Here is a 68,162-nt window from a genome sequence, read left to right on the forward strand (position 1 = left end):
AGTTCCACACCAGGGGCTTTAGGACACACTCTGGCTGGCTGGCTGATGGCTCATGTGGCAGAGTCATGTGGGGCTTCTAGCCAAAGTTCCTGTTGAGGGGGTGTTGGCCTTCAGAAGGGCCAGAAAGCATTTTGAGGTCTACTCAAACTAGGTAAATTCAGCAATCAATCCTCTTAAGTTTTTTCTAGATTTATTTTATGTGTATGCGTGTTTTGCCTGTAACTTACATCTGTGAGCCATGTTCATGCTTGGTGCCCTAAAAGACCAGAAAAGGCTCTTGGATTCCAGAAATTGGAGTTGGGGATGGTTGTGAGCTACCTTTTGTATGATGGTACTATGAACTGAACCTGGGTTCTTTGCAAGAGCAAAAAGTGTTCTTACCACTGAGCCAACTCTCCAGCCCCCTTCAATATTTTTAGATTATTTTGTGTATATAAATATTTGTCCTGCATGTATATATGTGCACCACATATATACCTGGTATCTGATGAGGTCATCAGATCCCCTAGAACTGGAGTTACAGATAGATGTGAGCCATGGTGTGGGTACTGGGAATTGAACCCAGGTCTTCTCTCTGCAAGAACAATAAGTTATCTTAACCAATGAATCATCTCTCCAGCCCCTGAATCCCTCTCTTATTAGCATCTACCCCAAAGCAAAGCCAATTTCCTAACAAAGATGTAGTTTTGGGAGTGCCATGACAGGGCTTTTGGGAGAATCAGGCAAAGAGGAAACAGTTGTATTTAGCCTGTCAAAATGAGTCTTGCCTCCACAGATCCATGCAAACTGTCGTATCCGAAGGGTTTACTTCTCAGACAGACTCTACTCAGAAGATGAGCTGCCAGCAGAATTCAAACTGTATCTCCCTGTTCAGAACAAGGCCAAAGTAAGACATCCTGCCTTAAGGAAGCCAGGGGTGGGGAGCCATGGCCTGGGAGATCCCCTTGGCTGAGCTGCACTGGAGGCTTCGTTCTCCCTCCAGCATAGCAGCACCAAGCTAGGATGAACTGAGGCCTGTTCTGTGGCTGCTGCTTCCTCGCTGCAGTGCATCTCCCCTCCCCCTCAGGCCTTCCTGTTTCCTGCTCACGGGTCTTCTTGGAAGAATGCCCTCCATCTGATTCTTTGTCAGCCTCAAAGACTAACAAGCAGGCAGTGTACAATTGTGGACACTTCGCATGCATGCCTGTCCAGCCACTCTTGCATCCCCATGGCCCAGTGTCCACTCGGGCATCAGAAAGAGGGGCCTGGTGGTATTGCGCTTCAGTTTGCTAGTAGCTGACACTGATTGTTCTTTTCTGCTTTTCTCCTTCAGCAATAACTGAACGGCAACTAAGGGGGACAGACTCTGGACGTGACTCTTAGTTAAGAAAAAACTACATGGAGACAGTGCAGAAACATTTCAATAATCCACTGTGCTATGGCTCATTTACGACTTCATGTCTTTGTCATGGACACCAGTGACCATGCCACAGTTCTGTTACTTGCATTCTAAGTTCAGTGGGGGAAGGCAGAGCTTTGAGTGACACACCACTGCTGGGGTTTCCTGTGCTGCCTGCCCTGGCATGGGAGAGACACACTCACAACGAATGCACGGAGTTAAAGACGTCCTACAAGGCAGACTCAGACCAATATTCTTCCTACAGTTTATTCTTTCTTTTATATATTATCTAAATATATGTATATGTTGTGTGATGCGCATAATCTGGAAACGAATAAAATGCTATATTCTTGGTTTGTAAGTTTGTTTCTACTTTACTTTTTGGTGGTTGTTTTCTTTTTTGCTATGACAGAACAGCCATTTGCATGCGGTGTAAGACAGGCCTGTATGTACTGACTGAAACAATAACTCTAGATGAGTAATAACAGAGACTACAGCCAGGATGTCGCTATGAGAGTCCTCTTAGTAGGGGAAGCAGGGTGGATTGTAAATTGAGTTTAATACAAAATGGCATCTAACGTAAGTTGCTCTTAGATACCCTTGAAGGCTCCCTTAGAACCAGCCCTTCATGATTCTCAGTTGGGTCCTTGGGTCCTCCTGCACTAGAGCAGATAAGGACTTGCCAGATCCCTTTAGCATTTCTGTAACCAGTGGAGGTGGCCCTGAGGTCACATCTTTGTTTGCAAAAGATTTTTTTTTTTAAGAAAAGATCTCCCTGCATAGCCCTGCTTGCCATGAAACTCAGAGATTCTCCTGAATCTGCCTTCCCAGTGCTGTGATTAGAGGGAGTAGTGACTACCTGAAAAATAACTTTTAAAAAATTACATTTATTATTTATGAGAGGGGTGGACATGTGGAGGCCAGAGGATAGCTTTCAGGCGTCAGTTCCTCCTCCTTGTGGGTCTTGGGGATTTAATTCAAGTAGTCAGACCTGGCAGCAAGTATCTAGTGTTGAACCATCTCCCAAAACCTGAACTTAAAAAATATATATATTGCATGTGCTATGTGTGTGGACCTCAGAGACCACTGGATGGTTCTTTTCCCACTGTGAGCTCTGGGACTGGAACTCAGGTGGTCAGGCTTGTGTTAAGCTGTCAGCTGCTGAGCCATCTCCCTGGCTCCTGACTCGCTCCACTCTGTGGCGTGTGTGACATCAGCATGTGCAGACGTGTCGGCGACCTCCTGGAGGATGAGGCAGAGTCACCTGCCTCTCAGAAGAACAGAAAGCCACCCCAGATACTGCTCTCGAGCCCGGTGGACTTGGTTTCATCCCGAGTCATTCTGATTTTGATTGAAGAGGAACACAGATTCGGAGATACCTCATTAAAGTTTCTACTTTCTGAGAATTTAAAGGGCAGGGAACGCCCTTCTCCAACTTCCTTGGCCTCCAACATGCTCTGAGCGAGCACTGCCACGTCTCTGCTGCCTCATATGACCGTCACGTTCCCTTTTCTCCTCACAGCTGTCAGGCACTACAGGTTCACTCACCTGATTTCCGACAACCCTCTTTGGGTTACCAAGCCAACCAGCACCACCTTCCATAGCTGTCACCCTGTCCCAAGAATCCCTGGCAATTCAGCATCTTGAGCAACCCTCAGCCCAGGTGACAGCTGAGTTAGCCGGCGTTCACATTTTTTTGGATTTTTCCCCCTTTGGGTTGCTGTGTGCCTGGCCCCTCCACAAAAAAAAAAAAAAAAATCCCTGAAATAAGATGGGAGTGGAGTGGTCAGTGACCTCAACAGGGCTTCCTGCCGCCCCTGTGCTGAGGCCTTCGCTGCAGCCTGTGTCTGCTGTGGAGAATGACGCCTTTGTGGAGGCAAAGACGTCCGGGGTAGCTTTTCTTCTGCTCTCTGGTGCCAGGACACCAGCGAAGCGCTCCTGGAGACTGAGAGACACAGTAAGACTCTCCTCCACATAGAGCCCTTTCACCCTGAGGCTCTCGTCAGCCGGCCTCTGGGATTACCTCACCAGCCTCTAAAGGGTGGCTGGCGGCAGCTGCTGACTTCTCTGATGATGTCCATATCCATCTGAGAGGAAGTGAGGGGATGCCGAGGAAGACAGATATTATCTAGGCTGGAGCCAGGCCAGTGGAACAGTGGCATCAGCCACAAAGTGGCCCTTGGCTTTGGTTTTCAAACGCAGAAGGAAGATGACAGGCAGGCAATTACTAGTGGAGAGGCTTGGGGGAAGGGCAGACCTTGGGGGTGGAGGCTGGTCTGGGGTCACGGGGCAGGCAGGGCTGCATCGTGCAGTTCCTAGGAAGTCATGTTTTAATAGAAGCTGCCTTCTAAACAGCAGTTGGTTTATTGGCATGCAGCTGTCCCAGTGGCCCATCCTGGGCATTGGAGATCTATCATGGCCCACATTAGCCACTAGCTCAATGACTGCTTCATTTGTAGCCACCCGACAAGCTGGCGGGCACCAGCCCAGACTTCCTGAAGCACTTCAGGGATTCAAACAATATCCCTCGGTGTGAGTGGCTTTAGCCAAAACTCTCGGCATCACAGAAAAAAAGCTCTACACCCGTTTTACTGATGAAAATACTGAAGCCACTCTGATAGGAAGAGTGAGGTGTGGGGACCCAGTTCACCTAATAGAAGTCCGATGCCACTCTCGGTCTTGTCTTGGCATCCCCCTGCCTCCAGGACTAGGCTTGGCTTGGCCTTGGCAGTGAAGGCTGAAGGCAGACAGCTGAGGCATAGAGGTCCGTGCTCCACAGATGGTTCATAAAGGGAGTGTCTGCCATGACAAGCTCAAATGAGAAGTATGAGGCCGCTTGGTCCCGATTCTTATATTCAGACACATGAGGTAAATGCCCGCTGACACCTGGCCTGACAGTGGCCACGGCCTGCTCAGATTCCCACTGCCTTTCCTTCTCCCTGGAGCTGGGGCATTTCTAAGAACGGGGGCTGGACATAATATAGTTCAGTTGGTAGAGTCTGACTAGCTCGCATGAAGCCTTGCGTGTGACCCACAGAACCACATAAAACCCAGCCACAAGGGGCTGGAGAGATGGCTCAGAGGTTAAGAGCACTGACTGCTCTTCCAGAGGTCCTGAGTTCAATTCCCAGCAACCACATGGTGGCTCACAGCCATCTGTAATGAGATCTGGTGCCCTCTTCTGGCCTGCAAGTATACATGCAAGCAGAACACTGTATATGTAATAAATAAAGATTTATTTAAAAAAAAAAAACAAACCCAGCCACAAGTGAATGCCTAATAAACCCAGCCCTCTAGAGGTGGAGGCCCACACTCAGCTGTTAGGATAAACCCCCACCCCAAAGTAGCACATATAGCACAGTACACTGGGCGCAGCCTTCCACCCCTGCATACTTAAAAAAAAAAAAAGTTATGTAGCTATCTCTCCAGCCTCCTGTAACATGTTTTCATAGATCTTCGTGAGGCACCTTCAGGAGAACAGACAAAGATTGGGGTCCACAGACCTGTATAGAAGTCAAAAGGCTCACTAAGGGCAAGAGGGCAAGAGGGATGTGGGATTCCCCTCTGGATGCTATGAATATGTTTTATTACCATCAGTCATTAAAGAAGCTGCTTCAGCATGTAACAGGGGAGAATATAGACAGGCTGGAAGAGATGTATATAGAGAGAGTAGGCGGAATCAGGGAGAGGCCATGTAGCTCTAGCCGAAGGAGACAGATGCCAGAACCTTGCTGGAAACTTACTGGTAGGCCACAGCCTCTTGGCGATACATAGATTAATAGAAATGGGTTAATTTGAGCTGTAAGAGTTAGTTAATAAGAAGCACGAGCTAATGGGCTGAACAGTGTTATAGTTAATACAGTTTCTGTGTGATGATTTGGGTCTGAGTGGTCGGGAAATGAAAGTCTACACAGGAGTAAAGCCTTAAGCTTCCCACTTCAGACGCCTGTTCACAGAGCATCTGGAATAGACACAGGGGACCACAGAGGAAATAGAATGAACTACAACTGGTCTAGAAAAGCTAGTTCCAGGGCTGGAGAGATGGCTCAGTGGTTAAGAGCATTGCCTGCTCTTCCAGGGGTCCTGAGTTCAATTCCCAGCAACCGCATGGTGGCTCACAACCATCTGTAATGAGGTCTGGTGTCCTCTTCTGGCCTTCAGGAATTCACACAGACTGAATGCATACATAATAAATAAATAAATATTTAAAAAAAAAACAAAGAACTTCCTTTAAAAAAAAAAAAAAAGAAAAGCTAGTTCCAGGACAGGAACCAAAAGCTACGGAGAAACCCTGTCTTGAAAATCCAAAAAAAAAAAATGAACTACAAGTCCTTGTCACATTCCAGGGCCTGTTGATACACCATGCCCCAACCACTTAGTAGCGTGTATTGCTGTGTGTCATGAGCTACTGACAACAGCCTGAAGAAATGATTCCCCGAAGTCTGGCTTGGCAAGCCACTGGGGTTCCTGGGGTTCCTTAGAGGGGTGAGGGTGTGCAGGAGCAGAGATGGCTCAAAGGCAGCCTGCAGCACTGCGAGGCTCACCAGGCATGATGACACCCCGCAGAAGCTGCCCTGGAGTTGCCTTCACTTCACAAAGGCTCTTCTCACTGACATCTGTTTGCTGTTTATATAATCTTGGCAAAGGGTCTTTTGAAGCTTTTGACTTGGGTGGGCTTCCTGTACCTGCTAAGTTTTGTTAACTTCCTGAGTCTTACAAGCCTCCCTCTAAGAGTTCTATTTCTGTACTATAGAAGTAGCCATACAACATTTGTCCCTATCTCGGGCTCTTCTGCTCTTTACACCCCATCTTCCAGTGTTCCCTGGGCCTTAGAAGGGATGATGCTGATGTTTTATTTTTATTTTTATTTTTTTTTTTGGTTTTTCGAGATAGGGTTTCTCTGTGGCTTTGGAGCCTGTCCTGGAACTAGCTCTGTAGACCAGGCTGGTCTCGAACTCACAGAGATCCGCCTACCTCTGCCTCCCGAGTGCTGGGATTAAAGGCGTGCGCCACCATCGCCCGGCTTTTTTTTTTTTTTCCTATTTATGACTCAACATTGGTTCACCATCCCATAGCAAGAATAGTTTTCGTCTTAGCAGCTTAACTGGGAATGTTGTTGCTCTCTGCAGATATCACTGCATTGCAAACATAGGAAGTTTCCTTCCAGGATAGAAGCCAATAACAGCAAGTCTATGGATGCAGACACGGATGGTCTTAAGGCAACTTGATAGGCATGTCACATCCATTTAACAAAACAGCAGTAGTTGCTTCTTCATGGGGGCCTATGATCTCCCTAGATTCTGTCCTGACTTATGGTATCAGATGTGAGTTCTCGTCTGTGGAGCAGGCCTTAAGAGCCAATTAAAGAGCAGTTGGTTGTACCCTTAACAGTTATGCCATTATTGCTCCAGAGTCACTTGTTGCCTATCATGTTGGTAGTGTAGTATGAAGATCCTATTTCACATTAACAACCTGAGTAACACTCCCAGCGCCATGAAAGCTAGCCAATAGGGGAGAAGCTCTGGCTCAACCCAGCCTGGTTTCTCCATGTTCTTCAGCCAAAGTGTTTAATGTCTCACCATCTAGTTCTGGGATGCACCAACAGCGGCACCACTAGTCTTTATGACTTCTAGGTGTGGGTGTCTCCCTGGCCACCTCTGGCCCTGGGACTTCTGCCTCACAGCCTTATGGGTTCCAGGAGTACCTTTTTCTACTTGTGCAGGGCATTTTCCTTGAATATCTATGTGTATGCATGTACATGTTCATATGTGTGTGTGTACATTATGTTGTGTGCGTGCATGTGGAGGGCAAAGCACAGTCTTCAGTGTTGTTCCTTAAGTATCACCTACCTTTTTTTTTTTAATCAGAAAGGCCCCATCTCTCACTGATCTGAAACTTGCCGAGTAGGCTAGGCTGACCAGACAGACCTAGGGATGTGCCTGTCTCCACCTCTCCTGGTGCTGGGATTACAAGTGCATGCCACCACATCCAGCCTTTTATATCTGAATTCTGGGGCTCAAACTCAGGCCCCTGTGTTTGCAAGGCAAACATTTCACCGAACCAACTTCCTAGTTCTGATATATATCCTTCCCCGCAACTGTATTTCTTTTTATCTTTTTTTTTTTTTTTTGAGACAATGTTCTCTGTGTAACAGAGCCTTTGCTATCCTAGAACTAGAACTCACTTTGTAGACAAGGCTGGCCTCAAACTCACAGAGATCCACCAGCCTCTGCCTCCTGAATGCTGGGATTAAATGAGTGTGCCACTACATCCAGCCTCCAGTATACAATCTTTTAAATATTTTTACCATTTTTTCTGTTCTTTCTGGTTTTTCTTTTAGTCTGTGAGGCATCCAAGGTTTGTTGTTATACTATCGATGTAATGGAATCTTTCCATGGAAAGTGAGCAGGACCTCTGAAGGCCCCACTGACCAATGCAAGCACGTGCCAGTTGTTCTTTGGGTTCAGCAGAGAAGAGGATAAACAAAAGCTCAGCAGGGACAAGTCTGGTGGCTCACACCTTTAAATCCTAGCACTTGGGAAGTAGAGACAAGTGGATCTCTTTGAGTTCAAGATCACTCCGGTCTTCATAGTGAATTCCAGGCCAGCCAGGGCTACATAGTGAGATTCTGTCTCAAAAATAAACAAATAATAAATAAAGATATCAGCAGGGTCCAATTTGGCAGGGAGAGATTCTATCGCTGTAACAATTGTTTGTCAGAAGAACAGTGTTGGATACGGCAGCATGGCTGAGGACGCTGGCCCACGGGGATCCACAGCCATTCCCCACAACCCATCCAGCTTCCTTCCTCATTCTGGGCCATCATCACTCTCTCTTGTTCCCAGTGAGCTCTCTGGGATCAGTTAGCACTGCCCAGCCTAGCCCTGTGCCAAGGGAGAATCCCATCTCAGGTCCCCAGGTCTAACAGGCTCTGGGCTGGCATTGTGGTTTCTCTACTGGGCACATCTGGCTGTTGAAAGGGCACTAGCCTGGGTGAACAATCTCCTTTCGGGTATGGGAGGAGCCTTGTGAACTTTCTGAACTTCCTAGGCTTTGTAAGCCATTCCTTGCCTTTCCAAGTCTTTGTTGGTAGCCACATTGTCAAGCTAAGAAAGGAATAGGAATCTGGTGAGTCCAGCCAGTTTGGAATATCTCAGGCTGTAGGATTTCCATTCAACCTGCTTTCTCCCTGGGATCCTGGGCACCCACAGCCTACAGTTGCTATAAAGCACAGAAGCACCCCAGGAGTAAGCCAAGGGGACCTGTTAGGGGCTTTGGTGGCAGAGCTGTTCTGCACATCCACCAGGGAATTTCTACTCTGGTCTCAACTTTGCTTCCAGTGTAGCCTGGCACCTGTCAGTTTCCGAGGAAGCACTCCAACTCTCCCATGCTCAGGGCCAGAGGCTCAGGGAGGCTTCTAACTGTAAGAAGAAAAGTCCCCGGCTCAAAGGATGCTTTGGGTTCAAGTGAACATAGGGCAGTTTCAGAGGACAAGAGGAGGCTGTGGAACGAGCCTTGGGACCTGAAAGCTATTGTGTTTATGGCCTGTCTTCAGTCTCTTGAGACCAGGTCTATGTAGCTCAGGTTGGTCCTATAGCCAATTCACAATCCTCCTCTACAGCTTCTTGAACACTGTGTTCACACTCTCTTGGGGTGATTCTACAGCTTCTCTTTGTGGAAGCCAGAGTGGGGAGTCCATGAAGGCATTTGCTAACATCCATACTCTCTTGTAGTGAAACACTATGACATAAGGGATTGGTGTCTGTTCCATATCCTACGCCTTGCACTGTTTTGCTTAGCTTCAGACACCATGGATACCAACAGGCATGGTTTTTCCAAGGCTCATACTCCCTCCAGATGTCAGTGCTTCCTGCACTTGTAATTGTGAACCTCCATCACAGCTCAGAGGCACAAGCTGGCTGCTTCCCAATGCCCTGTGCCTCCAGGTCATAGAAGAGGCTTGGGAAGTAAGCTAGATGTTAAGGAAACGTACGGGGTAGGTCCCCGGAGCGGCGCTTTATGCTCCTCTGCTTTCTGAGTGGCCTCGGCTTCTTCTCTACATTCCCAAGAACCATATCAACAGGCTCCTTCCAGACAGGATCAGTCATAGGACAGAACCCCAGATACCAGGAATGTGGCAGAGAAAGGAGTGGAGGAGAGAGGGGCAGGAACTTGCTATGTAGACCAGGACAGCCTTGAACTCACAGAAATCGACCTGCCTCTGCCTCCCAAGTGCTGGGATTTAAAGGTACACACCATTCTACCTGCCTCTGAATCTTTCTTTTGATTTTGTTTTTTTGTTTTTTGTGACAGGGTCTCTCTATATTCAGTCCTGGCTGTCGTTGAATTCTCTAAGTACACCAGGCTAGACTCAAACTCACAGAGCTCCTCCTACCTCTGCCTCCCAAGGACTTAGGAGTTCTAACACACCTCATCCCCTGCCTGCATCCTACTACATATTGTTTGCCCGTCTTTATAATTGTGTAAATGGGGCTGTCCTTGCTATAGCACGGCTTATGCTTTTCACGTCACACTTCCGTTATGAGGCTCCCCATTGTTCTGGCTGTCACCTGTTTCTTTGCATCGCTGTGTAGTATTTCACCGCACATAGGAAGCACCTGTGACGTAATCCATCATCCATGCTGTTTCTCCCGGTTTCCTATTTCTCCCTTCCTCAATGGGATAACGTTGAGGAGAATACAGCACACCAAAACTTAGTGACTCAGGTGCTACTGATGTCAAATAGTTTGAAATTTGCTTCCACCACTTGGAGGCTCATCGTACGGTCTGGGGCGTGTCCATCCTTCCGCTTTTGTCTCCCTGTGTATAAAATGGGGACAGAGAGGCTTCTGTACAAACCTCTCTGGCCAGGCACTTACTTTGAACTTGCTTCCTTTTGTTAATGAGCAGGATTTCCGAGGCCCTGTACTAATTACAGGGGCGTAAGGGTTCAGTCCAGAAAGTTGTGGTCACTGGTCATGGCATTGAAGAGGCATATGACAGGAGAGGGGGTGCCTTGTGACTGACCTCTCTCCTGTCCTTCTGTCCACCTGCTAAACCCCAGCAGCCTCAAGGACGGGAGGTGAAAGAGTTGGGTTTCCTGAGGCAGCGAGCCCTGGATGGGCTGAGCACCCAGATGTGCCCGGGACCCTATTGTCTGGTTGTATACCTGGATGTGCCCCCCAGCACCCACTATTGATGCCAAAGTGAACCCCAGGGCAACCAGATGTTCCCCAGGAGCTGAAGCTCACTGTAGAGACCCCATGCCAGCACCCCCTCCCATGAAAGTGTCCATGGGCCTCTCTGTGAAATCGCACATAACAAGGCCATCAAGAGCGGTACAGACCCTCTTGGGGACAGAGAACCAGGCTGGTGACAACCATCTAGGTTTGTGGGCCATTAGAAAAAAAAAAGATATCTCATGTTTGCCCTGAACAGGAATTCTATATGGTGATTTAAATTAAAATTATATTGGTTAAAAAAATAAAATTAGGCCACTCAGCTGGAATGTTTCCAGGAGTGGTCCTGACCAAATTCCATCTTGGTCAGTATTTAGTACTTTAATAAAGCTTGCTTTAATTCACCCCCAAATAAAATCAAATAAAACTAAATTTTCAGTCCTATCATAAGAGTGAAATCTTTTTTGTTTATTTTGTTTTGTTTTTCAAGACAGGGTTTTATGGCAATGAAACAGTCCTGGTTGTCCTAGAACTCACTTTGTAGACCAAGTTGGCCTCAAATTCACAGAGATCCACCTGCCTCTGCTTCAAAAGTGCTGGGATTAAAGGCGTGCGCCACGACCTCCTGGCTACATGAGTGAAATCTTAAGGGCTCCTACATCTGGGGAACACTTGCGTATTCTAAGGTGACTTCCCACTTTACCTGCTCTCAGTTATTGGCTTTGGGTTGAATTCAGAATCACTGGTTTTGAGGTAGGCATGGTGGTTGTCTTAGCCAGGGTGGCTATGGATGTGACAAAATGCTATGACCAAAAGCAACTCGGGGAGGACAGGGATTATTTGGCTTACACCTCGACATCACTGTTCATCATTGAAGGAAGTCAGACATGAACTCAAACAGAGCAGGAACTTGGAGGCAGAAACTGATGCAGAGGCCATGGAGGGGAGCTGCTTACTGGCTTGGTCCCATAGCTTGCCCAAACTGCTTGTCATAGGACCCAGAACTACCAGCCCAGGAATTGCAGCACCCACAATGGGCTGCACCCTTCCACATCAATTACTAATTAAGAAAATGTGTCAGGCAGAGGTAGCACGTGCCTTTGATCCCAGCACTCGGGAGGCAGAGGTAGGTGGGTCTCTGAGTTCAAGGCCAGCCTGGTCTACAGAGCAAGTTCCAGGACAGCCAGGGCTATACAGAGAAACCCTGTCTTGAAAAACTAAGAGAAGAAAATCCTCTAAAGTCTTGCCTGCAGCCCATTTTTATGGAGACATTGTCTCAGCTGAGGCTCCCTCCTCTCTGATGACCCTGGCCTGTGTCTAGTTGACAAAACTATGCAGCACGGCACAGTGGCACAGGCTATAATTGCAGGCCTGGAAAGGTGAAGAGGATGATCAGGAATTCTAAGTCACCTTCAGCTCCACAGCAAGCCTGAGGCCAACCTGGGATGTGTGAGAAACTGTCTTTAAAAAAAAACAAAACTGAGCAGTGGTGGCACACACCTTTAAGCCCAGCACTTGGGCAGAAGCAGGCAGATCTCTGTGAGTGCAAGGCCAGCCCAGTCTACACAGTGAGCCCTCTCTCAAAAGTTAAATAAATACACAATTAAATTTAAAAATCAAATCAAACCACTTGTCTTAGAGAACCAGCCAATGCCTTTGACCCGTGAGCTGTGGATGGGAACTCAAAAAGCTTGATTTTGTACACGCAGACCATCAGCTGCCTCGCTAGCTCCAATGCTCCAATGCTCCAATGCTCTCACTGTCCTGGGGCATGGGGTCCAGAGAGCTCTCCATTTGCACACAGGGCTCTTTCACGAATAAATGAATAAATGCACTTTTGCAAATTTCTTAGTTGCTGGGTTTGGCTTTCAGCATGCAAAGTGGCCTGTCTGGTCACTCTAGCGTGGCTCACAACAGCCGTACCACACTTCCCACTGGGCAGTGCTACTCCAATGCTCTCACTGAACAAAATAAAACCACCAAAGAAATGTCCACTACTGTACAGTCGTGTCTTCAGGAAGCTCATCTGGCCACAATCTCACTGTGCACACACATAAGCTACCTAGGGATTTAAAATGTTGATTGGGTAGGTCAGGGGCTCAAACACTAGAGTCCGCATTTCCCATAAGTTCCCAGATCATGCCAGCACCAGGAGAAAGCCTGACATGTTTATGTATTAGCAGGTAGCTCATCTCAGTTCCCAAAAAGGATATGAGGTAGCTTAGCTAAAACACACATGATGGAAGTGTTTTCAAAGAGAAGAGGAGGGAGGGGAAAGGCTAAAGAAAGGCAGGAAGGCCAGGTCTCCCTGCCACCCTAGCTGTGTGGTTTCTGTGTGGACGTGCTACTTGCCTCAAATCAGCTTGAGTTCTTGCTGTGTGGAAGGAGAAGGCAGTGATGGAGCTGAGAGACAGCAGTGTCATTTGATTCCTCACAAACTATGGCTAGAGATGGCGTGTGTTGGGTCAAAGGTGACAGGAAGGAGAAAGGCTTTGTGAAGGAGGTCTTTGAGGACCTCAGAGATGCAAACCCAGGCTGTGGGGGAACAGTGGACGGAGCAGCAAGAACAGAGAGGCCAAGAGTGCAGAGACATCTTTGTTTGGCAAAACAGACTGTCCCTTGACATCGATCGCATTTCCGGGCTGCAGCCCCAGGCAGGAAGCAGCCCAGTTGCAGCCACAGGTGGACAGGCTTGGGTGCTGGGTGGGAAGCCAGCCTTCATAGTCTCCTTCCGTCTTCTCTACCCCAATGGGAGAAGGCCTTGTTTGAGGAACAAGGTTGTTTTTTTTTTTTTTTTGGTTTTTCGAGACAGGGTTTCTCTGTGGCTTTGGAGCCTGTCCTGGCACTAGCTCTTGTAGACCAGGCTGGTCTCGAACTCACAGAGATCCGCCTGCCTCTGCCTCCCGAGTGCTGGGATTAAAGGCTTGCGCCACCACCGCCCGGCGAGGAACAAGGTTGTTCTGGATGGGCTCAGTGCTAGGGCAGCCTCCTTACCACAGGCCCCTGCCACCTGCTGCAGCTTTGTGGGGGTGGGGCTGTGGTGGGGGTTTTCTGGTTCCGGTCCCTACTCGAATTCCTTGCAGCTGTTCTTGGCCCCAGGGAAAGGGACTAGTTATTTTGAGTGGGCCACTGGCTTCCAACCAGGAAATATGACTGAGTCAAGGACTGGCAATGGGGTAGGCAAACAGGACCAGAGCCAGGTCCAGCAGAAGGTGGCCCAGGCTGTGGAGGAAAGAGTTGGGCCATGGAGGAAGCAGGCCAGAAGAGAGGTCGGAGTCCTGAGTGCAGTCTAAACTGACTTCAGGGTTGGCGGGAGGAACACAAGACATGGCTTGGTTAAGATGGACCATCTTGGTCCCTGTGACCCTGGCAAAAGTAGAAAAGAAAAGGACGTCCCAGTGGCCAAGACTAGTGCTTCTGGGGAAGGGATGGATGGTGTAGGGGACTGGGCTGTCTGAACCACAGGAGAAGCAACCCCTTACTTCTAGGCAAGCCCTCTTAATGCCACCTATGAGGTCCTCTGTGGAGACCTCACACCTTCATGGCTGTCTGACATCCCTGCCTGTTGAATGATGGACATGAGCCTCTGGGCCTGGAAAAGTCACGTGGTCCAGTGAGAAGGCCATCACTTAGGACAAGTTAGCCTGGGCTTGAATCCCAACTCTTCATGCTCACAGCTGCGTTCCCTCAAGACCCACGGGCTCCCTCACCGAGCCTTCCCTTGCGGAAACAGGAGTCCTAAGAGAGCAAGATGCACCTCGTGGGAGTGGGTGGACTTAGATCCGTTCATGATGTGTTGTCATGGTAATCACAGCTGTCAAGGGACACTGTAGTGGTTGGTGTAGCTCTTGGGTCTTGTCTGTTCTCATAGAGATACCTGGAGGGGTTTGTGGTAAGGGGAATGATGATATTCTTGCAACGTGGGAGTCTGGGGACCCAGGACCATGTACCCTGAGAGGGCAGGGCCAGCTCCTGAACTGCCTGGCTCAGAGTGAATTTGATTAACTAGCAGGATGAGTGAGTGAATGAATGAATGAATGAATGAGTGGATAAACAGATGGTGGTTCCCCAGAACCCTGGTGAAGTCCCAGACTGGGCAGCGAGCAGGATGCAGCCACCTGGCACCTCTCTGGAGTCTGAAAAAGGAAGTAAAGGGAAACTGGGGAGCCTCATGAAACCTCATGAAACACAGACCCAGAGAGTTGAGGCTCATCAGCCCTTCCAAGAAAGAAAAGGAAGCGCTCTTTGGGGGTGGCCTGTGTGCTGTCTGCATTGAGAGCTGAGGAGCAATGAAAGTTGACCTGGGAGAGGAGAGGTGAGGGACTCTAGGCAAGAGGAACTGTATTCACAAGGCCTGGAGGCTAGACAGGGCCTGACCAGGGTGTAAGGGCACCTAGAGAGTGGGGGTGGTGGGAGAAAGGGCCTGAGGCTCCGGCCAGCACGGCAGGCTGCAGCTGCACCTGAGGTTCTGTCTTCAGTTCAGGTATGGGCCCTGGGCACTGTGTTTCCTCCCCAGCTCTGCCTCTGCTGATGAGTGGCCCTGGTGCTCCATGGTCCCAATTGCACGGTGACGGGCCAGCTTGCTGTAATAGAGGACCCTATCCAGTCACCAGGAGTGAGGGTGGCAGGATGGATTGGGGCAAGACAAGGAAGTGTCAGGACTAAGGGAGATGGCGTTTGGTTTTTATAGGAACACCTCTTTTCTACTCTCCAGCACCATGGAAGCTGCTGACAGAGAAGTCCTTTTAGCCTCAGAAAAGATGGATTCTACTTGGTTCCTGGTTGGATGGTACCTTCCTCTGAAGAGACCCTTCTCCCAGGAAGGAGGACGTCCCTGGGGAGGATGAGTCCCTCTGGCAACACCTCTCAGTCTCTTTCCTCCAGCTGGGGAGAAGGAAGTGGAGGTGGGGGGACTAAGTCAGACTCTGTGGTCTTTCAGAGGCCGAGGTTGATGCCTGTGGTTTTGTGGTTCAGGTCCCAGGATCCCTTTCCTGTGCACGACCTCACATGCACCTGCTGGGTGGAAGTGACTGTCCTGCATTACTAATCGGGTGCTGAGGTTGGGGGTATTAAGAAACTTGCCTGACAATGCTCAGTGGTGTCTTGTAGAAGAGGTTGAGGGGGTGACAGGGTACAAGGACTCAGCATGGGGGTTCATCCAGGGTGCAAGGGGTGGATCCGTCAATCTGAACTTAAGATCCAACTATGTGAGACATCTTCAAACACAGGTCCAACGGGCCAGCCAGGTAGGATGTGCCGGGGGCCAACCCCAGGTAGCACGCTGGAGAAGGCGATGGGTCTGAATACACATCCCTAACCTCTCCCTTTCCACATAGCTAGGGAAACATCCCCACCCCCCAGGTTCCCAGAGCCTTCAACTGTAAATGGGCTCACTCTGTCCAACTCTCAGGGTGGGAGAAAGACTAAACGACAACCATGTGTTTGTTCACACAAATAGTCACCGTGAACCTGCTGGGTGTTAGGAGCGGGCCACGGAGTAAGCGAACATAAATTCCCTTGCAGAATTCCTATCCCAGCTGGGAAGACCAATAAACAAACACGTACAGACACAGATATCGTGTGGTGTGAGGTCCCTGTAGACCCCTCCCTCACAGCGGTGACACATAGCTAGGTATCTCAGGGACCAGCATCCTGAGTGGAGGGGACAGCTCTTGTGTATCCTAGAGGTGGTATGTGCTGGGCGGGGAAGGGGAATGAAGAGACGGTAAGGCAGTAGGGCCATCTCTCTGGGAGTGGGCTTGGCCTCCTCAGGGATAGTTCTGTTAGGAATGGTCTTTCTTCCCTGACTGTGGCTTGTGACCATCTCCAGACCCCAGGGCAGGGCCCCTGATCTGGTGACCGCTGGTCTCCTAAATGGGGAGGGTGCTAAGTCTGTCCTGGCCAATCACAAAAGGCCCTTTCACCAGAGCGCATTGTGTGGGAACTGACAGGGGGCAAAGTGCCCTCTTGCCTGTGGGCATAAAGACCTTCTTTCTCTTTCACTGCGCCAGCTTCTGGGCTGGCGGGGGCAGCAGCTGGGGGTAGCAAGAGTCTGTCCTTCCTTTTCAAAGTGTGTGCAGACGGGGCCAAGCCAGACAACAGTGATTTATGACCTGTAGAGTGGGGTGGCTGTGCACTGGCAGCCCCAGCAGCCAGGGAACCCCACAGACAAAACCCGGGTGTGGGGTGCCTATCTAGTGCACACCCCTAAGTGGGAACTGGAACCCTCCATATTGGAGAAAAGGGGTCAGGTTCATAATGTCAGAGGCCTCCTCAGTTCTGTTGTCATGTGGCCACGTGGGCTGGCCTCTTACAGAGCGTTAGCTGTTCTGTCTAAATAGCTGGCCAGGATGTCTCACCTCAACCAAGGCCAAATCCCTCACTGCAGCTGCTGCCTTCTGGGCTGGGCAGACCTGCTTTTAGAGGAGGTGGGCAGGAGGCAGGGAGCAGAGAGGGTCCTCCCAGTGGCTGGGGGGGGGGGGCAGGGGGATCCGGTCGTGAAGGGCTGTGAAAAACCCTTTTTGGGAAGGCCCAGTGGGCAAGGTGATGACCGAATGTGAGAGTCTCTTCCTGCTAACTGGCCCTGGAAACATTTCATCAAAGGTGAGGGAGGGGCTCATGAGGCCCCCACCCCTTCCTGAGGAACTATTGGCAGTTAGTGGTGACTGGGGGAGGGGTGTCATTTTTCTTTAGTGGTGTAGCCACTGATAAACTAGCCTATTCTCCAGTAAATACCCCCATGGGTGTTCATGCAGGCAACTCAGTTAAATCCAGTGGCTGTCGACACACACAAATAGTCATCAAAGCAGGAGGGGACTGGAAAGAAGGGTTCAGTAGGAGAGGGAGAAAGGTGAGCCAGGGTAATGGGTAAAAATGGCCAAAATTCATGGCATACATATATGGAAATTGTCAAATAGTAATAATAGTAATGATAACGATAAAGAAGGGCTGTGAGGCTGTAACCTTTAGGGAGCCTGTATACGGAGTGGGGCCCGACTGATAGTCTCCTAGATAGGGGGAGCGGCACCTGCAAAGGTCGGGGTTGGGGTGGAGTGGAGGGAGGAACCTGCAGTTGAGCCTTTAAAAGGCTAGTGGGGAGGGTGTCCCCAGAGCAGGGACTACATCTGGAGCCAATAGCGCTCCCCAAGTGGAGGGACAGTAACTGGGAGCCAGGAGGGGCTGAAGGAGCAGGGTGGTGGGAGTAAGGGGGACCAGCTCAGGACACAGCCCTTGTGGGAGCTGTGGAGCCATCGTTGGGGGAGAAGGGTGGCTGAGCGGGTGGCTTGGGAGCTCGGAAGGGAGGAGAAGTAGAGAGAGGCTGAAAGCAACCAGGACTGGAAAGGAAAGAGAAAGCCCAGGAGGTCTGGTGGGGGGTAGAGGGAGGGTGAGGGGATGGGAATGGAGGAATGGAGAGGGAGAGGAGAGGGAGGAAATGAGGAGACAAAGTGGGGGTGGGGGCAGGAAGTCCCTAGCAGGAGCCACAGATGGAAATGGGGCCTGTGCAGGGGTCACTTCTTCCCAGCCATCCTGTTGTGACCCAGCCAGCCCTGATGGCCAGAGCAGACACAAAGTAAGGCTCTGGAGGACAAGGGTAGGAACCATGCAAGGAGGGTCAGTTAGACACAGGAGCTTCTTACTGAAAGGCCTGCAGGGAAGGTCCCCTCCTCCCAGGGGAACAGCCTATCCGTCCTCCAGGCAGGAGACTAGCCACAGTGGCCCTCTGAAGGGCGCTTCCGTGGGTTGGCAGCACACGGCTCTACAAACTCAGGTTCTCGCTTCCAGTCAAAGCTGTACAGTGGTGTGGAGTGGGCGTGGCAGGCAGGGTAGGCGCTCTTGGGCCCAAGCTGAACGGTGAGACCAGTGTGCTCCAAGGTGGACCCTTTACCAATCCTTTGTTCCAGGAACATCAGGAAAAGGCCACCGGAGAAGAGGGGTGGAGGGCAGGAGCTGCCTGGGTGTTTCCAGGGAAAATCTGATCCTTTCATGGAACAGGCAGCTAGCTGCTGACCCTCCCCGCCCCTCCCCGCCCCTCCCCCTCCTCACCACCTCATCGCCACCTCTGCTTCCCTTTCTTCTTCCCTCCCCTGCCAGCGTCTGGATGAACCCTGGTCTCTTTGTAGCAACTGCCCCAGCGCTGGGCCCTGGATACCAGCAGGTGGGGTAGGCATGCCAGTGTGTCCAGGAGTGTGCAGAAGTATCGCGCGTATTCGAACGTAAAACTATATACATTTGCATGTATATGAGCGTGTCACACACAAACGTGATAGAGACGTGAGTGTGCAAGCACAGGTATGTGTGTACACAAGTGAATGCTGGCGTGAGTGTGCTTATGAACTCACAGACTCATGTACATACACACACAGACAACCTGGCTATGGTCATCAATGCCATGGTTGAGACAGAAGCAGGTTTTTGGGGGGTGGGAGTGGGGACAGGACTAAATTGACTACTTGAGGCTCTGGGTTTGTTATTTCGGGCCAGGAATTTTTTTTTTTTTTCAAGACAGGGTTTCTCCGTAGCTTTGGAACCTGTCCTGGAACTAGCTTTTGTAGACCAGGCTGGCCTTGAACTCACAGAGATCCGCCTGCCTCTTCCTCCCAAGTGCTGGGATTAAAGATGTGCACCACCACTGCCTGCCTTAGGCGTGGTTATTTTTTTTTTAGAGCTATTGGACTTTTGAGAGAGGGTCACGTCACATTGTTCAGGCTGCTTTTCAGCCCCCTTCATCCACCTTCCTTCCTCGAGCTCCCCAGTGGCTGGGACAGTAACTATGCTTAGAGCCTGGGTTTTCATCTGAACCATGAGGACAGCACTTGCCTGCTTCCTGAAGACTGATGTTAATATCACAGAGAAGAAAGGGCTGGCACATGTCTCTGGGTCCCTGGAAACCTGCTGCAATCTTCTGCCCCAGGAGGAGACAGAGGCTCCAGAATGCCAGCTGCTCCACATCTGGCCAGTGGCCAACCTGAGGTTAGGCCCCAGGTCTAATTGATTTATGACAAAGTCTCAGGCATATTCTCCAATTCAAGGTCACACAGGGTAACAGGGAGAGAGAGCCTTAGACCCTGCTCCCTCCAGGGCTCTGAGCTCAGCTCCTGGCCCTTGGGGAGTAGGCCCCCTTCTCCAAGGTCAGCTTTTCTCTGAGCTCATCCCATTCCACACTCCATCTCCAGAGGATTTCCCTCCCCTCTCCTACAGGAATCTACCTACCCACCTACCTATCATCTATCCACCCATTCAGGTTTTCTCTTGAGGGACATTCCTTATCATAGAAACAAGGTAGGGACTGACTTCATTGATTTTTTTGTTTATTCATTTTTCAACTCTGTGGTAAAAATTTTTCTGTCATTTTTTTTTAACTTCAAGCACAAGCCACACTTCCCTGTGACCTCTGCCTCTTCGATTTCCAGTTTTTTAATGTATAAAACATGCACCATCTCTTCCTAGTACCCACATGGCAGCTCACAACTGTCTGTAACTCCAGCGCCAGGGGATCTGACATTCTCACACAGACATACATACCATACATGCAGGCAAAACACCAATGCCCCCAAAAATAAAAATAAATAAATTTTTTAAATGCACTTAAAGCCTGGCATGGTGGCGACACCTTTAATCCAAGCACTTGTGTTGTCTGAGATTTCTGTCCTGCCAGGTTCCCACAGTCATTATGTCCCAAAGGTCTACATTGGCTATAAACTGATTAGCCCTTTAAGTTCTACAGGTATTAAATATTATAGGTTAATAGTTGTTCATGTTTGTTATACATATAGTCAAATTGATTAGGTTCTTTAGATACATTTAGAGATTGTATTCTGCCTAGATAGGTCATCTTTAACCACTTCAAGGATCTGTAGAACATGGCATTTAAATAACTTAGGGTTCTCTTGACATGAGACATAATTGCTCCTGACAGCACCAATCTACTTCCAAGAGAATGTTGAGTACCAAAAACACTCCACTAGGAGTTTGTTTTCTTCTTGTCACAATTGGCCTTCAGGCAAGGAACTGCTCGCGCCTCAACCACTGATAAGGTACATGGTAACCAGAAATGGATAAGCAGGACACAAGGAAAAAGACTGTCAAACTTTGCCAAGACAGGGTAAGATGGTTCTGAAAAATGCCCTGCCTCTGAAAATGGTCTGTCAGTTATGCTGGGCCTTAGCCAAAGTTGGTTGCTTCAATGTTGCAAATGAGACTTTGGGTGATTGCTCAGGTAGCTAATTGTCTCTGTCACATATTGCTCACTTTGGAAGCTGCTGGATTGCACTTCCTGCCTGCTAAAGTAATATTATCTCCCTCTCAGGCCTTCAATGGGGTTGAAGATTAGATAATCGTAGCTACATTCCACTTATGATTTAGCCAAGCTTGTTTCCAATACAAGATTTATTATACTCTTTGGAATAGAATGTTTATTAAAACATTTGTCATGTGTTCCTTGCTTAATATTGTTCATGTTTGTAATTTTATATTTGATTATCTGTTCCTATTGTATATAGTTTTGTATTGGGTTTGGATCACTTTGTATAGTTTTGTATTGGGTCTGTTCCTATTGTATATAGTTTAGTATTGGGTTTGGATCATACAGTTTTGTATTGGGTTTGGTGGCTTCCCCCGCAGTCAAGCAGAGACCTGGATCTTCCATTTCTTTGGCGTGAGTTTTCCCCTTATAATAAATAAAAATATAATTGTTTATCTTTAAGCTAGCCTGGTTATCTCATGAATCAAGTTAACATCTACACATTTGGGAGGCAGCAGCAACTCTGTGAGTTTAAGGTCAGCCTGGTCTACAGAGTAAATTCTAGGACAGCCAAGGTTACATAGAGAAACCTTGTCTCAAAATAATAATAATAAAACAATAAAGCATGTACTTTTATGCATTTCCTTACATCCATCCATTCATTCATCCATGTAGCCACTTACTAGCCCTTCCGACTTCCTGTTTACCCATCCTTCAATTCATCTATTTATCCTTCTATCCAGTCACTAATGTATCCACCTACCCACTGATCTATCCGTCTACTCATCATCCATCCATCCACCTATCAATTTATCCAGCCATCATCCATCTATCCATCCATCCATGATTTGATATGTCCGTCTACCTCAACCCACACTATGCAGAGTGTACCAGGGGACTGAGGGACCTTCCTGCTGCTACCTGATGTAATCCATAATGAACTAGCGTGGCTACCACAACCTGGTGCTCAGGTGGCTGTTCTTGTCCCAAATATTTTGGCAGGATTTGGACTTCTCATGGCAAATTCTGTTCCTGTCTCCCCAAGTCCCCAAGATGGCTAGTACCCCTCCCTCAGCTGCTGCTGTTGTTTACAGAGGATACCCTGGCCCAGTAAAGCCCATGTTCCCTGATGATATCTGGGAGATCCTGGGGGAAGCTGAAGGACTGGACAGCTTCCCTGCTCCCTGGCCTCCGCATACTGCAACTTTACTGGTGCCTCTTGTGCTCTGGAGCCCAAGGCCAGGTCCGACAAGATTTCTGCAGAAGCTGTGGGTTTGCTTAGCCCTTTTCTGGCCCCGTCAGACTCCTTTGCTTTCTTTCGGGCATCCCGAGACTCTCACCTAGTCCAGGAGTTCCCATTCCAGGCTCTGCTTCTGGGGAACTTAACCTAAAATACCCACATTATTGGCTTGATATTCCCTCGGTGATATCAGAACTGGGTTGGGTGTGGATCAGAATCCAGACACAGGAAGGCTCCCAGGAGAAATGACATAAGAATTGTCCCACTACAGCTGTGTCTCTGCATTGAATAAGTCTTGCTAGATTTAATTACTGAGGGTGGCAGAAGAACACGTTCTTAGAATGTACAAGCTTATGTCCTGGGGCAGGAAAAGACAGGCCTATCCCAAGAAATGAATGGGCCTTCAGCTGGGGATCAGGGGTAGGTAAGGGAGGTAGGAAATGATAAGAGAAAAGAGGTCGATGTCAAAGCAGAGGGCCTGTCACGATGCTTTGAGCCAAGGGCTGGGCATCTGTGAGTCTGTCTTACACACGTTGTCTCTGATGGACTGCTGTATTGGGACAGAATATCAGAGTCGGCAACCCTATACCCTGGCTGGCTCTATAATATAGCATGTAAAATGATACCCACTTATTGCCCTTTCCTTTGGCCAACCCCAGGCTGGACCTGTCCAGAGACTCCATCAACTGGGCCCAGTACAGTAGAGTTCCCTAGGGAAGGAACTATTGTGGCCCATAAATAGGTTAGGCGGTCAGGAAACAGGAAATCCTGAAACACAATGAAGCCCAGTGCACAGAGGCTTCCTCTAGGCGCAGGATTGGTCTAAGGATGTAGCTGGGGCCAAGAGCCTCTCTCCCTGAACTAAGACTCCCTGATTGCTGGTCACATATACATGCTCTTACTACAGCCTTCAGGGACACTCGAGTCTTGACCTCACCCTGAGGGCAGCTCAGGACAGGCCGTGAGAAGCTAGGACAGGCAGTGGAACAGCAAGGAGAAAGTGGGCACCTCCCAGATGAGCCCTGGCACCAGGCCAGTAGGGGCTAATGGGGCAGCCAGGCAGGGCTATGGCCCTCTGTATGAGCCCTGGGTACTTCTTCCAGGCCCTCAAGCCACACTAACCTGGCCACCTTCAACATTATCGTCCTAGGTTTCCCAAAGGCTGCAGGAAGATCAGGCTGTCCCTGGCCCACAACAGTGGACACGGGATGTGCCCCCTTATTAGAGAATCAGGCACTCTGGAAATGGATGTTTCAGAAAAATCATAAAGCAGACAGAAAACTCAGTGTCCTATCGGACCTCCGTGTCACACACAGGGCAGGTGAGATGGCTCAGTGGATAAAAGTGTCTATGGTCAAGCCCAGTGGACTGAGTTTGAGATCTAGGAACCACAGAGAAAAAAGAGAGAACCAACTCTCACAAATTGTCCACTGACCTCCTTATTCATGCTGTGGTGTGTGTGTGTGTGTGTGTGTGTGTGTGCATGCACGCATGCGCACAGAAAGTCAGATGGGGCCACAAAACATCAGGATGTCAGGGCTGCTGGAGACTTTTCTTTGTACTTCTCTGAGCTTTTTATATTTTTTCTGCAGTAAACTTGCAGTCATTAAAAAACAAACAAACAAACAAATGCCTAAATACCCACATCCTAAAATAGAGGATATTTTCTATCTCCAGCATGGGCTTTTAAATGAACGGGAAATGTGGATGGAAGGCTGTTGGAAAAACAGGATACAAGGCTGTATACATCACATGTGAAGGATGAGATTGTGAGACAAGGATCGGAAGGAAATGGTAACATCATGAAGGCCTTGTCACCTACAGGACAGTCTACCTTCCGGGTAAACCAGGCAGCCCCAGCAGTCCTGGCAATTCCATGCTCACCAGAGAGAATTTTATTGTCATTGCCACACCCTTGACTGAGCCTTCTTACAGCACCCAGTCATGTAGAAAGGTCGGGTGCAAACACTGTCTGATGGGTGTGAACGCCATCTGGCTTACGGGTTTCCCGAGATTTCCTTTAGTGTGAGCATCTGTTACTGCTCAGAACACATTCCTTTCAAAGCGAGTGACAGCCACCAGCAAACTTCTCCTCTAAACCTAGCACAGCATTAACCTGAGTCCAATATTGCTTTTTAAAGTAAAGTTTACCTATGGCAATGTTGTGGTCTTAAGTGTATCACTTGATAGATTATAACAAATGTCACTATGACACAGAGAGGGGGACTTCAGGAAGTTACCACCTGCTCCCACCTGGCCAATCTCTGTCCACAGCAGCCCCAGAGGCAATCATCCTTCAATCTGCACCATGAATTCACTTTGACTTTGTGGGGACATCTTACAAGGGAGAGCCTATAGTGTGCATATGTCTGTGCTTGGCTCATCCATTCGCCACAGTGTCGGTGCCATTTACCTATGTGGTTGCCTAGTCTGCTGATTTCTTTCTTTCTTTTTTTCCTTTTGCTTAGATTTTCGAGACAGGGTTCCTCTATGTAGCCCAACCTGTCCTGGTACTCATTTTGTAGACCAGGCTGGCCTTGAACTCAGAGACCCTCCTGCCTCTGCCTCCTGAGTGCTGGGGTTAAAGGCGTGCACCACCACTGCCTGGCTAGTCTGCGGGTTTTCATTGTTGACTATTTACCTAGTATCAACACAGATATCTTGTTCATCTGCCCCCTTGTTGATGAGCACCCAGGTTGCCTACCGCTCTGTTAAGCATGAAGCTTCTATGCAGGTCTCCCTGAGAATGGAGCCAGGCTCTCTTCATATCTGCTCAACACTTGTGTTTCTCTTGGCTCACCTAATTTGTTTTTTGTTTTCCTGTTAATTTTGTAGAAGCTCTTTGATTATTAAAGTTGGATGCTTATCACACACACATACACACACAGAGCTAGACAGACACACACACACACATTGGTGCTGGTTTAGAACACACAGACACAGACAGACATACACAGAGACAGACAAATACACACACACACACACACACACACACACACACACTGGTGCTGGTTTAGGACACATAGACACAGACAGACACACACAGATACAGAGAGACAGACAGACACGTTGGTGCTGGTTTAGGAGGGGAGGTAGAAGATTGACAGGATGGTAGCTTCAGGCTTTGCTGAAGGCAAGGCTTTACTGAGGCCTAGCGTTGATCTGCATACCTTTCCCCTCCAGCCCCCTCCAGCCCCCTCCAGCCCCCTCCTGTCATGTTTCAGGCTCCACCTCACTCATTCTGGGCTTCTTTCCCTGTCTACCATTTTCCTGCTGCTCTGACCCCTGCAATCGTACACTTGGAGTCTTTGTCTCTTAGAGTCGCCTTTTCTGTAACATTATCCAGAGTTCACCCAATTTTCCTTCCTACATTGGTTTCCTAGGCTATTGTAACAAATGATACCAGACACTCAGAGTCTTAAACATAGGACATCTGTTCTCTCAATGGTTCTAGGACCAGAAGTCCCAAGTCCAGCGTGTAGGGGGCCACCATCCAAAGGCTCTGAGAGAAAACTCCAGTGTTTTCCAGTCTGGTGGCTCCATGTGTTATTTCTTGTCTCATGGCTGCCTCTGTCTTCACATAACTTTCTTCCCATTTTGTCCTTGCCTCCATCCCTCTCTTTCCTTGAATGTGCTAGGGACATGCTCTACCTGCCCCTGGGTCACATCCCCAGCTCTACTTTGTATACTTTTAAAGACATTTGCTGTATCTGGCACCCACCTGGATAATCAAGGATGACCCCCATCCCAGTATTTAATGACATCTACATGAATCTTTTCCCCACCTAAGACTGCATACACAGGCTCTAGGGGCATATGTGAGAGGGAGAGTGGAAGGTGGATCCCTGAGTTCAAGGCCAGCCTGGTCTGAATTCCAGGACAGCCAGAGCTACACAGAGAAATCCTGTCTCAGAAACAAACAAACTAACAAACAAACATCCACCAGAATGAAATACTCTCATCCCATGCACTTTTCCTCTCAAATCTTAATCCATTACAGCATCAAACCAAATTCAAAATTTCATTTAAAGATATTCTCAAAATAGGCATGATGCCTGTAAACCCAGTACTCAAGAGACTGAGGCAGGAGGACCATCACTGGTCCAAGGCCAGCCTAGGCTACACAGTGAGCTCCAAGACAGCCTGAGCCACCAGATGAAACTTCACTTCAAAAATCAAAACCACAAAAACAAAGCCAACCAACCACAGAAGAAATTGTTCTCTCAGAAAAGGTTCAAATGTCATTATCCACCCGAGACATAGATGAGACTCTTGGTACAGTCCATCTTGAGGCAAATTCCTCTCTACACAAGAACCCAGAAACCTAGAAGATGTGTTTCTTTCTTCTAAAATACCATGCTGGGAAGTCACATGACAGACGCTTCCATTCCAAAGGAAAAACAGAAGGAACGAGGAGACACGAGCTGTTAAGATTTGAATACGGACTTTCCCCCAGCAGCACATGTTTTGAGCACTTAGTCCTCAACTTGTGATATTCTCTTGGGATATTAAGAAAAATGTTCAATTTTATTTATGATGTGTACATGTGTATACGTGCTGTGGAGTAATCCAGCAAATATGTGGAACACATTGTGGATATGTATTATTCTCATTGGTTAGTAAAGAAGCTGATAGGCAGGACAAGAAAACTAAGGATACTGGTATAAAAAAGGGTGGAGTCAGGGAGGTGCCAGTCAGCTACCAAGGAAGCAGGACGTGTAGAAAATGAGGTAACAAGCTATGAGCCACATGCGAGGCATAGATAAGAAACATGGGTTAGCCGGGTGGTGGTGGCACACACCTTTAATCCCAGCACTCGGGAGGCAGAGGCAGGCCGATCTCTGGGAGTTCGAGACCAGCCTGGTCTACAGAGCTAGTTCCAGGACAGGCTCCAAAGCCACAGAGAAACCCTGTCTCGAAAAAAAAAAAAGAAAGAAAAGAAAAGAAACATGGGTTAATTTAAATGTAAGAGTTAGCTAGTAATAAGCCTGAGCTATTGGATAAGCATTTATAAGTAATATTAAGCCTCTGTGTTGGTTACTTGGGGGGCATGCAGTTAGCATAGGAAAACTCTACCTACATATAGCATGCAACGTGGGGCCAGAATTTCTGTGGAAAACCTGACAAAAGTTTAAAAAGAGATTCTAGACACACAAGAATTGAGTCGAGCATGACTTCTTGGTAGCTGCATTTTCTCTGGTGGGCTCTGTTTGCTGGTGGTGAGCAGGGTACCACTCCTTTAAGAGACAGCTTCCTGGCTTGGTGTTAGTGGCAAATATGGATGGTTCTTTTAAGAGGCCCTACTACCAAACATTTATATGGTGTTTATGAACAGCAGGCGGCACTACTCGGTGGTGGCATGGACCCAGAAAGTTTCTAGAGTTGGGGCAGTAAACATGGCTTTCAGAGCTAGCAGTAAATGTGCTTGCTGCTGCAGGTGGTGCTATTTCTGCTGATACAGCAACCTCAAGACCTTGTGGGCCCCCTATGTGATAGGGATTGGTGCCAGTAAGCAAGGCTCCACCCCAGGTGGCTCCTGCCCAAGTCTATCTCTCTTTCTCTCTTTCATCCTTGGCATGGTTTGAGTAGACTTGAGTCCTATCCTAATCTCTGCAGCACTTGGGTTCCCAACAGGCAATTTCTTCCTCTGCAAGACAGACATGCCGCGAGTTTTCCCTGGTCCCCGGTCACTTCTCAGGCCCTTCCTCAGTTTACATTTTATCCTAAGCAGCCAGGGAAGTCAGATCACACTGTGCCAGGAACTGTTCCAATGAGCGTTCAAGTTCTTCACACAACTTGAGTGTGCTTTCCAACAGCCCTGTGAGGCGGGCAAGCATAGGGAAGAGTTTGGTAACTTAAGACCTGGTTGCTTTGTGCTGGATACACCCCTTTTCTAATACTAGTGACTGGAAGCCTTGCCTATTCATACTGTACACAGACTCTTCCTGGAACAAAGCACTTGGCAACCTGAGAGCAAGCAACCCAGGACCCACACCTGCATCGAGCAGCACACACCCCTCTCTGAACAACGGAGGAAGTTTCGCTTCCCCTTAACGACCATCAAACATAGTTCACAGCCTCTTTCTGTAAGCTAGGAGACCAGAAAGGCCAATAAAGACCCAGCATCTCATCACTCTGGGTGTTTCTCATGAAAACACTTGTCATCAGATTTGGGGCAGCTTGCACGAGCCAGGACACTTTCCCGCCGAGATGCTATGCCTGCCAAGCCCTTCTCCAAATAAAGTTTGGGGCGTCAGGAATTGGATATATTTTTCTGGGGACATCATTCAGTCCTCCATACTCCCTAATGTCCTTCAGGCCTTCCCACAAGTGTTCCCTGGTCTCATCTTGTAAAGTGCACACACGCACACAGCCGCCTGAACTCTCAGGTGCACACAATCTGTGGTTGGCTGATTTATGGATATTTATTGGTCTTTCTATCAGAACATAAGCTTCATGAAGACAACTTTTTTTTTTTTTTTGGTTTTTCGAGACAGGGTTTCTCTGTGGTTTTGGAGCCTGTCCTGGAACTAGCTCTTGTAGACCAGGCTGGTCTCGAACTCACAGAGATCCACCTGCCTCTGCCTCCCGAGTGCTGGGATTAAAGGCGTGCACCAACACCGCCCGGCAGACAACTTTTTATTTTAATTTTTTACATTTTATTTTAGCACAGGGTTTCTCCATGTAGCCCCAGCTGTTCTGGAACTTGTTCTGTAGACCAGGCTGGCCTTGAACTCAGGGATCTGCCCATTTCTGCCCCACTGAGTGCTGGGGTTAAAGGCTTGTACCATCATCCCTGGCATGAAGACTGATTTATTTTTAAACTATGTTGGAGTCCCCATGCACAAAACAGTGCTAGATACATGGGAGACCTGAGGAGATATTCTACAGCAGAGAAAGATGAAGGAGCATGTGGTCCCGCATGCTACACTCAGCACTCAGCTGGAGGCTATGCATGTAGGCAGTGTAGGAGCCCAGAGGAAGGGGATGAGACGCTCTGTTCAGGACCTTGTCCCTTGGAACCTCCACAAAGCAGCTATTTGAGCTGGGCCAGGTGTGGAGGAGAGGTATGGGATTCCCAGAGCAGGACCAGAAAGGGAGGGGTTGTTGTTGGGAAGGACAGAGACTGGAAGGAGGGAGAGAAGGGAGAGTATGAAGCAGAGGGGCAAGCGCTTCCTTAACTTGTGGGCGGGCCATTGTCCAGCTTGCGCTGGGACACTCTGCTCTCATCATAATATGGAGGAAAGCATCCTGTCTGAGCTTCTCCTACTAGGATCCAGTTTGATGACTCCCTCCAAAAACTGTGGGGCGAGGGAGTCCCCCACTCACTCTCAGTGGCTATGTCTGCCAAGGGGCCTTAGTGGACTGGTCCTGGATCTATTGGTTGCAAGCACCAAAGGTTCAGCCCAAACTAGCTTAAACTAGAAGGGCATGTTGCTGTCCTGGGCCTTCAGGGCCCATCTCATGAAGCATGCGTCCAGGACTTCGAGACATCAGTAACTGGGTTATGCCTCTGCTGGTCTTTTCCAGCAATGGCTCTTGTGGGGTCCCAGAATGACGACATGGCAACCAGCAGTTAGCTCAAGACCAGCAAGCCCACCAGAAAGGGACCCCAGTAGCAGCAGTTGTGTTCTGAGATTCAAGCTTGGATCAAGCGCTGATCTGTGAACCAATCACACTGGTCCTATCCCCAAGTTCTGACCCTGATCCATTCACACATCAGTGGGGATACTGAGAGTCCAGCAGTGCCTGTGGTATCAGGGCCAGGAGAGAAAAGACAACCAGGTGAGAGGACTCAGCGAGAGTCCACAACTCAAGTCACCTGTCCCGAGGCTAACGTGAGGTGAGCTGATGGGACCGATCACCTCAGCAATCTCATTCACTCTGGAAGACAGGGCCACTGGGTGTGGCAGAGCTGTCCAGGCTTCTCACCTGCCTGTCAAACATTCTGTCCAGCTTCCTATAGCCTCCAGGGAGACTCTGTCCATGCCATAGCCAGGAGAAGCAGACATAATCCCTAGAACAGCCTTCAGTCGGAGACTACCAAATTTGGTAATAGGTAGGATGACTGGAAGTGGTGGTCCCCATCAGGTCATCTCCCAGGGTGCATCAGTGCCGTGAATCTCCCTTTTCTACCAGTAGTAAATAGCCAGGTAATAGGCCATTCATCTGTCTGCTCTTCTCTTCCCACTCCCAACTCCTGTCTCGGATCATCAGCAGTGACCTATGGCAGCTTCGTTGGAATTCTCACCTCAGGCTTCCCTCTGGGGACGGCCAAACTGCACTGTGGGAGGGACCTGCAGCTGCTCTATTGATTCCCCAAAGGTGACTCATGGCGTGACCCATGTTGAGATACAGAGCAGCTGTGTGAGCCAGAAGCATTCCAAACCTGAGGCCAGCTGTTGAGGAAACGTTGAGGAAACTTTTGCAGATCTGCATGGGGGTTGGTAGGATGGAGAGGTGTACATCAACTGGCTGTAGAACCTTTAGGAGGTCACCTTCATCCCTTCTTTCATGGCTTGCTGCCTGCCATGAACACATTTCCACCAGAATGGAGTAGCATAGAGGGCATCACAGTTGAAACCTGGAGCCTCGGTGGCAATCCTGCCTAGCGTGCAGTCCAAGTAGGGGGTTGTGGATGTTCCCTGGCCACCTCATGACTCAGTGGTGCCCCTGGCTTCTAATCTAGGGCCATGAGTCCCGTTCTCCTTCCTCTGGTTCCCCATGCTTGGAAGTCATTCAGGGGCTGCGTCTGTAGCCCCAGGAACAACTGGGCTAGCTTCATGAGTGGTGGAGTTTTGGATCCCTTTCCCTCTCTTTTCCTTTGCTCATGCGTTTGAGAGTCCTCTGGCTCTCAAGTTTGTTCATTTTCAGGACTGTAAAGTACGCCTTTGTATATATAAATGCCATTGTGTATTAGTTCCCCAATTGATGGACAGTTGGTTTGTTTGCAATGTTTAATTTTTCCCAGTCAGTACTGTTATGAGAATCCAGGACCTGGCTTTTCACAGATATATGCATGTATTTTGTTGAATAAAGCTGCTGGGCATGTGGTATCTCATATGTTTAGTTTGGACAAACGATACCAAATGTTTTTCTGATGTTATAAAGTTTCTTTTTGGTTTATATTGATTTATTTTGCTCTGTTTCCATGCTGAAGATAGAAAGCAGGGCCTTATATATGTTAGGTGAGTGCTCTACCAGTGAGTGATGATCCCAGCTTTTCAAAGTCATACTGTTTTGGTCTTCACCACCACTGTATTCAGTTTGCCCTACATCCATGTCAACACTTACTACTGTCATCTTTTGCACTTTAGCCAAACTGGCAGATTGGGTGCTATGGTACTGGCATCTTAATTTCTCTTTGCCTGACAACTAGTCTTTGAAGTTGGATGTGTTTTCATCTTTTTATTGGTTGCTATTGTTTTCAAGTAAAGTAATTGCCAAGTCATCTGTGAATGTTTTCCTGAGGGTCTTTGCTTGTTTGTTTTGCAGAATTATGGATGCAGATATAAGGGTTTTGCTAGACTAGCATTTTCTCCAGGAGCCTTGCCCTTCCTTGTTGCAGGTATCCCTGATGATCACCACGAGGTGCTTTCTAAAGTAGTCTTTGAAGGTTTGCTCACTTGATAAATCACAGCCCCGGGGGGAAAATGACTAAATCTGAATTAGATACCTTCACCTCCTTTCTTCCCCCTACGGAGTTCTGCTGGGTGACTGCCACGAACACTCAAATTAGAAATTGCTGAGGTCATTTCAGGCTATTGTGCCTTCTTCAAATAGTTATTTCCTTGTTTAAAACAAGGAACCAGGAAACATCAGGTAAAGGCAGTGCTCGCCTGAGAACTTGGGCAGACAGGGACTCCCTCTTCTCCAAGGACTTGTTTGGGAGAGGAAAAAGAATAAAAACTTGCCTAGATTCCAGCATGGGGGTGGGGAGCAGAGAGACTAGAAACACTTAAATACCAAATGCTGTAATTATATAGTCTAATTTGGTCATCCAACAGATGACCAAAGAATCACCAAAAAAACAAGACATGGGGCTGGAGAGATGGCTCAGTAGAGCACTGGCTGCTCTAATAGAGGACCCGGGTTCAGTTCCCAGCACTTGATTGTTTACAAGAATCCATAACTCCAGTTCCAGAGGCTCTGCTTGCCGTCTGCCGACTTCTGCCGGCACCAGGGGCACATGCAAGCAAGACACTCATCACACACACAAATCTAAATAAAGACATAAAATGGTTTTGAAAAAATAAGATAAGGCAAACTTATGCAGGAGAATACAGACTGAAGAGGGAGAAAGAAAAATCCTCAAACAGGGATGGGCAGATCAGAATGCCACATGGTGGATATGTCTCTCTCTTGTAAACACATGCTCTATTTTTTTTTTTTTTTTTTTTAGTTTTTCGAGACAGGGTTTCTCTGTAGCTTTGGAGCCTGTCCTGGCACTAGCTCTTGTAGACCAGGCTAGCCTCGAACTCACAGAGATCCACCTGCCTCTGCCTCCCGAGTGCTGGGATTAAAGGCGTGCGCCACCACCGCCTGGCCACATGCTCTATTTGAACCGGCCATAGCCAGAAGTGAGAAGGGGGCGGACAGTGGAGAGGACAGTGGAGTGCACAAACTTTCTACATCATTCGAATCACTTAAAAACCCATACACATTTATTATTCTAAAAACAAATTGAAAGTGGAAAACGTTGAACTAGAGAAATGGAAAGTAACGCGATCATCCTGAGAAACAAACGTGTGCAGTCATTTCCTCTGAGTACTTCACTGTTCCCTCCAAGACCACCCCAACTTCTGAGCCAGGCATGCTCAGGAGGCTGAGGCAGGAGGATCCTGTGTATGAAGCCAGCGTGGGCTACACAGTAAGATCTTCTCTCCAAAGAACCCCGAAGCAGACCAAACAAGAAATCTACTCCTCCCTGCCTCTCTACAGTTGGGGTGTCCCAAAGTGAAAAGCTAGTCATGGGGCAGGGGTGTCTCCTTCAGGGCTTTCCTCTCTCACTGTAAGGACGTACATACGGCAAACCCTTAACCGAGCTTTCTGTGGACCTTCCACAAGCAAGCCTGGAAGGGTCATAACATTTTCAGAAGACCTCAGAGCATTTGAAAGCCTGCTCTCCCCTTTCAGTTATTGCCCGGGGTGGCAGAGTGCAGGCCAGAGAACAACCTGCAGAAGTTGGCCCTCGGCTTCCTCCAGGTAGTTCCAAGAATAAAACTAGGATCTTCAGGCTTGGTGGCAAGTGCATGTATCGGATGAGCCATTTTACCAGCCCTTAAAACATGCCCCCCACTTTTTTGATAGTTTCTTTGAGTAGCATTGGCTGTCCTAGAACTAGCTCTGTAGCCTCGAATTTAAGAGCTCTGCCTGCCTCTGTCTTATGTGCTGGGATTAAAGATGTGCACCACCATCTCGAGGCTACAACACATTTTTGTAGTCAGCAGAGAAACAAGAATACAATCCAAACTGGATTCTATTTCTTTTCACGTCGACATAGTTGTAAGATTAAATTTTGTGCGTGCAGTAGTTTGAATAAGAATGGCCCACACAGGCTCATATATTTAAATGCTTGGTCATTAGGGAGTGGCACTACTTGAGGGGGATCAGGAGGTGTGGCTTTGCTGGAGGAAGTGTCACTGGGAGTGGGCTTTGGGTTGTTGTTTGTTTGTTTGTTTGTTTTTTTTGATTTTTGAGACAGGGTTTCTCTGTAGTTTTTGGTGCCTGTCCTGGAACTAGCTCTTGTAGACCAGGCTGGCCTTGAACTCACAAACCCTCCTGCCTCTTCCTCCTGAGCGCTGGGCTTAAAGGCGTGCGACACCGCCGCCTGGCCGCTTTGGGGGTTTCAAATGTTCAAGCCAGGCCCAGTGTCTTTGTCTTCCTGCTGCCTGCAGATGCGGATGTAGAACTCTCAGCTACTTTTCTGGTACCGTGGCTGCCTGCCTGCTTCCAGACTCCCCACCATGATGCTGGACTCACCTCTGAAACCACAAGCTCCAATGAACTATTTTCCTTTAGGACTTGCCATGCTCATGGTGTTTCTTCACAGCAATAGAACACTGCCTAAAACAGTGTGTGTGTGTGTGTGTGTGTGTGTGTGTGTGTGTGTGCCTATCTCTGTGTTACATGTTTACAGTTTTTAAATTGCATACATTATACTTTTTAATGAAAAGACTTGGGAATACAGGTGTCTAGGGTGTCTTCTTGTGCATCTTGGGCAAGCTGCTTGAAAGAAAAAGACAGCATGCATTTCAGACCGGGGCCCACATGGTCACTGTCGTTACTAGACCTTCTGCAGAGACGGAGCAACGGACAACAGACATGGAGGGGTATGGCCAAGCTGCAACAGAGCACTGTTGAAGCAGATAGGAACCGGGTCAGGTTGGAAGTCCTTAGCCTGCAGGTCCTGCAGTCTGTTCTCAGCAGACGTCAACGTGTTTGCTAAGTAGACGAATGCACTGGAGAGTAGGCTGTTAGCAGGGCCTGATCCCCATCCGGTGGGGACAAGGGTGTTTACTGAGTGGAGGTCAGTTTTTATGTCACTTAAGCCCTCACTTGCTGTGTGACACTGGGCAAACTGTTACCCTTTGCTGGGCCTCAACTGCCCGTCGGTAAAGGGAGGCAACCCTCCCATTTGCCAGACTGCATGGGGCAGATGAAATGTTCCAAAGGTCACAGTCGTACCTGGAACAGGAACAGAAGATTTTCACAGGCAGCTCGGGGACGGAACTGCCACTTCTTAGAGGTTCAGGGAATGTCAGCTTGGCACAGGAAAAGAGGGGGTGGGGCCAGCCAATAACATGACCCGAAACACAAACAGTCCCCCGAGAGGGGCCGAAACTCTCAGGTTGGTGAAAACACGCTTGTCAGGTTTCTGTGCTGCCTGAGCAAGACCTGAGAAGGTGGCCCGGTCTGGTCTCAGTTGGCAGTGCTGACAGGGGCTGGCAGTGGTTTGGCTGCTAGAGTAGCCTTGAGGGCCCCAGACTGCTGATTGGCCAGGTCATTTCCACAGAGCCAGAGGTGACATATCAGGGCCAGATCATGCCCTGTGGAGGAGCCCAAAGCTCCCATCTCACTTAGGACCACCCAAGACCCATGATCCCTCTCCGGGGTGGCCCACAAGGGCAATCTGGAGGTGTGTGAGAAAACAGACAATACGGAGTTGGGGCTCTGGGAAGCTCAGGCTCTTCACAACTGTGTTAAGACTGAGACTCTAGACAGTTTGAACCGAAGACAACTTTCAAGACCTAGAAAAGTGTGGCCAGGGCCTTAGGGATTTTAAAGGGATAGCAAGGGGTTAGGCCAGCAGAACTGGGCACCTCTGCCTAGAGAGGGAGGGAGGTTGTTTTCCTATACAGTGGGAGCTAATGGCAGAGGCAGGGACTGCTGGAGGGGCTCCATCCCCTGCCCTAGGAGCTGTGTTTGTTCCCCTAGGCACAGAAGTGTCTTTCAGCCAGAGAGCTAGATTCCCAGTGCACAAACCTCGGTTCTTTAAGGAAACCCTACGTGGGGAAGAGTCCTGTTTAGAGAGCAGAAGATCCTGTTCAAAGATCAGCAAAGGGTCTGGGGAAATGGCTCAGTAGGTAAGAGTGGTTGCCGTCCAAGCACAAGGACCAGAGTTCAAATCCACAGCACCCACAAGAAAACCCAAGCGTGGCTATGTGTGTCCATAGCTCCAGTGTGTGCACAGAGAGCGGAAAAGCAGAGGTAGATACCTGGGATCTCACAGGCCAGCCAGCCTAGCGGTAACACCTTCCAGTTCAGCAAGACTAAGGACTAAGGTGAAGGATAGGGAAAGATGCTCAAAATCCTCCTCTGGCATACACATGCACATCCAAAATAAAAATAAAAAATAATTTAAAAGATCAGCAAGGACCTGCCATTCCAGCACTTGAGTAGGGAGTGGAGCTAAGAGGATGGCAAGTTTGAGAAAAGACTGGGTTATCAGGCAATACTACCTCAAGCGCAACACAAACCAAACCTGTGGTCCGGAGGTCCAAAGCAGCCAAGTAGCCGGGGACCACAGGTTTTAGGACTATGCTGGGTGGGTTTTGGATCACAGTAGGGGCACAGCTGCCCCTCTCAGTCTGGGGTCTAGGAATAATGCCTCAGTGGATCCAGCCTGCTGCTGTGGTATGCTGGGTGTGGAAGACACCGGATGTCCAGGAGCAGCCTGGGTGCTGGCTTAAAAGGGGGAGACTAAAGGCTATTTCTGGAAGCCTGAACTGGGCAGACATGTGGGTGTGGGAGGTGTTGGGCACTCAGGGAAGAAACCTGAGCTGAGGCTGGTGACTAGCACTGGGGAAGCTGCACTAGAGCTGGGGTGGGGCAAGAGAAGGGCCTGGCAGCTGGGAGGGAGCCAGGAGTGGGGACCAGAATGTCCCTCCTCCCAGGCACCTGTCCTCAGGCCCCTCTGACCTTTGGCCTCACCCCATAAACTCTTTTGAAGAGGCAGCAGAGAAGCCATGGTGTCCAGTGCCTATCCTAAATGCACACCAGCATTCCCAGTAGGGGGCTCATCACAAACCACCCAGAACCTCCTCAGCTTAGCTAGGAGCATCTTCCAAGTCTCAGGATCGCTCGAGTTAGACGTGGCTGTTAGTGCCATTCTACAGATTAGGACTTTGGGCTCAGAGAGGCCAAGTGTCCCGCCGCCAAAGTGACCACACAGCTTATCAGCTGGAGCCATGGTCAGCATCTAGGGCAGGCTGTGTATGAGTAAGAAGTCTAAGTGCTAGGTTAACAGAGGTGGGAGGACACTCAGCTGCCTTAAGGGTAGAAAGTTAGAATCCAGGCAAGAAACATAATCTCAGTCTTGAAGATGTACAATTAAGAATGGATGAAATGGACAGGGAAGGGTCTTTTCAGGGAGGGAACAGCTTGGGCAAACCCTCAGACGGTTTGAATGAGTAGCCCACCTGGGGTCACTATTATTTTATGGGACATGAAAGATGAGCTGAGGCAACTGGACCTGACGGTGTCATGATTCCTGGAGCATCCAGGGCTGGAGAACTGCTCTCCACCACCCTCTGTGGCTTCTTGGGTTGAGTTAGATGGGGACACAAAGCCTGTGGTCCAGGGCTCCAGAGGCTGAACTGGAGGATGCTTGGCAGAAAGCCCTGCTTCTCTCAGACGCACACAGAGGGTCCTGCGGAGCTTTGGGTGGACAGGAAGCCTGCCATTCCTTCTGTGCTGGAGAATGGCTTCTGTGTGCAGCACAACAGAAAGGCTTTTCTGCCAAGTGGAGGGGAGGAAGCAGCCAGGCTTGCTCCGGCCAACCCCAGCCTGAAAGGAGGCTCTGTCCTAGGCCCTGGAATATGGGATGCATAGGATGAAGAAGGCTGGGGGGTGGGTGGGTGTCTGGTCCCTGTCTCATTCCTCATCAGCATTAGGTGGGAAAGGCGGGGCAGGGGTTTGCCAAATTGGTCCTAGCATAGTGATTTCCCAGCTGTTTGGCCTTGGCCAGGTCACTTCCCTTCCGAGATCCCTTTTCCTTCGGAATAATTTGTGAGAGGCAGCATGTTGGTTGGCCAGGGTCACAACCACACGCAGACATGACCAGTGCCAGGCCCCTGCCACCCTCTCTTTCTCATGGAGCCTGAGTCATGACAAGTTCCTCCTCTGCAGCCTCTTCTTCGGAGCAGGGGGAAGGCCTGGGCACCCAGGGTTGCAGCTCCAAGTGTCATAGACAGGTAAAGATTAAAAACACCCAGCCCGGGATTACGCTGGTGTGCATCTTCTTGAAGGTCTTATTTAAATACAAATGGGAGGCTCATCAAGCAGTTTCTTGAGGTACCAAGGCCTTTGTCAAGTCTTTGCTCTGGCTTTGGCTTTAAGGAAGAGCAAAGAGGGCTACAGAGTAGGGCCCTGCTCATCTCTGGGCTCATTCCCACACCTCCTTCCACCTGGCCTCTGGCTTCTCATAACCCCAAGGGCACAAGCAGAGGCAGCTTAGGCTTGGCTTTTCTATACAGGAAAGCCAAGATGGCTCCTCCCTGGTCCCTCCCACTGCTGCTCTGTGAGTCCCTCCCTGGTGCAGAGCTAAATGCTGCTTCCTGAATGAGCCAGAAGCTCTGGGCTTTGAGAGCCAGCCCTTCCAACTCTCTTCAGCCCATTCCTATACAAAGAGAGGAAGAGGTGGGGCGGGGGTGGGGGTGGAGGGTCGGGAGAGGGAGTGTTGCTGAGGGACCTTGCTGTGGCAGCCCAGCCTGCCGGGTGATGGAAGTGAGGCTCTGACTTGGTCTAGGGTCAAGCATGGACACAGGATTTCAGGTGGACCCCAGTTCACCAATCACACCCAGGCCCACTGCACCCCAGTTCCTGCAACCTTGGGGCCTGTGGTGGGGTTTTCTGCCCCTGCAAATACAGGGCAGCAGGTGTAGCGTGCCTCTTTCTCTGAACATTTAAAGCTTTTGGAGGCAAAGTGGCCTCATTACCCAGCTCTCTCTGGGTCCATTCCCAAGCTCTTGTTCACAAGACACCTCCTAGCTGCCTAAAACCCAGTGGAGGTAAGTGATTGGGTGGCCTTGCCTGGGTCTTTCCACCCCTACTCTAGGTGTGGAGTGGTAGGGGAAATGGCTGTCTTCTTACCACCACCAAATACGGAATAAACCCAATTCTCAGCCTCAGTCTCCTGCAGTGTTCCCCACCCACCCGCTCCTGAGCTCCATCCCAAAGGTCCTACCAAACTAGAAGTGAGATCTTCTTCCGCATCCCAGCTTGGCCCCGACCCTGCCAAGCAGGTCTTCCTTGCTGCATGCTACAGCCCAGGCTTACAAACACAGCCACGCTTGCCGGCTGTCCATTTAATCAGTGCAGATTATTTACAGAACAAAACAATGGGGGTGGATGCCATCCCCACCCCTTGCTGGCTCTTGGGTTCCAGAAAGTGCTGCTGGAGCCCCCCTCCCCCGCCCCCAGTCCCTGCCCCCGGTGCCAGGTTATGAGAACCCACCACTCGGAAAGAGGTGATGGCCCAGAGGATCTGGGTGGTGGCAGCCCTTCACTGCTCAAGGCTTTCGGGAAGCAGAGGGGACCAGAGCCAGCTGTACAGTACCATTTCCCACAGAAGCCTCCTGCTGATTCGGGAACGAAAAGAGGAAGAGGGGCCTCCTTTCACCCTTAGGACAGACTTCCCAGGCCACAGTGGATTCCTTTGGGGGTTCTACAGTCTCTGTGTGTGGGTGAGCTGCTGGCCGGTGCCTAGTAGTGTCATGTGGGGAGTGAGATCCGGAGGGAAGCAGGCCCACAGCCTGGTCTATGACATCGTGGGCATCCATACCATCAGGCACTATCTGGGGACCTCTGGTACCCTAGCCTGTGTGCCTGCCAACACCATCTCTCCAAGGGTGGGGATGAGGACAGCAGAAGCCAGAGGGTAAGGGAGTGCCTAGCATCCTGGGACCTGGGGGGTGATGGAAGAGGACGTGGGCAGTCTAGGGAAGGAGAGGCTAGTCCCTAGCATCAGGAGGGGAGCTCGGCAGGCTCCCTTTGGTCCTTGGCAAGACAGGTCCAGGGCCCTTCCCAGAGGAAAGGAGCTGCAGGCCCAGGGGTGTGTGAGAGCTGCTGATGGCCAGGATGGGGGAGGGCTTCAGGCTTCTGGGCTCTCAGAAGTAGCCTAAGAAGGAGCCAAGACGCAAGGCAATCAGATCCCCTGGGCCAGATGCTCTTCCTAAGGCAAAATCAGGAGGGTAGAGCCCTAGCTGGGCTCCTTCAAGGCAAACACAGCTCTTGTTATGGGAGGAGAGGTTCAGGCTGAGGAGAGCCAGAGCTGAAGAAGCTTCCCAACCTTCTGCCACCTTCCAGAGGTAAGCCTCTGTCCCTTAGTCCCTGTCTGGAGTGGTGCACCCAGAGAACTCCAGGCACCACCTGGCCCCAGTCAGGAAAGCAGAAACAATTGCTGAGAGAAGGTGCCAAAGGAAAAAGAAAAGACACCTGGGTATAAATAAAGGAGGGCGGGGGCAGGACTGGCAGGGGATGTGTGTGGCTAGGAGGGGACCCCACTGGGCTCGGGAAGCATCTTGGAGCCACACGCCTGCCCCTGCGGACCTGAGCACCGGATGCTGCGGGGGTGGCGGCCGGGCGACTACACCCACTCCTGCAGCGAGCGCTTGCAGTAGAGCAGCATGCGGGGTGCGCCCTTGCGCTGCATCTGCACCAGGGCAAAGGCCAGGCCCAAGATGCAGAGCAGCAGCAGCAAGGGGACCAGCACCATCACCACGTTCACCGTCCGAACCACCTCCTCCATCTGCACGACAACGCGGCTGCCCTCGTCCTTGTCACCCGCATCCTCTTCCTTGCCGTCGTCATCGGCCTCAGTCTCGGCGCCCCCGTTGGGGTTGAAGGGTGGACGAGCCACATCGGGCCATCGTGGTCGGGGCTCCACGTGCTCCTGGCAGCCCATGAAGTCCCGCAGGATGGATTTGGGGTGGCCAGGTTCCATCCGCAGGCGCTCATTGTTGAATTTCCAGTATTTGGTGCCCTTGTAGAAGTAGGTGTAGGCTATAGTAACAGAGAGGCCAGGTTGGCTTCAGGCTGGGGATGGCTGCTAACTTGTAGAGCATGCTAAGTGGTCTCCCAGCACCAAAACCAAACCAGAAAACAAACAGAACATGTTTCCCTCATTTGCTTGTCTTCTCAAATCTGCTATCCTGCTGTGGCCTGGGGTGGGTGGGGAAAGTGTTGGGTCCCCAGCTTCCTGGCCAGGGTAACAGGGCAAAGAAGGGACTCCACAGCCTGCCAGGGTCTAGGTATCAAAGAACCCTGCTGTTATTCCCAGGATGGGCTTTATTCCCAGCTATAGGAGCCAGCAGGATCGTGTTGGCTCTGGACCTTCATGGCCCAGGGTGAAACCCAGCGCTGCTCTAGACTAGCTCCTGGCCTTGGGCACCTTGTCTGCATCCCACGGATAGCAGGAATGGCCAGGCTTGAAGCAAGGGGCGCATCTGGGCTTTACTGAGCACGGTGAGCTCAGAACAGCTGCAGTGACATGCCCGGACACAGCATCTGGTAATCAGGCTGAGCACTGGTAGAGCCGGCAAGTCTGCCCTGAACATGAGCATCCCAGTGAAGAATCAGACACACAGGGACCCTGCTGGAGAACTAACAGCCTCACAACCCCTGTCACTCAGTTACAGTAACGGACACTAGGCTCCTGGTGCAGATCTATAAGCACTACCCGGTTGATTTAATTCAGAAGACTTTTCTATTATCCAATGTCTCTCTGCTGCTGTCGTCCCTTTCTCAATAGCATTAAGAAAATTCAAGATTAATAGAGCATTATGTAATCTATTTCTGGGGGCATTTTCCACCCCTTTTGGTCCTTCCATCCCTGCTCAACATTGAACCAGGTCCACTGCCCTAAGGCTTCGAGTTCCTGAGCTCCAGAGGCACCTAGATGGCGGCCTCTCCAGGTGTGGGGCTGGAGGCCCGGACCGAAGCAGGGAAGGCAGGATGTCATGACGGAGAAGAACCCAGGCTGCAGCATGGCACAGCTGGGTCCCCCTTCCACGTCATAACAGTGCCATGGGATCTTGGGCAAGTGCGGGGTCCTCTGGGAGGAGTGGGCCTGGTACCTGCATCGTTGCTGAGGAAGGCCCCTTTGGGAGAGTTGGGGATGCCCTGCCAGACACTGATGGGCTTGGGGTAGCCAGGGTCTCCATGCTGCGTCTCCTCATTGAAACGCCAGTACCTGTGAAACAACCAGAAGTTTCAGGCTACGAACCCGGAACCCTACTTGGGCCTCCGTCCTTTTCCCCATTGGCAGATCTGAGGATGAGGGGGCCTGGTTAGAGCCTCCTCCTTCAGGGAAAAGGGCATAAGGAAACGCTTACCTGTCTGCTTGGAAGAAGAAGGTGTGGCCCGTGGGTTCCCACCAGATGGCTGTGTCAATGCGGTCATAGGGGATGTCTGTACCATAGCTGCTCAGTGGCTGTGGGTAGCCAGGCTCCAGGTTGGCTTCCCGGAAAAGCCAGTAGCGGTTACCTGGGAGGGGAGTGGTGGGTTGTATGAGGATGGGCTTGGGTTGGGGATGGAGATGGTAGAAGCCACGCTTTTCCGGGTCCACAATTCATTCAGACCATCACCGCCCATCCCAACACACATATACACAGAACCACACACTCTCAGCATGGTATTCACAGAGGTGTCTATGCTCATGGAAACCTGTGATAAACTCACTTCTCCGTGTACAAGTTAGCTGCTCCCACCCAGCCCACCCATACACTATACATGGCCCTTCATTCCACAGGACACTTCTGCTAGGCCTGGGAGCTATGCTCCTGGATATTCAAATGGCCCTTTGGTGCCCAGCCTGGAACCCCCCCACTTCAGTAGGAGTCCAGTCCTGTATTCAGAGGGTTCCTGCCTGTGGGGCCAGAGATACAGCTGATCTATCAAGGGGTACTACCTCCCACAAGAACTTTTTTTCTGCAAATAGACTGCAGAGATCCTGGCCAAGTGGGTTTGGGGACAGCTCTGGCTGTCCTGGAACTCGCTCTGTAGACCAGGCTGGCCTCAAACCACAGAGACCCATTGCCTCTGCTTCCCAAGTACTGGGATTAAAGGTGTGCGCCACCATCCCTTGGCAATAATTTATAATAATTTGGTGTTCTCCCTACATGTGTGAGGGTGCAGGATCTCCTGGAATTGGAGCTTTAGACAGTTACGACCAGTCACGTAGGTGCTGGGAATTGAATCCGGTCCTCTGGAAGAGCAGCCTGTGCTCTTAACCTCTGAGCTGTCTCTTGAGTCATCTCCCATAGGTAGCTGTTCTTAAAGAGGACCGCCTGTTCTTATGGGGACCCCTTCGCAGGGGTGGGCCAGTGACGTGGGGCTCCTAGGCTGCAGAAGATGGCAGAGATACATCTCTCATCCAGGCAGCTCTGGCCTCCAGGGTCCAGGCCTGCCTAATCCCGCAGCCTCTGTCTGCCTCTCCACTCCCACCTTGCTGCCCCCAGGGGCTGCCAGACTCTCTCCTTCCCTGGATCCAGCTGAGCTACAATAGAGCATGACAGCTGCCTGGGCCCCTCACACCATTCTGGCTTACCTTTGAAAAAGACAAAGTGTCCGTCCTGGCGCTCATAGGCAGCACTGATGTTCCCCGGCAGACCACGCCAGAAGTGGCCGATCGGCATAGGATAGTTATCCAGAACACGGTTGTGCCGGACTCGCCAGAACCAACGGCCCTGTGGAAGGGGGTGAGTATTGACGGGGAGCACGTGCAAGATGCTTTGGCTAAGGGTGGGAGCTGTGCTCACACTGCTCTTCACAGATCAGGGACAACCTATCAAGAGAGGCCATTGGGCCCTGAGGAGCCAGGCAGTACCTGGAGGGCCAAAGCAGCTCCAAGGAGAGAGCTCTGGGCTGAGGAGCAGGCACCTGACTGTCGTGTAACCCTGGACAAGTCCCTTGTTTTCTTGGGCTGTTTTCTTCCTGGTCTGGGGTTTAGCAGGGACCCAGAAGATGTTAGCAAGGGAGGAGCTAGGCAAGGCTCTGGTGGGTTCAGAGAGGTAATGGGAGGGAGGGGCAGGACCAGGCTCTGGGTTGACTGGAGGAGGCACCGGAAGGATGGGACCAGACCTTAAACACAAACATCTCTCCACGAAGCACGGCCACTGTGTCGAAGTTGCCATCGCAGATGTTGGGGCCATACTGGTCAGGCCTCTCTGTGGCTCGGGGCTGGGGTGGGGGCCCTGGCTTGGGGGGCCTCTCTGGCTTCCCACCTGGATGTGGTGGCTGGGGAGGCCGAGGGGGCTGGTGGTCTGGCCGTCCTGGCCGTCGGGGCCTCACAGTAGGGAGAGGCCGGGTGGGCTGTGGCTTACCATCTGGGGACCCTACAGAGAAGTAAGGATTAAGAAGTGAGAGGGCAGACCTGAATGCCAGGTTCTCCTACACACAGTGCTAAAGTACTGCGTGCATCCCCTCTAGGTACAAGGTCCTGTCTACCCACAGCAGATTCCTTCCTTTGCTACCCCATCACCATCCTTGGGATGTGGTAGTGGTCAGAGGGTGAGGGTGGCCTCCTCCACATGATCCTTCTCTTGACCTCTCTGCTGGGTGAGAGGCTACCTGCCTCTGCTTTCCCTGAGGCCATTCCCCTTACAATGCTGGCCTTCTCAGTGGGCCTGCGGAAGGGAGGCACCTGCAGACTCAGGAGCATGAATGGCTCTGGCCCAGGCTGTAGCAACTTGAACTCTACCTGATCATAGCTCATTACTGAAGTTGCTGGGGATGCAGGCACCACATGGAGTCACAGGGACTGACCAGAAGAGCTGGCCTTGGGGAGACCTGGCCACTGTAGATTTGCTGGGTGGAGTCTGGGCTGGGTAGGCAGCTGTCTCAAATCCCCTGGGAAGTCTGGAGAGTGCTGGGACAGATTCAGACTATGGGTCCTGGGGAACCTGGAACACCCTTAGCTAGTAGGAATACTGCCAAGGATAGGAGGGAGATAGGGTGGACCATCTGCATCCCCTTGCAGCTCCAGTCTGGAGCCACACAGTGTGGGCTCTGGCTAAGTGACTGGGCCTCAGTTTTCTTGTCTATAGAATGGGTCTAGTAGGTTATAGCCTACTCACCATACAGCTGCTGGATGCCCCGAAGGTCATCCTCGGGCAGCTGGAAGTTGTCAGTGTCCATCCATTGGTAGAAAGGTGCCATGATTGCATTGGGGTTGCTCGAGTGCTCCAGTCCTAGTGCATGGCCCAGCTCGTGCACTGCCACCAGAAAAAGGCTGATTCCTGTAGTGGGGGTACGTACGGTCACTCTGGTTCATCCTAGGCCCTCTGGCTACCATGGACCCCTACTCTTGCTTCTCTTTTGGATGGGGCTGAGCTGCTCCGACTTCTGGCCTCTAATTTCCCCGTCTGAAAAATGAGCCCAACATATCCTTCTCTTCCTGCCTTCCCTTGGTGGGACAATAGATTAGGACTAAGTGCAAGGCTCCAGAGACATGAATAGGGCATGGTCTCCCCTCCTGAGCCTGAAGCCACTGGGCTGGAGAGAGGCAGCCTAGCTTGGGCACGGCCTGGCCTGTTCCCACCCTGGCCAGCTGTCCTCACCATGCAGGTCAGTGCTGGAGAAGGTCCAAGGCTCATCTGCGTCGAAATGGGTGTCCCCACCCAGACCAGGGCCAGGGAAATAAGCGTGGGCCAGAAAGCCACCCATGCCATCAAACGGTGAGCTGTCGCCATGGAAGCCAGAGGCAAAGAGTACCATGATGTCAGCCTCCTCACGCCTTCGCAGCCGAATGTCATCGTAGGATACTTCCCGGAAGACCAGGGGCGTGACCTGCTCCCACACGTAGAAAGCCCTGCGCACTGCTTCCATTGAGTTGTGCCAGCCCAGTTTCTCCGTGTAGTTCTGGATGCTGCAGGTGGGCAGGGAGGATGGGGTCAGGCACCAGAATGGATGGGGCCCTGTGGGATCCTGTCCATTGCTGCCACCTTCCCAAGAGCACACGAAGCTGCTACATGTGAGTTTATTTGGATATGAGTTAGAACTTGTCACACCCAGGAACTCATTAAAATATGACCCTACGTTTTCATGGTAGAAGATAAACAGATTTAAATTAAGAAAGTGAGGCAGTGGTGGTGCATGCCTTTAATCCCAGCACAAGGGAGACAGGGGCAAGTGAGTCTCTGAGTTTAAGGCCGGTCTGGTCTACAGAGTGAGTTCCAGGACAGTCAGGGTTACATAGTGAGACCCTGTCTCAAAAAGCAAAAAGCAAAAAAAAAAAAAAAAAAAAAAAAAAAAAAAGGTAAGAACCTGGCATGGTAGTGCATGTCTGCAATCACACCATGTAGGATCATGTCTGCAATCCCACCATGTAGGAGCATGTCTGCAATCACACCATGTAGGAGCATGTCTGCAATCACACCATGTAGGAGCATGTCTGCAATCCCAACATGTAGGAGCATGTCTGCAATCCCACCATGTAGGAACATGTCTGCAATCCCACCACTTGGGAAGCGGGGATAGGAGGACTGGGAGTTCAAGGTCAGCTTCAGCTACACAGCAAGCTTAATGGCATCTTGGGTATAACATGAGAACTTCACCTTGTCTTAATAAATAACCCCCCCATTCCAAATCCCAAACCAAAAGGTAGTAAAAATAGTAAGTAAATAAAAGTACAGGTGCTTTGTGGCCATGGATGGGGGTAGATGAGGTCTGGAAAACAGGCCAAGCCACTCTGCCACTCTGAATGCTGACCCAGGGCCAGGCAGACCCTAACTTTAGCTGTGTGACCTTGGACATTTGACTAGACAGTTTCAGTTTCTTCCTGTGAAAGACAGAAAAAGGAGAGGGAGTAACACTTCCTTTCTGGGGTCCTTGAGAGGATTAAGTAAACACCACACGAAGGATATACAGCGTAGGGCAGTGGTTCTCAACCTTCCTAATTCTGTGACCCTTCAATACAGTTCCTCATGGTGTGGTGACCCCCAACCATAAAATTATTTCATTGCTACTTCATAACCGTACCAACTTTGCTGCTGTTATGAATCATGATGCGAATATCTGGGTAGGTAGGATATCTGATCCGCAACTCTTGTGAAAGGGGTTATTCAATCCCCAAAGGGGCTGTGACCCACATGTTGAGAACCACTGGCCCCAGGGCCTGCACATGAAGAAGAACAAAGTCCACGTCCTCCCTGTGGCTTAGACTAGGCTGCTGGTGCAGACAGATGACCATCAGCTGCAAAGGGGGATTTGACTGGGTGGACCAAAGGATCTCTCTAGGATCTGAGGCCAGAGTGAAAGCTGAACACCTGACCCCACCCCGACACCTACTGACCATACCGACTCAAAAGTCCATAGGGCCACATCAGGCCAGTCTAGCCTGCAGCTAGCTGGGGCCAGGAAAGGACCCAACAGGAGATGCTTGGAAGAGACCTGGCTTTCCCTGGAGGGAGACTTCCTAGACTGTGAGCTAGGACCATCAGCACAGCTAGCCAGACCCCTTCTGGGAAAGGCATTCTGAGTCTCCCGGAGAGGGGCAGGGTAGCTCTCTTCCCAGCTGGACCCATACCTGAAGGTTAGGTGGTGACTGTTCCACGTCTTTCCTGTCAGGGTATAACGCTTCCTCCGACGCAGGTTGGCTTTCACGCGTACCCCAAACTGATCAGGCACCCCACAGCGGGGCCGCTTCATCCACCTGGGCCAAAGATATATAGAGGGGTCAGCTATGGGTCATCTCTTCCAGGCAGTCCACCTCCTTCCAACTCACTCTTGCTTCCCAGCACCCCCCCCCCCCACAGGGATGTACTGGGGGTGGGAGACTCTCTGTTTGGCTCCCAGAAGAGTGGGCAAAGAGATTGTTTTAAGAAGACTGAGCACTCAGCAGTGACTAAGGAGGTGTGCTCCCTCTGAGTATAACCCGAGCGTGGGATGGGTGCTCTTGAGGGTCCCAGGTATGTCAAGCTCTGTGCTTTTCAATGTCTCTGTAGGTCCTATCACTTCTAAGAGAGCAGAACAAGGCCTAGCTAGGTAGTCCCATCCAGGGCTTCTGTACTGTTATCTTTCCATTCTCATGCCTGTAGCAGACATCACTAATCGAACATTATGCCTTTCCTGCCAAAGCTGGGTTACATCTACTTCATCTCTCTTTATGTGTACGTATGTGTGCCTGAATGAATTTATGTGCACCGTGGGCATCCAGGCCCTCTCAGATCTCCTGTCTGATGTGGGCGCTGGGAGCCAAATCTGGGTCATCTGTGAGAGCAATCGGTGATCTTAACTCTCCAGTTTTTGTCTTTCCTAACACCAGGCTTCAGGGCTTGAGGCAGTCGTTGTAAACAATAAGCATTAGCATGAAGGTCGAATCTTTCTGTATCCAGGCTATGCTCCCCTGGAAACTCCATTTACCAAAGACTCCTCAGAGCAGGCTGGAGGGCAGGAGGCCTGTGGGGTCTGGGAGGGGTCACAAGGAGGGACTCACGCCTTTGTCTCTTCATCAAGCACACCCGTGACAGGGATCCCATAGAAATTCTGCATCTCCGCAAGGGCGGAAGCCAGGATCTGGGCAGAGCGCATGGTGGACATGTGGCGACTAGGCTGGGGTAGGTAACCGTAGAGCCGCAGCCAGTTCTGCAAAGAAACCAAACAGGGTCTCCTCAGTCACTGCTCAGAATCCTCCAGGACCTCCCAAGTCAAAGGAAAACCCAGTTCTTCTAGGGCCTGTAAACCCTTCACCACCGAGCCCAGGCCCTCAGGCCTCACTCCTACAACCCACTAGCCTCAGGGTCATTGCGCTTGCTCGGTTTGCTGCCTGTCTATTGTGCCTGCTGCCTGGCACAGTCTTCCCTACCCCTCCAGGGTGGGACCCTTCTGCTCCAAAAAGACTGCTGGGGACCCTCAGGTGCTGCAGAATACTTTTTTTAAACTATGCAAAGATGTGTTGCATTTGTTTAATTATGTAAAGAAGTGTTGCTGTTTTACTTCGCCTACCTAAGGCACCTGATTGATATAATAAAAAGCTGAATGGCTAACAAGGGAGGCGGTATAAATGTGACTTTAGGGCAGGGAGAGTAAGTAGGAGGAGGAATTTAGGCTGGAGAAGAAAGAAAGGGATGCAGGGGGGGCCAACCAGACAGATGTGGAGGAAGCAGAAAAGGAGGACATACTGAATGAAAGGGGGAAAAAAAAACAAGGCAAAACATTGATGAATAGAAACAGTTAATTTAAGTTAAAAGAGCTAGTGGGACAAGCCTAAGCTAAGGTCGAGCATTGATAATAATAAGTCTCCGGGTCTTTATTTGGGAGCTGGTTGAAGGTCCAAAGGAAATGCCAACGACACTCAAGTATTCAGAATCCCTTTGTCAAGATTTTATTCTTATTTCTTTCTCTCTCTCCCTCGCTGTGTATGTGTGTGTGCGTGCATGTGTATGTGTGTCTGTATGGCACTGGATCCCTGGGAACTGTAATTACAGGCAGCTATAAGCCTCTGGATTCAGTTTTGGTTTTTTTTTTTTTTTTTTTTTTTTTGGTTTTTCGAGACAGGGTTTCTCTGTGGTTTTGGAGCCTGTCCTGGAACTAGCTCTTGTAGACCAGGCTGGTCTCGAACTCACAGAGATCCGCCTGCCTCTGCCTCCCAAGTGCTGGGATTAAAGGCGTGCGCCACCACCGCCCGGCTAAGCCACTGGATTCAGGTGCTGTGGACCAAATTCTGGTGCTCTGCAAGAGCAGCAAATGCTCTTAACTGCTGAGTCATCTCTCCAAACCCTTGTTTCAATTAAAAAATTTTTAGTTATGTGTGTGTGTGTGTTGGTGCCCATGGAGTCCAGAAGAGGGTGTCGGATCCCCTGGAGCTGGAGCCACCTGACATGGGTGCTGGGAACTGAGCTTGGGTCCTCTGCAAGAGTAGTACATGCTCTTAACTGTCGAGCTATTTCCCTGGCACCATTGAAAAAGTGATTTTTTTTAAAAAAAAAATATTTTTTGAAAAATTCTTACATTTATCCAATGCATTTTGGATATATTACCATTCATGTTGGAATTTTGACTGGCTTGATCTTCAACAAACATATCATATCTGAAAGCCAGCTTTTCACAACTCTTCCCCCATCCACCAGCTCCTAAGTCTTCCTGCACACTCTCCCACTGATCCCTGATCTGTCAACAGAGATGATTCAACCACAGCCGAACACCCACAGTTACTTACACTTGGCACTTTGACCAGTTCTGAGTCTCTGCATTGACCACTGCCCACTGTGCAAAGAGACTTCTCTGACCCAAGTTAAGAGCAACACAAATCTATGGGTTTAAATATAAATATTTAGAAGGCAGTCCAGCAGGGTGACTGTTTAACATAGCAGCAGTAGGTTTAGCCCTCATGCCTATGATTTTCCCAGTCATGAACCTTTTCCCTGCTCGGCTGTGAACTGTTTTGTTTATTTTGAAACAGAGTCTGTAGTCAGGCTCAGTAACCAAGGATAACCCTGAACTCCGCATCTTCCTGCCTCCACTTCCCCAGATTACAGGTGTGCACTACCGGTGCCTGGTTCCAGGCAGTATTGGGGGTGGGCGCAAACTCAGGGCTTCACGCATGCCAGGCAACCATTCTCCTAACAGATCTACATCTCTGGCTCCTCCTGTCTGGGTTGGATCTGTTTCTTCATCTGCAAAATGAAGGCCAATGTGCTGTTATGGGCTGATTCAGCGACTGACTATGGCTGAGATGAAGCACCACGACCTAAGCGACTTGGGGAAGGAAGGGTTTACTTGGCTTCCAGTTCCGTCCCTGAAGGAAGTCAGGACAGGAACTCAAACAGGGTAGGAACCCGGAGGCAGGACCTGATGCAGAGGCCATGGAAGGGTGCTGCTTACTGGCTTCTTCCCTTGCTCAGCCTGCTTTCTTACAGAAAGGACGGCACCACCCACAGTGGGTTGGCCCCTCCCCATCAATTACTAATTAAGAAAATACCCTACAGGCACATCTTACGGAGGTGTCTTCTCAATTGAGGTTCCCTCCTTTCAGATAATGATAGCTTATGTTAAGTTGACATAAACTACGGTAAGATTTGAGGGGCACAGACCCAGGGAAAGCACTCAGTACACAACGAGTGTGTTTGGTTGCCTTCTAGAACTAACCAGGCAAATCCCATCTACGCATCCATCCATCTGACCATCTATCCACCCGTCACTCACCTATCACCCACACCCCAATGTTCCTGTGCTCTCTGACGGTACCAGAGAGCATGCCAGCTGGGGAGACATGGCCATCTTGAGCTTATAGGCTCCCAGGAGACTGTGTACTTGGAGAGGAGGGCTTCATGGCTCTCAAGTCCATGAATGAACTGGAAACCTGAAGTTACAACTCTGATGAAGGATTCTGAGAAATGCTAGGAAAGACCAGCCTGCCTCATGCCTTCAAGGTGGTGAAGGGATGGGACCTAGGGAGAAGGAAGGAGGCAGACATCTTCCTTGTCCTTCCCACATGGAAGACCCACTTTCTACCTTGTTCTAGAAGGGGAAAGCTATATGCTGAGGGACCCTAAGGCAAGACAGAGTAGCTGGACATGGTAGATGCTTTAGGCTGACACCCACATACTGGCTCACTTGGCCCAGGGCAGCAGTGCCCAAGTTGGATGGACAGAGAGCTGCTGAGCAAAGTCCCAGCCTTTGTGGCCGTGCAGCTCCATTCAGAGGCCCCAGGGTCTTGGAGGGTGGCAGAGCAGTGAGCAGAAACCCGGAGCTGAGAAACAAGTGCCAGCTCTATAGACAGAGCAGGGCCAAGCGTACGCTCAATAAAAAGGGGCCGGATGGGAGTCTGTTTCATCTGTGAAGTTCTGCAAGGATCGAGCAGTCAAGTCCCCTGTAATGTTATGGATGAAGAGACCAGGGGCTCTGGCAGGCAATCTTTTTTTCTGCCAACAGGGCTGAGGAGTCCAGGCTCCTGGTGAGACTGGCCTGGCCCAGCAGGCCCAGGGCACAGGACAGTTGGGGGAAGAGGGAGCAAACCCATGGTGTCCCCGCTAACTCTCTTCAGGATTCTGAGCCACATGGTAGTAAGGCTGCAGCAATGGCTCAGCTCTTCCCAGGCACTGACACTGCCCCAGAAGCTCCTAAGGCAGCTCCACTTCCCTTTTTCCACAGCTCTCCTGAAGCCTCATTGAAAGATCCAAAGGGCAAGGCCACCAGGTTAATGGCAAAGACACAGGGCTGGGGTGTGTGTGTGTGTGTGTGTGTGTGTTTATTGTGTGGCGGGGGTGGCTGCTAACAGGTGAGGGCACCTTCATAACACCTATTTGCATAAGATAAAAATATCTCCAGTGCAAGCAATCAGAGTCACAGAGGAGCTGATTAGGCTGTCTGCAGAGCTATAAGAGGAATGGGCTAGGGACAGAGGCTCAGGAGGGGCCCTGAGCATGGAGGGGAGGGGAGCCGGCCTGCCGGCAGCAAAGAACTCCAGAGATCTGCAGAGGTCTGGCAGAAGACCTGCTTCATCCCAGAGCCAGCTCAGGAGCTGCCAGGCAGGTCCCAAGGGAGCCTGGTGGCCCTCCTTCACATAGTTAAATGCCTTTAAGTCCCCAGGCAGCAGAGTTCCCATCTCTTTATCAGCTGTGCCTCGCAGCAGCCACTGCTGCGGTAAAGGTAACGGATGACACCCCTGGACAGGGCCTGGTGGGCAGAGCTGCAGCCTCCCATTAGGAGGTGAAGCTGATGGCTGGCCCGCCTCTGGCAAATGCATGTTCAGGGTGGCTGAACACCAAGTGTCCACAAAACTGCCAAGTGGCAGCAGTCACTGCTGTGGGGCTGTGTCTTCCGTAGTGGAGGGAGTAAGTGCGCCATCATGCTGGCACAGTAGTGACTATGACAAGTTCTAGCCACACGGGTGGGAAGACAGCAGCCACCCCCGCCTTAGAGTGACAGGCAGCTCAGGCCGCTGAGCCTCGAGTAGCTAAGGTGATTTGCCACTTTCAGACAAGGTCCCAAAGTGAGAGATGGCTCTAGTCAAGCCCTCACTGTTCTTATTGATGGTGTCTGTCTCCTGTACATGGTACCTCCTAATCTTCTTTGTCACCTAGAGTTTCATAGGTGAACCAAGCAGGTGAAGCTGTGCTTCTCTGATGGGGAAACTGAGGCACAGAAGTCAGTACTGGGTATAGCAAAGGAAGGATGCTAACCCAGGGCTTGTTACCCTTTCCATGAAGGCTCTCCAATGATGGCCAGAGGAGGCCTCTCCCATCTTTAGACCGGAGTGTGTTTGTGGGGTGTCCCTGAGCACTAAGGGAGGTTGGGAACCCACTGTCACAGCTGTCCTTGTCATTGTTTTGATCTTCTGCCTCCATCCTCTAAGTATTTACTGATGTGGCAGGTGAGTGACTTGATCTCAGACAAGAAGACAAGGGACCAGTCAGGGGAATTCCCGATCCTCAGGAGAGACAAACCTGCTGTGGGCCATTTAATGCTCACGACCACTCCTGAAAGATAAATATCTATCCTCTCATTGTGCCCTGTGAGTTGCCTGCTCAAGGAGACACTGCTGATCTGTGATAGGCCTGGGCACAGGAGGCTTCTGCAGCGGTGTTCCCAGTTCCTTAGCCTAGTATGCTGAGCTCTGGCCCTTCTCAGGATCAGCACAGCACAGCTCTGGGGCGGGGCACTTGATCCTCTTCACACCCAACATCTCTAGCTGGGTCTGGGCACCGAGCCACTCGCCCTCCCCCAGGCCTGCTGAAGCAATATGGAGAGACGCAAGCCTGCAGGGAGGGAGGGCTTGTCTGATAGGGAGCCCCCAGATTTCAAGTCCACGCTGTGCCTAGAACAAATATTAGAGAGGGGGCTGGGGCCAGAGCCATTGCTGTCGCCATAGCCTGCTCCTGGGGTTTACACCAGCAGATTGATGCAGCAGCTCCTCCCTCCTCAGGGCCCTTATCAGGCCCCAGGTGATAAAGGCAATCTCAAGGGTTCTGCTTTGACTCTCAGCTCAGCCCCCTCGGTAATCTGAGCAGTCCCAGGCAGTTTCTGCCCGGCCAGGTACAAAGGGAAGCTTGTCAGGACCATCAAAGATGGTTCAGCCCCCAGACCTGCCCAGATCTGGTGAGGTTCCCTCTCTTCCACACTCCGCCTCTGAGAATTCTTGGGAACAAACCAGGGCTCTGTCTGTCTCTGTCACACCAGAAGGAACAGGCACTGAGTAATTAGGTCTGGGATGGAGACCCCGCAAAGGCTAGGGCGTGCTCTCAACTAGCTCACTGGGAGTGGTGGGATGGTGGGGGTGCTTTCCAGAGCCACCAAAAGCTCAGCCACCTCCCTGAGGCAGGGCCGCAGAATGATCCAGCAGGCACCCCTGCAGACAGAGAACTTAGAGCTGCCCTAGGCAGCTCATTCCATTTGTGCTAGCAAGAAGCCTTAGAAAGCTCCCTCAGGGCTGAGGAGAAACTAGCCTTCACCTTGTGGTGACATCTTTGCTCAGGATCTGGTTGCTTGTCCATACTAAAGGCCTATGAGAGCCTGACTGTGGCTAACAGAACTCTGAACCTCAGTTCCTGTCTCTGCAAAATGGGGTCATGCAGAACAGGGCTAGGAACTTAAATGACTAGACACCAGGCCAGCAAAGACACAGAGAACTAGCTGGCCATGATGGTACATGCCTTTACTCCTGGCACTTGGGAGGCCGAGTTCAAGACCAACCTGGACGACAGTGTAAATTCTAGGCTAGTCAGGCCTGCACAGAGAGTGAAGGGCTCTCCCAGGCCCGATCATGGCAAACAAGTCACCTGACAGTTTTGCCTTTTTGGCCTTCTCCCCAGCCCCTCTATCTTACTAAATCACTAGACTGCATTCCTAAAGCTGACCACCGAGGTCCAGTCCCTTATTTGGCCACTTCCTCCTCCTGAGGCTGACTGCAAAGGTCCAGCTAGTAAAATGTTTAAGTCCAGCAATCAAAAGCCCAAATCAAAGGTGCTCTATCAAAATTAGCCAACACATCCTAACGTAGGTGCATCTGTCTCCTCTATCCAGAGGCATCCTTTTGTCACTCTGGAGCAAATACCACCCCCCTTCTTCCTTCTTCTTCACCCTCCATCTCCTGTCTCTGTCTCTTATTCCCTGCCCTTCGTCCCTCTGCGGCAAATAAATCCTTGTGCTGAGAACTTGGTCTTGGCAGGGTCCTGTGCTGACTTTGAGGGTCCTTTAAGAGAGACCCTGTCATAAACAAACAAGGGACTGACTAGACTATCCAATTCGTGTTGCTTGATACTCCCATGGTCCACTTAAATAGTAATAGGACATGTGCATTAAGGGAGCCTAATGTACTTCTCACTATGAATTGAGATCCCTCTGTTTCAGCCTCCCAAATCCTGGGGCTACAAACATGTACCATCATACCTGGGCCACCACGAGTCGTTTAAAAAAAATGTACACACACATATGTGTTCGTGTGCATGTGAACATGAGTTCAGGTGCTTTTGGAGGCCAGAGGCCTTAGAGGCAGTTGTGAGCAGCCTGATGTGGATGCTGGGAACTGGACTCTGGGTGTTTTGTGTTTGCACACTTATCCACTCACTGAGACTTCATCTCTGTCTTTCCTGGCCCTTGAGGCTCCCTGCCCCCAACACTTGGGATTAATTGACTGCACCGCCTAGAACATGCTAGGCAAGTACTCTACCTCTGAGCTCTACCTATCCCAGGCGTTTTTTTTTTTTACTTTTTATTTTGAAACAGGGTCTCCTTAAGTTGCCAAGGCTGGCCCTGGATTGACTCTATAGCCCAGGCAGCCCTTAAACTTGGAATCCTCCTGCTTCAGCTTTCCAAAGAGCTGAGACTTCAGGTCAGTACCACCAGGCCCCCACTCCACTCTGGCTCTTAAAGAAAGCTGTAGGTGATAACTCTGGGGGACTTCCAAGCCAGGGAAGCAGGAAGGAGGCAGCCGCCCAACCCGCCCCCACAAGCCTTAACCTGAAGGAAAAACAAACGGGTCCTTTGGCCTGTGTGCAGGGAGGGGTGGGGCGGAAGGGGCCTTTGTTTGCCAGGAGTATTAGAGGTTGGCCAGAGACCAGGCCTTGAGTATCACCTGGACCTTCCATTGCAAGGGATGGCTCCTAGATAGGTCTGCCCAGGGCAGGGTCCGGATGGGAGTGGGGAGGGAACCGGCAGCTTTGGCAGAACCCCTGAAAAGGCCTTCCCGTCTGGGTCAGTCTCAGCAAGTTCTGCTAGCAGAAAGTGGAAACTCACGGGGTTCCACCTTGGGATTTGACCTTTAACCCAACCTGAGGCTCTAAAAGAGAAGGTTCTAGGTTGAAACCTCAGTTCTTCAGTGCCTGGCTATGTATCCTGAAGTTTCCCTCACCTGAAGGTATTAATTTCCTCCTCCACACACAAAGAGTTAAATGAAACCTGAAATGCAAAAATGCTTCTAGAATGTTCCTGGACAGAATTAGTCTGATGAAGGTACTGAAATAACCCCTGAACCTCTTGGGCAGGCTGTGCATACAGCATTTACAGTGTTGCCTATAAACAATAAATTATGGGGAAAGAATAAATTTCCCTATAATTCCATCAAGCAGATACTATGGGAGTATCTGCTTCCCATTTTTACAGGCAGGAAAACTAAAGTTCAGACAGATTCAATAACTTGCCAACACCCAATGCCACTTGCTTCTCAGCTATTAATTTTACCAAAGGTTGTGATATTGAAAGGCACTAGACATGGAGCTTGGTGTCCTCACTTCTCCAAGGTGTACCCAAGTCTAGGGGTCATCTAGACTTGTTAGAGAGTTGCTCCAGGCTGCACAGCTTTGGGGGTTCAGTCATCGGTGGCTGTGGAACATGGGACACCCAGAGCTGGCTGATGGCTGTGACCTGGCTTCTCACCTGTCTATCCCACCCTCTCCTGACAGCAGAGATCAAGCCAGCTCTTCCTTTGATTTCCTCCTGCCCCTTTGAGATGACAAAATTCAGTGGGAGATACCCCTTCTTTCCCAGGGCAGACCCACAGCTGCCACACTTGCTTGGGGCTATACAAGCTATTACTTCCCTCAGAGGGTCTAGCCCTGTAACTACTAGTCTCCAGGTATTCTCAGAACACATGTCCTCAGGAGCCCTAATTCTCAAGCCCTCCAAAGGGGCTTTTCCAGCAGGATGCGCCATTGTGCTCAGGTCTGGGGATGCTCAGCTATGCTCAGGGTCTCAGGGCCTCACATTTATCTATGGATTTCCCAGGATCCTCTTTGCAATGAAGAAGTGTCCAAGCAGAGTGTCCCCAACCCCTCTTTGTTTCTGTTGACTCATAGAACATTGTACTTAAGTAAAACTGGCCAAGGGGTTCTTTTCCTACCTCAGCATCCACCTAAGCTTTGGGGTGACACTGAGGATGCCACCTTTGAACTAGGAGTCTAGGAAACAGTAATTATCATGGCCACCCTCAGGGTAACAATGGCAAGGACCATCTGCATCCAGCCACAAAAGGAGCACAAAGGGACAGCCAGAACTAAACAAGAGGTAGGATGGGGCTTTCCATGCCTACAGCATGCCATTCTGAGCTGGCATGAGTGATCTGGGCGGCAAGTTACTGGAATTCTGAAGAAAAATTTTAGGAGTGAGGGTATGGGCATGTTTCTGTGAGGTTTCCTGTCCATATTCAGGAGAGTCTTTTAGAGGTCTCCTTCCTCCTTGGGGTGGGGCAGTGGAAAGTGTGTGTGTCCAGGGGTTACGGTGGCAGGCTAGACATATGTATTCCAGTGAAGACACACAAGAAGGTCATTGACAGGTGGGCCCAAGGACATCGTAAACACAGCGACGTGCTAAGGGCTGAAGATGGTCCACATCCAAGTTCATCACACCCGTTCTCCCGGCTTGAGAATGTGTAGAGACCATCTCCCAGTCATCCACACTATGAACCTAACATGAACACCTTCCTCTTTAAGGAAGACATGGGGCCTCTACAGTTTCTGCCCATAGTTAACATGGGGAGGGGGACCTAGAGGGACCATCGTTGGTATACAAGAGGAGATAATCTCACAGACAGTGACTCCAGTCAGACCTGAAGATCAAAAGGAGAATTCTAAGGCCTGGTGGTGGCGTAAGTGACTTTAATTGCAGCACTAGGGAGGCAGAGGCAGGCGGATCTCTGAATTTGAGGCCAGCTCGGTCTGCACAGAGAAACCTTGCCTTAAGAAACCAAAAACTACAACAACAACAAAAACAAAACGAGAGAGAGAGAGAGAGAGAGAGAGAGAGAGAAGTTGACTCCAGCCTCCTTTTGCACATCTTCCCCTGTGGTCAGATGGGGGCAGGAAGACTTGTGACACTCTTCAGGGAAGGTGGGAATGTCCCGTTTTGGTGTCGGTGGAACCACACCTGTGAACTCTGGCAGCTTGAGTCATTTCCATGGGACAGACTGAGGGTGCTAACCTTCGAGAAAGAGCAGGAGGAAGGGTTTCTCTAGTAAGGAGCGAAGGTACTCAGGTAGCCATAGAGCAGGACGGGATCCTAACTGCAAAGCTGGCAACTCATCCAGCGGGGGATCTAGAGCCGGGACAAGACAGGACAGCTAGGACGGAGAATATCAGGAGGAGCTTTTCCAAGGAAAGCAGGCTACTGGGAGCTAGCTGCAGGTACGTGGCAGCTCCCAGCACAGGGCAGTTTCTGGTTCCTTAGTTTAGTGAATTCCTGTGGCTGCTACCTGGGAGAGTGCAGGAGGGGGGATGGGAGATGTTGGCCTTGGCTCAGTGACCAGGGTACTCAGAGTGGTAAGGTGGCCAGCGATCTGGAGCTATAGACTCCCTTAGGTGAGAGCTAGAACTTTCTCAAAGGAAGGGGTATGTGGACACTATGTAGGCAGACCAAAGGACTCTTTGAGCCCAATTATGGCCGATCCTGAGGGGGTCTCCCAGAGCAACCTGTACTTCAAAGCCAACTCTAGAGGTTAAGACATCTATCTGCAGCCTTCCATCCACTGTGGATCCCAACATGCAACACTTCAGCATCCCTTCCAGCCAAAGCCCAAATTGTATCTTGAGTCAATAATCCTAGTCAGGGTCACCAGGGCCCTCTTCTGTGGAGGTGGAGGACTGTGGGCACACTTAGCTGGGCTTCCTCGGGTGGAGGAGATGGGATGGGAGAACTGCACACCAGAGGAAATGGCATGAAGTCCCCCAAACCTCGGTCCCAGCACCCAGATCCTGGCCATCCAGGAGGCCCATTCACAAAGCACAATCACCAAATTCCAGCTTGGTCTGAGTAGGCCACAAACTCTCCAAGGCTAATCGGCGACTTGAAATTCTTTGGCATCTGCTCGGCGGCAGTACCTTGGATACAGGCAAACACAATTCCTACACGCAGGAGCCCACTGTAAGCCTCTGCCCCTAGACCTTGTGAATCGGGTTGGGCCAGGCTCCCAGAAACTCTCTGACCTGATAGGGGAAGAAGGCTGTGAGGCGGAACTGGTCTTTGCAGGTTTTTATTAAAGTAGGGTGGGGAGGGGTTAGACATCCATTGGAAAAGTCTCTCAGGCAGGCCAGAAAAGTGGGGAAGCCTCCAGGGCTGGAATGGCAGACTGAACTGTCTGCAAACACAAACAGCACTCCTTAAGGCCATCGCTCCAAGGGCACCAAGACCCCAAGCCTACAAGGATACAGTCCCAGGCTCTTGTCCTCTCTCCAGACTCCACACCTAGTCTCCCTTTCTCCCAGGGCTGGAAAGAATGATCTTTAAAAGTTCGATGACATCCTGGGGTGACCGAGCTAGCGCTGGAGGGATACGGTGGAGCGGGAGGTACTGGTTGGGACTCTGCGGGGAGACCGCGTGTGGTCACTCGCCGCCGGACCAATCCAGAGAGCCGCCAGCATATGGACGTCAGCCCGGCTTCTAAAGAAGAGGCGTGGAGTCTACCCTGTTCCACAACCAGGCCTGGGCATAGGGGCACTGGTGGGAAAAGTGTTTCGGGAGATAGGGTCTGTTCCTCAGACCCACACCCTGGCGTGGGAACGCTTCATCGCAAGAAAGTCGTCCAAGCACTTCTGCAATCCGGTCATTTGCCTAGGTGGTTCTTACCCATCCCCCAACCATCCTGGCCCACCGGGCAACGCACGATGCCACTCAAGGGAGTGTCAGTCAAAGTGCGAGCTGCGGGGCTCCTGCTCCGCCTGAGCTCTTTCCACCCGCAGCAACGCCCCTCCCCACTCGCAAAGCCCACAGAGCGCGGATTTGGCTCTCGAGGAATCGGTGCGGGCCAAGACTAGAGGCGAGGGCTGGGGGCTGCGGAAGCGGCTGTAGGGACTCAAGCTCGGGCGGTTCAGTGCCCCGAGCGGCTTCGGATGCCTAGCAGTTGTCAGCCCTGTGCGCACAGGGCTTTGGGAAGAGGCGCGCTGCAGAGCTCCAGCCAGGGAGTGGCAGCCTGCCAACCCCGCTTTCTGCCCAAGCTCTCCAGTCGGGATCAGTCCTCACCCCCAAGGCGGGGTGCGTCTCCCCCACCTGCAGGCTCCCGTTGCGGGCGTGGTTCGCACCGCGTCCCTCCGGGTTCTTACCTCAGCGGCGTATACTTCGGCGTCCTCAGACGTTGTACCGCGGCCCAGGCAATCCAGAAGCACCAGTAGCAGCGGGAGCAGCCAAGCTCGATCGCCGAGGCAGCTGCCAGTGCAGCCCGGCCGTCTAGACGCGCTCCGGTCGCTGCCCATGCTCGTCGCCCGCCAGCCGGGTCCTGAGCGCTCCACGCCGGGCTGGCTCTCTGGCCAGTGCCGGGTCCTCGCACGAGGCTGCGAAACTTGCGACACTCCCTAGCTCCCAGCGCCGCGAAAGCGCGGCGGATCTCCGGCTCCCAGTGCGTGCGGGAGTCGCTCAGGTCCCTTCTGCAAATTCCCAAACCCGAGGAGAAGCGGGCAGGGCAGGTCGGGGCACGCGGGAGACCCGCCCGCAGGAGAGGGGGACCGGCGGAGCTGCACGCCGCAGAGTCTCGCAGGCTTGGCGCGGTGCGCACTGGCCCCAGCCCCCGGGAGCAAGCCCAACTCCAGAGCCTTTGTCTGGCTCAGCGCTCCGGCCGCCCGGTCCCGCGGCGCCCTTCGCACGCCCTACTCTCTCTATCCATGCCCAGGGCCCCGGCGCTGCCCAGAGCGCGCGCCTCCCGCCGGTGACTCCTCTGGCCGCCGCGCCCAATGCGGCCTGGATCTCCAAGCAGTCCCCCGAGGTACGCAGGGAACCGGCCAGAGGGAGCAACGAGCCCGCCAGCCGGCTAGCCAGCGCCCCGCGTCCCCCGCGAGTTTGGCTCCGCAGCCCTACTCCCAGTGCGCGGCGGGAGCAGCCGCTCTTAAAGGGCCAGTGCGCTCCCTGTGCGCAAACCTAGGCGGAGGCTGGGGGCGGTTCCTAACCCGAGGCTTCTAAGAAGCAGGTGCGGGCTGTGTTGCCCAGCAAGTGGCTGACCCTTCTCATCTTTCCTGATGGCAGCAAACCTCCCCTAGCCTGCTTTGCTCCCATCTCTGCTTCTGGTGAGCAGGGTTGATCCCCATAACTTGACTCCATTCTGAGTCAGGGCGCAAGGAAGGCGTGGTCTCCCTTTGAGGAGCCACTTGGAAGAAGGCGTTAGGACATTCAGATAGAGGTAGGCCAGAACAGGACTGGGGTAAGGACCTAAAGTCCTGTTTTAAACTTTAAGAGATAACAATAAAACTCCAAAACAAAGAAGTTGGAGGGATAGGTAAGATGGCTTAGTGGGTAAAGGCTCTGGCCACCACCAAGTTTGTCAAATGTGGCATCAAGAGTTCGATCCCCAGGACCCGCTTGGTGGACCTATAGAACCCATGTCACTGTGATGCACGTGCAAACACACACGCACACACTAATGTAGTTTTAGAAACAAGCCCAAAGTGTCTTAGGCTCTTTAGTAAATTTTCTAAGTCACGAAGTCTTGGGTTGGGGCGTAACTGAGAGTTCAGGCTTACAAGGAATCTGCATCCCCATTCCCTTGCTGCGTGAGTATGAACAAATTACTAGTTCTGAGTCTCCATGGTGAGGTGACGGTTAGGGTTCCTAGGTTGCACATTTTGTTTCCCGGCTCTACTTGGTCTCTATTATGTGAAAGTCAGTGTGTGGATGAGGTTCACCAGAACGCTGGGTAGAAGAGCAAACCTTCCGGTGAAGTTTGAGCTAGACTTTAACTTTGGCTCCAGCATGAATGCTAAGGGGGTCCAAGGTCCATGAAAACATTGCACAGCCCAAGGTCAGCCCTAGTGTAGTGAACTGGAGCAACTGGGATGTCACTTGAGGACCACAGAGACCAGGGCCGAGGGCAGCAAACGTCCACCACCTCCCTCCAGACAAATGGGAGCTTACCTTACCCTAGGGTAGGTCTTTCCTAAAATAGGCTCTCTGGGTGCCTCTGCCTCTCCCATCTCCCTGGCAAAGGACCTTAGAAATAGCTGGTTCGAACTCACCCACTGGGTGAAGGAAGACAAAACATGCCAGTGCCTGGCCTAACGTCTCATGGGAAGAAAATTGGAGTTTGGAGAAAAGGTAGAGGTAGTGTTTCCCCTTTCCTTCCACTGATGGACTTCTCTGTGGGGTCCCTCACTTGGCAAACTGGCTTCTGAATTCTCTAATTTGGAATTCGATTTTGAGAAAAGCCCAGTGTCCAGCACACAGCATCCCGTTTAAGTCAGGGATACTTTAATTGTTTGCAAAATTTATTCCTGACCATTTTTTAAAACTGAGTTTATGGGGTTACCTAGTGATAAATAAAATCTCAGGTATGCAGGCAAGGTTTGAGAGACCGTGGTCAATCAGGTATGGTGTTTTCTTCCATTTTCGGTTGTTATGGTGGGAACTTCTGGCTCAAGGAAACGGCTTTTTACGTGAGAAATTCTACAGAAAACTCTGGATTCGAAGCCAGGTCTCTGGGTTCCTGCCCGGTCTACTTTACTGGAATTTGGAAGAACTATCTCCTATTTAGGTTTACCTTCTTATTTGTAAGCAGGGGGGGGGGGGATAGATTCAGATCCAGCCAACAGTTGAATAAGCCGGTTCTCTTCCTCACTAAAGGTGCTGTGGGCTAGAACTGGGCCTGGATAACGATGCCCTGGCTACCCAGTTATAGGGGTTCCTCAGGCAGCGTCCTCACAAAGGTGAGGCTGAAGCTGAGGGAAACCTGACCAACTGTGCTGTTCTGCTTGCGTTTATTACCTGATTTTTCCTACCAGTTTTAGAAGTACATGGCTATGAGCTACACTCCCAACAGCTTTGCTGTTAGTAACCCCTCTGATGAGAGAGAGGGTCATGGAAGAATAGCTTGCCGGCTTTTTAGTGCTTGGAGGCCGCTCAGAAGGGCCAGAATGGGCAGGACTCAGTGGTTAAGAACATTTGCCTACCTCTCCAAAGATACGTTAGGTTCCCAGTGCCTACACCAGATAGGTCAGAACTGCCTGTGACTCCAGCTCTGAGGGGGACCTGGCCCCTTTTCTGGCCTCAGTAGGCGCCCACACATTCATGTGTATATACACACGCCAGCCCACCTCTGGTGGGGCTCGAAAGTGCAGACCATGTTCTGTCTCTTTTCCTGACCTCCAATCACATTCTCCACGCCCCAGACCACCGTCTCTTTACCCCACAAACACCTCTAAAGCCTGCGGCTGGTAAGGCTTTAGATAAAGCTCTTGCTGCCTCACACTCGGCCACTATTGCTTCATGACTGTGCCAGGCTGGCAAAACAGGACCCTTTCGGCAACAGAACAGTCTTTTGGACTCTGGGTGCCAAGCGAAGGAATAAACACACTCACACACAAAATACTTTCCCCCTCTCTTGGAACTAGAGCTGGGGAGGTCTAAAGAGGCAATGGAGGAGGTCTTGTTACCAGGTGGAAATCAGCAGTGAGCCCTTGAGATGGGGGAACATCTGAGGATGCTAGAGCCAGATGTGCTGATTCTGTCCTCTCCCAGGCATGACGAAATAGTCACTGAGAGCAGTTTCTGCCCGCACACGGCGCACCTAGCGGTGGAGAGGCTTGCCCTGGCCTTCCATCTCCAGCTGTCTCCTGGGTTTCTGGAACACGTCTCCTCTTTTGGAAGGAAGCGCCCCAGCTGCTTCTGCACTGTCAGCGGAGTGCTTGCTGAAGGCACTCCACTCTGGAAGCACACTGCCTGTCTGGGTGCCCGCCAAGCGAAGGCTGCCAGCATCCCCAGGTCCGGCTTACGTGCCCATCCCCCTCAGCAAAGCTCAGGCTTCCTTCCTCCATTGCCACCTCCACTCTGTGTTGAAGAGCTGCTTAGTGATCTTGGCCCATTTCTCAAAGTGGCTGCACGCGTAACTCCACTCTCAGCACAGCCAACCTGCAGAGCCACATCCTCTTCTGGGGGTGTGGGGAGCAGGCCCCCAGTACTTTGGACAAGTACGAGGTTAGGGATGGGCATTCGAATCAGCACACCTTGCCAATTTTCCCTTGGCACCACAGGGCCGGCCCGGATTGGTCCATCCAAGGGTGCAGTCACACGGAGCAGGTGTCAGGAACGTGACCTGTGAAGCTAGGGTTACCATGTTGCCTGCGGGCCAGAACACATGCCTAGCTTCTTCTCCATTGTGGCTTCAGATGCCACTAACAGCAAGCAGCAGGTCAGCTGAAGCCAGGAGACTGGCGCAGTGGCACTGGGGGAACAAGGCACGATTGTGCTCTCTACGCTGGGGAAAGACAGGACTGTGAGGGCATGAATCACGAAGTTGGGTGCAGAGCCTGAGCAGGGGGCAAGTGTAGGGATGGACTAGGCTGTGTCATGGCAGAAGCTGAGGCCAGGGTTGAGTCAGGCCCTGACAAGTTCTCAAGTCCCCAGGCAAGTCATGTAACTGTTCTTCCTCTACCCAGTTTGCATTCCTTAGCTTGGCTGTAGGGAGAAATGGCCAAGAAGGCCCTAGAGAAACCTTAATATCTGTGTTTGAGGGACGGGGATGGCAATTCCTTGGGACATGGCAATCCCTGGGTTCCATGTATTGCATGCTGTTTCACTTCATGAAGTCCTTTTCTTTTTCATGTGCAGGGGGGATGTGTGTGTATGTGTGCACAAAGGTAGACAAGCATGTGTGTATGGGTGTGCACACAGGCATAAACCAGAGATCAATCCTGGGTGTTTACTGTTCCTCAGAAGCTAGCCACTTGTTTTCTGAGAGTCTCTCCTTGGCTTAGAACTTGACAACTAGGTGAGGCTGGCTGGCGAGTGAGCTCAGGGATCCTTTAGTCTCTGTTTCCCTGGTGCAGAGGTTACAAGTACCGCCACAGCTTTTTGAAGGTGGGGTTCTGAGGACTGAACTCGGGTCCTTATGCCTGCAAAGCAAGAGTATTACTGACTGAGCTAGCTCTCCAGCTCCCATTATCCTTTTTTTTTTAATTAAAATTTTATGAGTATGGGTGTTTTGCCTGCATGTATGTGCGCCACGTACATTCCCGGTGCCTGAGGGGCCAGAAGGATTGGAGTCACGAATGGTTATGAGATGCCACATGGGTGTGGCATCAAATCTATGCCCTCTGAAAGAGCAGCTACCTCTCCAGCATCCCCAAACCCAACATTTTTTTTTCTTGAGTCACAGTTACCACAGAGGGACAGTGAGATGGCTCACCGGCTAGAAGTACATTTTCAGAATAACCATGGAGCCTACAAAGTGGCAGGAAAGAATTGACTCTTGAGAGCCGTTCGTGGAACTCATGTGCCTGTACACACACATGCTACGCTAAGACAAATAAATACATAAAAATCTCTAATCATAACAGAGCCTCGCAAGAACCCCCTGGACCGTGCAGCACGGCTGGAGGGGAGGCAGCGGCACCGCTCACCTTAAAAGTGTAAAAGAAGACACCACATTAAAAAGGCAGATTTTATTTGTTGAACATAATTTAAAACTGTAAAAAAATATTTCTTCATCCATTACTAGAAATCCCCATGACAACTGGAGAGGATTGGTTCTTTGCCCCGAGAAGAGTTTGGTGGAAAATAAAATCCCCTGTGCCTCCCTGGCCCTCTCCACCTCCCACCCCACCCCACCCCTGAAGAATGCTCAGGGGTGGGAGGAAGGAATGAAGAAAACTGCTGCTGACCACAAATTAGCACCCCGTGCCCTGGCCCTGAAATGACCTCTTCTGGCACAGGATGGGATGAAGGGAAAAAGTGATAAATAAAGGAGATTAAAGGGGGGATGACAGACTCACTGAAGCCCCCAGTTTGACAGAGGTGAGTCCGGGCACACTGAGTTTAAAAACTATGTGTTGGCCAATGGCATCGATGCAGATCACTGCAGGGGGAGACCTGCAGGGCTCATTTTCTTTTCCTAGACTGACAGAAGAATTAGCGGTCCGGGCTGCCCTCTACTGGTGATTTCTGGAAATGACCACACCACAGCAGCAACCTACCCACCTACCACCCTAAAGGACCAGGAGAGAGGAACCCACTACAACAGCGCTAAGTGTGTGATTTGGGCTTTTTGCTGGGGGTACACCAGAGATGGCAGCAAGCTCCTCCATCTCAGTTGGCCTAGAGAGAGGCATGGGGCAAAGTTCACTTCAAAGGCATCGAGAAGAATTTGTTCCCGGACTTGCAGCGGACCTGCTCAGCCAGCACACGCAGCAGCATCTCAGAGTCTTCAAACTCATCCACGATTTCCTTCAGCCAGCAGGGAGATGGACAGCCACGTTAAGAGGAATTGGACCCTGAGGCACCACAAACAACGCCAGTCCAATAGGCTGGGCAATACCAGTCACCTTACAATCTTATGAGCTAGGGCCTGTCACCTCCACTTCCGCTGACAGTAAGGACACACGGAGCCCTCTGGTTTAGTTTGGGGCTGGGCTCTCCTGGAGTTCTTGCTGCCTTCCACATGACCAGGCCAAGAGGAAGGTGCCAACAGAGATCATAGCCCAAGGCCAGTACAGATTTTGACTTGCAAAGTACTTTTTAAAAATCCAAACCAGGCATTGAGGACAGTCTGGTCTACTAAAAGAGGCCATGTCTTGAAAAACCAAACAAAAGTAAAATAGAATAAAAAAAATAAGATCCGAATCAGTTGCCAACACCAGAAAATCAGAAGACTGCACATAAAAATCTGAATTTCTGGCTTCTCTTGAGAAAAACAGGAGAGCTATCGACTCGTGCACTGCCAGGCACTGTGCACGGGCACGCAGGGAAGGTCACCTGTTTCACTGGCTATCAAAATGTAGCCAGACCTGGAGGCACAGGCCTGCAATCTCAGAATCTGAGGTAGGAGGAACACGGCAAGTTTGAGGCTTGCCTGCTCCACAGTGAACTCCAGGCCCAGCAAGGAGACCTTGTGAGACCTGACTCAAAAGTAAAACCCGTGATGTAACAGGCACTGAGGGCTGGAGGTTCCTGGTACCTGGCATTCTTTCTCTATTTACAACTGCCAGACCCAAACCTCTGACCTCAGATAAATGGCTGGGCCAGGGTGGGGGAGGTCACCCTTATCCCGTGTCAGGTGTAAGGCGGGACACACAAAGTCCTAGAGGTTTTGTCACAGTGCAGTTCTGTTGCCCTGAGTGCCACTTAGATCCCAGCTGCTGGCTCAGGGGCGACACTCAGAGAGGAAGGCGGGGTTGAGGGCCTCTTCTATGCCACTCAGTTTCCTACAGATTTAGGTTCCAGTGTCCAGTCCTTCCCTTTCTGTCACTGGTTCATCATCACTCTGGAGCTCAGAGCTCTGCGCCCTGCCCTGGAAACTCACCTGTAGTTCCCGCAGGCACTGTCCCTCCAGCTGGAGCCGTGCGTCACCCACACACCAGGCCAGACTGACATGAAATGAAGGGTCCTAGGGAAGAGAAGCAGGGACTCAGGCTACCACGGGATGCCATGGCAGGCCCATCCATCACAGCAGGTCTATGACAGTCCCGTCAGGTCTCCCTGTAGGATCCCTGGCCAGTGCCGAGGGCTGAAGTCCTGCCCCGTCCCCTGCCCACAAAGTGGCTTGAGCTGGTCCCCACTACAGACTGAATTGTACTCCTCCCCAACTGCAAACAGTGAAAGCCTAACCCCAGTGTGATGGTGTCTGGAGGTGATCAGGGTTAGATGAGGGCACAGGGTGGAGAACTCAGCAAGAGATGTGCATGGGCAACGGCTCGGCAGTTAAGAACACGGGCAGCTTTTCCAGAGGACAAAGGTTTGATCCTCAGTGCCCACTTGATGGTAACCAGACTCTGTAAGGAATGTCTGGAATACTAGTCCCAGGGGGATCCGACGCCCTCTTATGGCCTCCAAGGGCACTGCACACACATGGTGCGTGTGTGCGTAGCCGGAAAGGAAAGCAAAGCAAAGCATCCATAGCACAAAAATAATTAAAAACTAAGGGAGGGGGGTGTAGAGAGCAATGTGCTCCTTTTCCTCCATGAGGGAAGGGCACAGTGAGGGATGCCTCTTACAAGCCACAGCCCTCATCATATGAAACCAATCATATAGGTGCCTTAATCTTGGACTTCCAGCTTCAGGGTTAAAGGCATACACTATCATGCCTGGCTCTGACTCTATTTTCTGATCCAGAACCTCCCAGCAGAGGCCATACTTTTCAAATTAAAAGAATAAAACTCAAAAATGTCAACAATTTTGGAGAAACAATAATTATCTCTATTTAAAAATAACTACACGCCTGGCATGGTTTTGAAAACACAAAGAATAAAACCAATGGCCTTTTGAAGCTGTGCCACTCAAGCTGGA

At 50.8% G+C, this 68,162-nt stretch overlaps 3 protein-coding genes across 6 annotated transcripts in view; 1 reads left to right on the forward strand and 2 right to left on the reverse strand.

Annotated features, from left to right (window-relative positions):
* The window catches only part of Cfap20 (cilia and flagella associated protein 20), a 12,830-nt gene extending 11,091 nt beyond the window's left edge, over positions 1-1,739 (forward strand). Inside the window, exons 5-6 of the mRNA XM_041650349.1 lie at positions 776-886; positions 1,313-1,739. Coding sequence (XP_041506283.1) covers positions 776-886; positions 1,313-1,318 — 117 coding nt within the window. The 3' untranslated portion in view covers positions 1,319-1,739. The remainder of the gene's footprint in view (positions 1-775; positions 887-1,312) is intronic.
* A 37,223-nt stretch (positions 1,740-38,962) lies between these two features.
* Positions 38,963-60,740, reverse strand: Mmp15 (matrix metallopeptidase 15). Its single transcript, XM_041650781.1, has 10 exons — positions 60,005-60,740; positions 47,974-48,122; positions 47,065-47,190; positions 45,098-45,405; positions 44,615-44,776; positions 43,620-43,873; positions 43,087-43,225; positions 41,873-42,023; positions 41,615-41,730; positions 38,963-40,541 (listed from the first exon to the last, which is right to left on the reverse strand). The coding sequence occupies exons 1-10, from the start codon at positions 60,152-60,154 to the stop codon at positions 40,126-40,128; spliced, it is 1,971 nt and encodes a 656-aa protein (XP_041506715.1). The 5' UTR covers positions 60,155-60,740; the 3' UTR covers positions 38,963-40,125.
* Positions 60,741-65,386: 4,646 nt separating this feature from the next.
* Usb1 (U6 snRNA biogenesis phosphodiesterase 1) overlaps positions 65,387-68,162 on the reverse strand; it is a 10,743-nt gene continuing 7,967 nt past the window's right edge. The window contains exons 6-7 of one of the 4 annotated variants that reach the window (XM_041650399.1): positions 67,180-67,263; positions 65,387-66,111 (exon numbers count right to left, since the gene is read on the reverse strand). In XM_041650399.1, the coding sequence (XP_041506333.1) occupies positions 66,091-66,111; positions 67,180-67,263 (105 nt within the window). In that variant the 3' untranslated portion in view covers positions 65,387-66,090. Of the gene's footprint in view, positions 66,152-67,179; positions 67,264-68,162 lie in introns of all 4 variants that reach the window. The other 3 variants (XM_041650400.1, XM_041650397.1, XM_041650398.1) reach the window with 3 other exon arrangements.

This window comes from Microtus oregoni, unplaced genomic scaffold (genome assembly GCF_018167655.1).
Source record: "Microtus oregoni isolate MIOR12 unplaced genomic scaffold, Mior012 000004F_ref0000308, whole genome shotgun sequence".
Lineage (NCBI taxonomy): Eukaryota > Metazoa > Chordata > Mammalia > Rodentia > Cricetidae > Microtus > Microtus oregoni.

Bases quoted from the DNA above. Each gene is read 5' to 3' on its own strand.
- Mmp15 (XM_041650781.1), bottom strand. From the start codon at position 60,154: ATGGGCAGCGACCGGAGCGCGTCTAGACGGCCGGGCTGCACTGGCAGC. The intron at 45,406-47,064 runs GTATGGGTCCAG...GCCCACCTGCAG, and splicing joins AGTCACCACCTAACCTTCAG to CATCCAGAACTACACGGAGA. The intron at 41,731-41,872 runs GTAAGCGTTTCC...GTTGTTTCACAG, and splicing joins TTCTTCTTCCAAGCAGACAG to GTACTGGCGTTTCAATGAGG.